The sequence below is a fragment of the Curcuma longa genome, chromosome 12 (genome assembly GCF_044706935.1).
Source record: "Curcuma longa cultivar G26 ecotype Majalengka, Jawa Barat chromosome 12, ITB_CL_G26_1.1, whole genome shotgun sequence".
Classification (NCBI taxonomy): Eukaryota; Viridiplantae; Streptophyta; class Magnoliopsida; order Zingiberales; family Zingiberaceae; genus Curcuma; species Curcuma longa.
This window is the reverse complement of record NC_133872.1, coordinates 7,227,179-7,299,267: the sequence shown is the minus strand read 5'-3', so window position 1 is coordinate 7,299,267 and position 72,089 is coordinate 7,227,179. Positions and strand designations below refer to the sequence as shown.

General features: G+C 36.5%; 2 protein-coding genes and 4 pseudogenes across 2 annotated transcripts; 2 read left to right on the top strand and 4 right to left on the bottom strand.

Moving 5' to 3' along the window:
- Window positions 1-9,098, top strand: part of LOC141842823 (uncharacterized) — a 23,836-nt pseudogene extending 14,738 nt beyond the window's left edge.
- Window positions 9,099-18,608: 9,510 nt separating this feature from the next.
- On the top strand, window positions 18,609-21,251 carry LOC141842967 (putative pectate lyase 8). The gene is made up of 5 exons (XM_074730969.1): window positions 18,609-18,730; window positions 18,969-19,043; window positions 19,328-19,396; window positions 19,767-20,409; window positions 20,473-21,251. Exons 1-5 carry the CDS (start codon window positions 18,609-18,611, stop codon window positions 20,935-20,937), a joined length of 1,374 nt encoding a protein of 457 aa, XP_074587070.1. The 3' UTR covers window positions 20,938-21,251.
- A 760-nt stretch (window positions 21,252-22,011) lies between these two features.
- On the bottom strand, window positions 22,012-24,562 carry LOC141842822 (flotillin-like protein 1). The gene is made up of 2 exons (XM_074730817.1): window positions 23,531-24,562; window positions 22,012-22,673 (listed from the first exon to the last, which is right to left on the bottom strand). Exons 1-2 carry the CDS (start codon window positions 24,560-24,562, stop codon window positions 22,143-22,145), a joined length of 1,563 nt encoding a protein of 520 aa, XP_074586918.1. The 3' UTR covers window positions 22,012-22,142.
- A 2,331-nt stretch (window positions 24,563-26,893) lies between these two features.
- Window positions 26,894-31,866, bottom strand: LOC141843153 (uncharacterized; annotated as a pseudogene).
- Window positions 31,867-38,638: 6,772 nt separating this feature from the next.
- Window positions 38,639-49,496, bottom strand: LOC141843131 (uncharacterized; annotated as a pseudogene).
- A 13,583-nt stretch (window positions 49,497-63,079) lies between these two features.
- On the bottom strand, window positions 63,080-68,195 carry LOC141843618 (uncharacterized; annotated as a pseudogene).
- Between the last annotated feature and the right edge of the window lie 3,894 nt (window positions 68,196-72,089).

The window sequence follows — 72,089 nt, the reverse complement described above, 5'->3', positions numbered from 1 at the left end:
ATAGGACAAAATTTGAAATGAAGGGCCTATATAAGAATAGTGTTCAGGGAGTTGACAATGAGAGTAACTACACAGTGTTATTGTCCACATAGTAGCAACTAACTTTACCAAATAAAGTTTTTCAGTGTTCATTCTTCCTAATTGCTAGAGTGTTCATCTAACAATCATCCTAGAAGTGACTTTATTTTCAGAATCTGACATGTACCTTCGATTTATTCAAAGTTTTACTATCAACATCAGTTCGTGATTATGAAATTATTACTGGCTTTCTGGATCTAATTACCAAAATAAATTAGACATGTTTTTCTGCTTGGTGAAGATTTTGTTTTCGTCTAGGTTGTTTGATGCAGAATCACAAGTTAACTATGATCTTGAGGAGTGTGTAAATGTCTTTATTTCGACAAATTGTTGGAGAACACAATAGAAACCAACAAATAGGATGAAGATCTCGATCTGTATTCCTCTACAAAATTTGACTTTCAAGTTTAGGATACTTTTGGTACATTGGATATTTTTCTCTGTAAGTAAAAAGTGAATGCTGCTCTTATTTTTTTGGAAAAAATGACCAAGACCTTACAATATATGAAGATGGAAGAACATGTCTTGCCCTCAGTGGTATCTTACTTTAATGCAGTATTAGATAGGACGACTAGGTTAGCTAAACAATTTATTGCATTGGCTGAAGATCCCAGAGTAAGTCAGAGTTACAGAAGGCACTACTTGGTCTTTTAAGGTTTGGTGAAGGTTATCAGGCCAACATTTTACTGTTAAAGCTTTATCATTTGCATCTTGAGCATCGTCTACAGGAATTATTTTCTCAAAAAGAATCATTGGGTCACTTCTATCTCTATGAAGTTGCAAAGTCGTGTTCTCAATATTGTATTTTTCAAGAAACAAAAGGTTCTTTATTCTTCAATGGGGGAGCATGTCCTTGTTCCCTAGAGCTTTTGGAATGGGCTAGGACAGATCTTGAGGAATTTAGTCACATTGTCTATGCATATTTTAAATCCTAATCAGAAATAATTGTTAAATTTAATTAAGTAGTTGAAGCTGTACATTATTCTATCTCACTTTGCTCTTTGTTGAGATCTCAAAGACTGTTCATAGTGCATGATTTGATGAATTGCTTTAGGCCTAATATGGACTTATTAGACAAACATTTGAATCATTATATAGACGTTTCTAGTATATTGGTGGAAATTGGGACTCGGGTCCTAAAAATGTTTCTTCGGACAGAATTGTTATAGGTGATGTGCTAAAAATAGTATTGTTTACTAACTTGCAGTGGAAGAAAGTTTATCAACTTAATATTTTCTTGATTACACGTAAAAATGGATAGACCTGATCTATTTGTAGACAACTACACATCTTCAATATCTTATGAATGGCTGTGCTATAAATTAAGGCTTCCAACATGAGATTGGCTTTTGATTTGATCTCAATGTATTTGTATTGCTTTGTTCTTCTTAATTTCTATTTTTCTATTTCTCACTCTATTTCCCTTATTATATGCTTTGCTAAATTTGGTAAGAGGGGCTACATCTTTAATCTTGAATATAAACATACAACAATATAATCCATTTTTGTAAGGGAAGTGTAACTTGTGATTAATCACCATCTATATTACTTAGACTTGGGTAGATTGTCCAACATTGGTGCGAAACCAAGTGTCTAGTATAACTATATCTATTTTTTTCTTCACACATGATTAATAGACATATCGAGTTCAATATGTCAACATCAATGTTTTGGTATCTGACATGGGTATCAAACGTGTAGCTGAAGAGTTCAAGAATCAAAGCCCATAGTTTAATAGATTAGCATGTAGCAAACTATACATGAAGCAACTATTTTCCATTAAGGTTTAAGCTAATCTTGAGTTATTAGTGGAGGATTCCACATTGGTTAGAATACCATCACAAAGAAAACATTGAGAGCAGATAATTGGAAAGATATAACTGAGGCCTCAATGCCCTATCCATGTTAACAATCATCTAAATTATTATGATACAATCATCTCATTAATGATTTCGATATGCAAAGTAGTCTGAAGCAATTGCAAAATCTTTATAATCTAAATGATATGAATCACACTAGATAGTGGTCATGAATCAGTTTTAATTGTAATTAATCAGGACATTGTCAATGAATTCTCTTCAATGGTTACTTTTGAGAGGGATGTTCGATTGCTCAAAGACTTGCTGGCCTAGTTAATGAGTATATTAATTCCATAGAACAAGCTATTCAAAGTAAAGAAACTAGTCTAGGAATTTGTGATCAAGGAATTATGGATACTTCAAAACTAGAGTAGCAGTTATTGCTTCTAGTTAATACTGCAAACATTGTGAATCTTTTGTCAATTATTACTTCTGGTGTCTTTAGCATTACAAAGCCTTTACATTCTTATTCAAATCTGGTTTATAGATCATCAGAGGAGCTTTATGATTTGGTGATTTCTATTAAAGAGGTTGCAAATCAGTTACAATGTACTTTCTACTAGCAATTTTTCAGGTTTGTTAATTTTGACTTTCAGTTAATCGTTCCTATGCTTTGGCTAACATCATTGATGATATTTTATGGTTCCATGAGATGCATTAATACTCTGATGCAATCATGTTTTCTGAATTCACTTTGCAAGTTCTTTCTTCCTGATTATCTTTATTAGGAAGAATTAATAGGGTTTGCTATTCAATATAAGTATATAATTCTAGTAAAACATCTAAAGAACTTTTATCAAATATGCATCGTTGTAGGTCTACTATTTAATTAATGTCATGTTCAGACACCAATATTATTGAATTTTCAGTGATTGCAATGATTATTTCTTTTTTAAGGTGCCTGAATGTGATAGAAAATGCAACCATTTATCTGATTTATTTCTTGATGCCTTTCTAAATCCTCAAAAAGTGTTTTTTTTCAAATTTTTTTTCAGAAAGTCACGATTTTTGATTTTTGGGAGATGTAGATTTTTTAACAAAACATGGTAAATTGACATGCTTTTTAAATATTATCTTAATTGTCATTTTTTTCTACTTGGAACTCTAACTTGATTATTATGTTTTAGTGGATAGTATTTATATTTGATTTGAGAATAATACAAGTTTTTGCCAAAATATTAGCCGCCTATTTAGAACTCATTCGTACTTCTATTTAGTATTTGTCATGTCTCAAGTGGGGTTGCACTATGAAGAGGATGACATAGAATCCCCAACTGAAGCATGACAATCTCTTTGACATTTGTTGTGCTATAATTGGTTATGCCTAAAGAATCACTTACAAGAATTACACATTGAATTAAGGTTTAAAATATCAAGCCGTGCCAATGTTTCAGTCTGGGATCAGAACGATAGAGTTTCGGTACTATATCGTACTGTGCCGGTATAACTTCGGTATTTTTAAAATATAAAATATATTAATTAAAAATAAAAATTTAATCTAAATATTAAAAAAATAAAAAGTAAAATATTTTTTTAAAAAATAATAGGATAATATTTTGAAGCTTTAATTAAACCTATTTAAATTATTTCAACTATAGCTATAGCTAGGAGTTGATTATTAAAACCTAAGTTAAAAAAATCATTTTGGGATTGCGACTAGGCACGCGTGGCCTGCATGGTTCGTTCGATGCCTTTGAAGCCGTCGCCGGACTTGGGTGGCGACTCCGGACAGTATCCCGATCGGAACGCTGGTGCCGGTTTGTTGGCAAAATGAAAATTTTCGCCGGTGTTGAGCGAAATGACTCGAGATTTCAATCCTTGCATTGAATATTATTAAAATTTCCACTTTCATAAACCAAGCGTAAAAACCCAAATTTCATAATTAATCATAAAATCTTAGATTAGTAGTAACAAGGTAAAAGAAACGTAAACAAATAGTGGAAGGTGCAAAGTCCAAAAGCTCTAAATATAGATAAAAAAATAAATGTTAAATCAAAAAGCCCAAAAGCCTAAAGAGTGTGCAAAGCATCTGAGCATCATCCTCGTAAAGACCTAATCTCACCCCACCATGTCTTAAACACCCTCTTCTCATAGCCCTAGAGTAACAAGAGGAGGGTTAGTAGAAAATATTGAGCACGCTAAAGGGCATTATAAAACTTTGATAAGGTAATATATATGATAACAAAGCAAATTAAAACATGATAAATTATTAATTGCACTAAAGATAAAATTACTAATTAGCAAGTGCAATCCATATGTAATTGCTAACAATTGTACACTAATCAATGAGCATGTTTGTGACTCATCCTGTAGATGTTAACCCTTCCACTCTTACATTCTACGATAGAGACAAATACCCATGTATTGTTCGATACATATATGACCAAAAGGATCCCAAATGTATCATCCAACACTCGTTGATGTAGCCAATGTATAGTTGAGGTCCCCTTCAAAACATGTATAACTGCCAAAATGAGCCCAAATGTATCATCCAACACACACTCACTGATATGACCAATGTATAGTCAATGTGAAGATTTCAATATAATTGCTAAAATGTATTCCTATAATATGTGCATCCACACCAAAAAAAAGCCGGTAGATCAGTATTTATGGTTATACAACACTTGACATGAAGACATTGGAGAAACACTCCCTTCTAGGACTATTAAGGGGAGTGATTCTAATCATTTGTGGGATCATAGACTTGCGTGCAACACTATTAAGGGGAATGATTCTAATCATTTATGGGATCATAGACTTGCGTGCAACACATTATAGTTTTCTCTTGCTTGATACTTTGATCTCAATTTAGTTCATTTCATATTTTCAATCCCACTTAACCACATTACTGTTAGTAGTAGCCCTAAAGTCAATTATGTGATAATTGACTAGGGACTTTTGTATCATATTCTATTATTAATAAAGGTAAGGTTTTTGGTTATTATACTTACTTTATGTTTGTGCCAAATAACTAAGTATAATAATATCCTTGGGTAGCTAGTTTTAATCTATATCATGTCGATTGTTTGAGTTGATAATGAGATGATATAGAGAACACTACTCTTAATCATTGCTAGTCAAATATTAATATTCAAGGACGATATTAATGCGTTGAGACTAACATGTAAGTCAACTGGATGACTTGATCTCACAAGTCATGAATATGGGATATCGAGTTGATACATGAGTATATATTAGAGAATGTATACTGAATTGATCTGCCATGAGAAAGTTTTATGAATCATTATATGAGTGTCATAAACTTTCTCATGTGACTATTGGTATGAATAGTCCTTAGATCTGAAGTCACTACGGTTTCCTACATAAAGAGTTATGTACTTTGGTATCGTCAAACGTCACCTGTAATAGGGTGGACTATAAAGGCGATCATTGGGTATGTAACAAATTATGCGGAGGGATGTGAGTGATGTAGATGAGATTTATCCCTTCCATATGACAGGAGTGATATCTTAAGGCCTCTTGATTGAGTAGGATTACGAAATGCATGACCATGCTCGAATGAGTCAATATGAGATATTGAGCTCATTTGCTTGAGTGAGTCTACTTGGGGATCAAGAAACATAAAGATTGATAAGAGGATGACACAATTTATGCCTCATTGATCAATCTAGATATTGAGGATAGAAGGACATTGTCATATATTATCACAGTCACGAAGGTTATGTCGGATCTCGACATTCTTGTCACTTGGGTAGAAATGATGCATTGCTAGATGTCACTCATTGCTTATGTTTCTAAAATGAGTTTTAGAGACATTGCCAATGTTACGAAAACCTATTGGGTCATACACAAATAACATTCTATTTTGGAGATGAGTTCATTTTAGTTTGACTAAAAGAACAATTATGCTTATTGGATGGTTAAGACTTGAGTTAGACTCAAGTTGGTTGAATTTGAGTTAGACTCAAATTAAATCAAGTTGATGAATGAAGGTTGATTCATCATGCATGATTAATGTGGATTAATCATGCATTGAAGAACTGGAAGTTATCATGCATGAATAATATGATTAATTATGCATTGATGAGAAAATACCAAAAGCCTAAAAACCTTTGATATTCATGGCTTGGGTATAAAAAGAGTTTTTCTTCCAAAAGTCATGTTGAATGTTCATCTTCTTCCTTCTTCTTTCTCTTGGCCGAAACTCACCAAAGGGGTTGCTAGCACAACCCAAGTTTTCTCTAAAAATGAGTGTTCGTGTGGATACGCATAGAGGCACGGACACTTGAACGTGCAAGAGATCCGACGAATTTTGGACGAGCGGGATAAGTAAACGGCACACACCAAAGATATACCCTATTAGATAGGATAGTGTAGATCTAAACTTGTATGAGTTTTCTTTTGTATGGATCGCTCAAAGGATCCATTTTTCGCTACGATTTGTTGTTTTATCGCATAGGATTCTCTACAATTACAACCCACGAGACTAAACCTTTTAAACCAAGCTCTTTAGTCCACCATAACCATTCCCTGTCTCATTTGCCATCCTCCCTGAACAACTCGACCAAGCCCGCAAACAACTTGGGTGGGTACATCACTTTAACGCATTTATCTTGATTTCAGCCAAACTGTGTTCCAGATTGGGAGAACCCTGTTTGACCTAACTCAATTGGACAACACCTGACATTACTACAATGACAATATTTTCTATTGAGGTTAGAGACAGTTCCTAACAGCATGGAGATTTACTCTAATCTGTTGTGGATTACTGCAATAGTCTTGTTAGTTCATTTTGGGATTATTATTATTTTGCATGGGCTCCACCAACTTTAACTGTAATAAATGGGAAAAACCTTGGTAGCTAAATTAGTTGGTAGATAGCTCTGAATAACAAGTTTTTAAATTAAATCTTTATCTTATCCCCTTTTCTCAAGTTCACATGGTTATATACTAATCTTTTGATCTTTCTAATACTAATTATGGGTCTTAGTCTTCATTGAGTTTGTCAGATTGCTTCATGTTCTTTCATTTACAGGTCTCTCAAAATAAATTTAGAAATGCATCTCCGGCCTCTTGAACAATCATAATTTCATAAGTATATCTTGTAGTTATGTTATTAGTCTAAGAAAGTCTTCTTCTTTTTTGAAAAAAACTCTTCTTAGTCATCCTACACCAGTCATAGCTCCTTTTGGATGATCTCCAGTGGGTCTCATTGTACATGCTAGTTTGGTCCTGCATGGAAAAATAAGAGCTACTCAAGTGTGGTCCTACTCTTTTGAACTTAAATCATTTTGGATCCGTAGTTATGCTTAACAATGATAATGGATGGCTATCTCATATAGAAGGGTTATGACTCATTGGCACCACAAAAGATTGGAAAATCTCCTATATTAGGTTGTTTTTTTTTAAATTCCATATTTAACTCATCTGCCATGTGACCTAGAGGTCACGGGTTCAAATCCTAGAAACAGCCTCTTGCCAAAGGCAAGGTAAGGCTGCGTACAATGGATCCTTTCCCCAGACCCCGCATGACGGGAGCTTCGTGCACCGGGCTGCCCTTTTTTATTTAACTCATCTGCAAAAGCTTGTAGATGGCTTTCTTGCTGTTATCAAACTTCCAAAATGTGCCACAAGAGGTCTGACCAACTTCCCATGATATGTAAAAAACCAGTTAAAAATGTTGTACTGCTAGTTGAGTAAAGATTAGTTTAACAGGAAGACTATACAATCAGATAATGGCAAGAACCTCAAATGGAAGTTGGCCTTCTTCCTTTCAAACATCAATATGAGGCTATGAGCATAAGGTTGATAGGATTGATATCCTACTTAGGAACGTTATCTTCACAGTTTGATAACAATACATTAGAAAGGATTATTTATTTTCATCTATGAAGCTTTTTGATTTTTCATTATATCTGAAGCATAAATAAAACTATCAGCACTATGAATGAGTAAATTATATGTTAAAATTTAAAGAAAAATTCCTGTGTGTCCTGTCCCTTGTTTACTTTTATTTGATTGTATTTTAACTAATCATCTATATGATGGAGGATGAATGTTCTAGGGTTGTGTTTATTTTAAGCTATTTCTTTAGTATTATTGATTCTTAAGTTTTAATTTCATTTTTTAATTTAAAATTTAATGGTTTAGTTCTAAGATATTTTCTCCTATTGGATCATTCTCTTTCTTCTAATAGTTGATTTTTTAATGTCAAGGAATTATTCTACCGGTTGACTTAATAATTCCAGATTCATCGTTGAATAAAGCCATGACATAGTGAAATTATTGATAATGTTATGAAGTTGTGCATATTTGTCTTTCAAGTTACCCAAGCTTATGTAAGCAAAGAAGATTCCTCAGAAATTAGAAATTATATCTTCCTGGAGCTGGTACTACCTTATCTCTGTCCTATAATTTAACTTTTTTGGTGACTACCATGTGCCATTATTGGTGTAGAACGATGACATTCCATGCAAGTTATATAATCTAGAATAATCTTTAAAGTTCTTAGCTGTGTAATAATGCTCTTTTGATCCTCATAATTGTTATTTGTTATTTATTTGTTATTATAGGTGTATAATTTTACTCAGCTTTGTAGTTGCTAATTTTTATTTTTAACAGTGCTAGTAGATGGATTATTGAGGAGGGCAGCAGGCAATTGTTAGCACAATGGCATGTACAGATTGTTGTCACCATCAACCCCTAGACCAAGTCATGAAACTTTAGAGGTAGCAACAACACATAACATAGCAACACATGCCAAGTTGTCCTGCACTCTTCAATGTAGATTTGAAGTGTGGCATCTTTGATACAAGCAATCATCCTAAAATGACTGCAAATCTAATAATTCCTATAGAATTCATGTCCTAGCTGTGCAGAGAAGCTAATGAATCATATTGAGAAGTAGTTGCCTAACAAATATAAACAGAAAGCTATATATTTGCTAAAAGGTAAGTTCATTCAGGATCATTAAGTGTAGATAACACCCAATTAGAAGGCTTTTCATGAATAGTAGCCATTCATTCTTTATGTTGTTCACAAATGCTCATATATGTTGTCTAACTTTAGCTAATTTATTATTCATGACTAGCAAGTGGTTCAAGTTGAACAAAGCAGTAATTCATGCATTACCTAACACCCACTTGATGCAACTCAATAAAAGTGAAACACGAAAATGCTCTAATGCTAATAAGTCATGCCAAGGAAGAATAACTATAATAATGATGATGAATTCTGAATCTATATATTTTAAAATAGCTAGCCTATATAATTGTAATATTCCATATCTTCTTTTTTGTCACCTTTTTTTTCCAACTCTTATTCAATTACTATGTTTTTAATATTTCCTTGATTGTCCACGGCAAGTTAACTATTATGTATTCAAGGTAATAAATCTTTCTAATTGTTAATCAGTTCTCGTTTGTGGTTCTTATTCTTCCCTTCATATTGTTTCTTTTTTTGTCAAATTTTGTCACTTTTTTTAAACTCTTATTCGATTACTATGTTTTTAATATTTCCTTGATTGTCCACGGCAAGTCTTAAGAAGTTGAGAGGATAGTATTATCTAGAGAAACTATCAATCGTTTTTATCATGGACTAGTTAATAAATTTGCTAATTATTCTTTTAAAAATGCATAGAATTCTTTGAAAATAGCAGTAAAAATAAAAAATGTTAACTATTATGTATTCAAGGTAATAATCTTTCTAATCGTTAATTAGTTCTCGTTTGTGGTTCTTATTCTTCTCTTCATATTGCTCCTTGACAAGCTACTGACATTGTCATAGAACCTTGTTCAATGCCCTCTTATGAAGTTGCAAGTTTGTCTTTAGATTCCTAGAAGACAAGTGTTAAATTTTGTTCGATCATACGAGTATTTTAATGGAGAAAATGTGTTAGATGTTGGAGTTAAAAAAGTGTAGCTATTCAGAATTATCAAATGCTCTTTTGACTCATCTACCTCAGGTTTGTACCCTTCCAGTCTGCTTTTTTTATTTAATTGACTATTAATAAATGGCCAATGTGACAACTCTAAGAAAATGTTGGTTAAGTCTACAACATAATGAATACGAACATTCATCGCAAACTGACCTTATAGCTTGGGACTTTTCTAATAATAATTTGCAAGTTGAGTTTTAGAAGGATAGGTTGGTGAATCTGAGTGCAGATGTTGAGCAATAAAAACCAGAAAAATTATAATATGTCTAGTGTTTCTTCAAGGTTCTCCCACCCTACCAGTTTAGGGCATAACAATCGTTAATAACCCGAGTTTGATCCTCAAAAACTATAGTTATGATTTGATAGTAGCAGAGCATTGTGATAAATTGTATTGTTTCTTCCACCTTACCAACTTGGGATGGGATCACTACTAACCCAATAGTTATTCATAATTATGTTTTGTTAGTAGCAATATTTTTGAATTGCTATTGTTCAAAAGTTTATTTTTTTTGCAAGCATTGAGAAAAATATGGCAGTAACAAATGTGCTACTCAATGTATATTTCCATGGTAATTCAAGTAGAAATGTAGAGCTATTTAATCATATGCTTTGTTTATTTCTATTGCATTATGTAGGCTATCTCCTTTCCATACCCTTATTGTAAGAAGCACAAAGGGGGGGGGGGGGGGGGGGGATCTGACTTTTGGATGATTTCTTCTTTTGCGATAACATGAACACCATGGGTAAACTTATGTTAGTTCTCATATGTTTCTCTTTTATGGGAAACTTAAAGTTGTTTTGGTAATTTATGTGTTTGGATTTCATAATACTAAGTGTCAAATGTTCTACCTCTTAGAAAGTTTTTGTTAACCTAACAACTGAGTTGAACCATTGTTTTTTTTAAAATTATTTTTCAGGTTAATTTCTACCACTTTTTCTTATCAACTTGTAGAATATAAGAGTTGTGATGTTATCAAGGTTATCTTTTATTTATTTGGGTCTGACTTTTGGATGATTTCTTCTTTTGCGATAACATGAACACCATGGGTAAACTTATGTTAGTTCTCATATGTTTCTCTTTTATGGGAAACTTAAAGTTGTTTTGGTAATTTATGTGTTTGGATTTATTAGAAAGTTTTTGTTAACCTATGGATACAACTGAGTTGAACCATTGTTTTTTTTAAAATTATTTTTCAGGTTAATTTCTACCACTTTTTCTTATCAACTTGTAGAATATAAGAGTTGTGATGTTATCAAGGTTATCTTTTATTTATTTGGGTCTGACTTTTGGATGATTTCTTCTTTTGCGATAACATGAACACCATGGGTAAACTTATGTTAGTTCTCATATGTTTCTCTTTTATGGGAAACTTAAAGTTGTTTTGGTAATTTATGTGTTTGGATTTCATAATACTAAGTGTCAAATGTTCTACCTCTTAGAAAGTTTTTGTTAACCTATGGATACAACTGAGTTGAACCATTGTTTTTTTTTAAATTATTTTTCAGGTTAATTTCTACCACTTTTTCTTATCAACTTGTAGAATATAAGAGTTGTGATGTTATCAAGGTTATCTTTTATTTATTTGGGATCCCCCCCCCCCCCCCCCCTCCTTTGTTCATTATAGTCCAAGTGATATGGGTGCAAGGAGGTGGAAGGGACTCACCAGGTAAGTTTGAATTTTTACTTGACTTTTCCTTTTGTATTTTTTTCTTGATTCCTCGAGTAAAGATAAAGAATGAAATTTCTAAGTTCATTCCTGGCTTTAGTAATATATGTTTTAAAAAATACAGCAAATTTGGTGATGTTAACACAATATTGCCTTACACAGGTCATGGGGACAACACTGTGCTTGATGATATTATAAACTAAGTTCAATCCCTTATTGGCAAGCTGAGTTACTTTATTCTTGAATTATTATTTTCCTTAAAATGTGCTTTATTCTTTAACTATAATTTTTCTTGAATTCATGAGTAAGAACGCATTCCATTGTGACTGCCTTGTAATAACACCTCTTCTAAATTTGCCTTTATTTACTAAAGCATTACCATATCACATCGGTAATTTATTGCCAAATCTACTATTATTTATCCCCTTGAAAGTTGATTGACTCCCCTTGTATATGTCCTCTCTAACATTGCAAGAAAAAAAATTGACTTACACAAGCACTATAAAATTGCTTGTTATGAGAAAATCAAGACCAAAAACAAATTAATAATCCCACAACAATTACTTTATGATTGCCTCTCTTGCTACTTTATTCCCCCTCATGTTGTACTTGGTGCCTTCACATTTCACCACCACATCTGAGCCATCTTCTTGAAGCACCACTTCTTCGCTTGGGAGGGTAGGAACTTGCATAGACCCTTCCACTTAACCTTCTCCTACTCTAATTGAAGCTACAACATAGGGAGAAGTCGACAAAGGAATTAGGGAGCTCAAAAATGATCCTCTTATAGAATTGCTTTCACCAAAATGGATTTTCATTTGGCTAAGAGCACTTGAAGCTTTGCACTTCTACACATACAACCAAGTGAAATCCTTTTGTTAGAGGTGGGTGGAGTGTTGGAGTGCAAGGCTGCCAGTCTGAGAAAAGGAAATGATTAAAATCCCTATCTTTTAAAGAGAGTGAACTAAGCTTTTGAAATTTGATATACCTGTTAAAAGAGGCATATGACCTAGCTCCAAAAGCATGGCATGATTAATTGTCTCTTTCCCTAGTTGATATTGAAATCTCATTAGCAGAAATTGGATATTGTCTCATTTCATGAGAGTGGAAAAACTTAGAGAATGATTGGGGTGATGCTTGTCATGTTGCACCCTCTCTATTCACAGGTGGAGTGATTGAGGTTACCTCGGCATTTAGTGAAAACACCATTGTTTGCCAAAATAATTTTGAGCATGTGACATTGCATAATAAGCACAACCAATAGGAAGTTATAATTTCAAACACACTTTCTCAATCAAGCAAACATTCAAAGAGAGAAAATTGAGTTGAGGAAACTTTGTGTAAGGAACAAAGCTTGGAATATGTTGTTGGAGAACCTACGTCACATTTTAAAGTTTTGGGAGTGATGTAGATGCTCTCGTCATTAAAGATTTGGGATAACATACATCGAAAGCATTTAGTTTCATCCTTTCTTGGGTGTTTAAGTGGTGGATAGGCTTTAGAGGCTTCTCACATGGTGGATTTATGGTAGCTTGTGGACAGTGGGTCAAGGGCAATGAGGTAAGAAGAACTTGGTGTCTCAAATGAGTCTAATGAGTTAGGGTTAAACCTATTAATGTACAATGAGGAGGCGATGACTCAACTTATGTTGAGTGAAACTCCATCTCCTTGAACTTTCCATGAGAGAAGTAAAGGTCGTCGAGAACTAACCCATCTTGGGCTCCATGCCTATGATGCTTAGAGAGATGTTGCTTATCCAGTAACTAGCTTAATAGCATAGTTCATTACCATTGTTTTAATAGATGCCACTATGCTAATCTCTATGGGGCTCACATGCGGCAAATTGTGGTCGACTTCTAGTTTGCATGTCATCTGCACTAGACAATGGAGATGTGATAATGGACTACATTGATACCCTTTGATCTTAATCTTTAGAGTGCCCTCTTTGTCACAAACCATCAAGAGTGAGTGGTATTCTAAGGTTTCTCAAATTTCATCGATTAATCTCACAAACTTATAGGTTTTAATCTCTAGGATTGAAGATAATGTGGATGATTTATTGGAAGAGGGTTCCATGAGTTTCGAGCGAATGGAAGATGGTTGACTGGAATGCAACTTCCTTTTTTGTCATTAAAAGTTTTGGCAATCCGTTATCAATATTAATAATATTAAGTTTTGGTTAAATTTTATCTATTTTTTAATGTCGGAGGAGAAGAAACAAGCAGTGGGACTATCTTTTGGGACTGGAACTCATTTTGAAAGTTCATATGGAAAGAGTCATAGATGGAGCAAACAAAAGATTGAAAAATAAAATGATGACATTGAAGAAAAATATGAAGAGACTTCTAAAAACAAATGAGACTCTCATGTTAAAGAAATCAATTGTTCTATCCATTTTTTTCGCTAATTGTGTGCGATAAAAAATTAATGCTTTCTATTCTATATAAGATGGAGCTAGTTTTTGATGGTAAACAAGTATGTGATCGTTTTACTATATTCTTTACTTTGGATACTGACGCCGGACGGGATAGCGATTATCTCGGGGGAGGGGGCAATATTGAATCAGTTGGTTCGACTGCGAACGTCGAAAATAATCTTCTAAAACCTATTAATTTAGAAGAATAACAGGAGATAGGGAAATAAACGGCATTGCCAAAATTATTATTAAACCAAAATTTCTTCTCCTAAACATCAACTCATAAGATGTTTATATAGACTCAAACTCTAAGAAAGATTCTTAATAAAAAGAAAAATTTCTTAACAAATTTGAAAAAAAGATTCCTAATAAAAAGGAAAATTTTTTAACAAACTCGAAAAGAAAGATTCCTAATAAAAAGGAAAATTTCTTAAAATCCTAAAAATCCTAAACGGATTTCAAATATAAAATCTTAAGAAAAATTCTTAACAGACTCAATTCCTAAAAATCCTAAACATATTTAAAAAATCCTAAAATAAAAAATAGAACTTTTCAAAACTACTCTAAATACCAAAAACTTCGAAAATTACTAAAAAAATAAAAATTATCAAAATTAATAATAAAAATCTTTAAATTCTCCTACATCAGATACTGGCATACATAACTTACAATAAAAAAATATACAAGTTTTTTTCTTTTCCTTTTGTCTTAAGATCTTTCATTCTTTTGAAAAACCTTTTACAACTTAAAATTGCATGAATTGATTAGAGGTGATATATCAACAAAAAATATGATGAGGCAATAGAATTTGGTAATGCTTTCTCAAATCAAAATTCTAATAATAATACCTATGTATCATGTAACTTCTCGTGTAATTTTTATCTGCTTGTTTCATTGCAATGCCCCATTTTTGATGTCACTTTAGTCTTTGTTTGTCCTGTAAGTTGAACTTGAAGAGAATTTCACAATCTAATATTTTTTGACTATGTTTCCATGGTTTATATTTATCCTTTCATTCTAAATTGTTATTTTCCTGATAAGCATTGACTAAACTCAAATATTCTTAAAAATGACACTCTTTGCTCACTAAAACAGTTTTATTAGATGTTAAAGTAAGCAATTACCATGTTCTATTTATCCATTAAAGTGGAAAAAGTTACTACAATTTACCAAATCACATTTAGCATTGAAGAAGAAGAAGCTTTTCTAAAGAATCCTACATTAATTGTGCAGGGTGCATATCGTAGAGAGTAGATTAGATACTAAAGTGAAGAAGTAACTCTTATAAGCAAGGTCTTAAGCCGCAATAAATTTTAAGCTTCAGTGAAGCTTAGATTTAATCCTTTCACACCCTCAGAACAAGATTGGTCGAAGCATCAAAAGTGAATAGAATTATTTCTGGACATCCCTTTTTCTTTGTCAAGAAAAATCTAAATTTTGAAACGTTGTCCAATAGCTCCTTATTTTCCCTCACTTTTCATCTAGTTTTTATTGTTACAATGGCATATAGCTATGCGTGACATGGTTCTTCCTTGTATGCCTTCATGTTTCACTTCGATCGATCATTTTCAAAATTTTTATAATGCAATCTTCACTAGAAACCTTACTTTTATTGCAACAAATTTAGTCATGTTCTTCAATCACTTTGGAAAATATTCTTGTTTGCTTTTTTTTGGAACTAATAAGCAATAAATGACAAACGGTCCTATATTATTGCTATTATTTGAATTGATTTGCTTTCTTATAGTACTTTTCTAGGATCAGTAATGAACAAAAAGGGAAGCTGGATGTTGACAAGAGAAGAGATGTATGGTTTAGCTGCAAGTATTTCTGAAATTCAAAGGGGACTGTCAAATTTTTCTAATAAGTTCATGGCTATGTTGTATTGTTATATGCTAAAATTCATCATCAATTAACGTAGCATTGAAATGGTGCTGTATTTTGTAATTTGGATGACTACGATAAAATATATAAATAAATAACTAGATAATTAAATTTAAATATATCTTGGTAAATTATTATGAAAATTACAGTAGTATGACGATACTAACTATTTCAGTCAAAGAGTAAAATGTTAATTTTTTTTCTTTTTTTTCCATTCTAATATGGATCTTAGATCTGTTCTTTTTCCACTTTTGTTTTGCTAAAGTGTTAATATTAATATGAACTTGATACCCTTTTGATTTGGTCCATAATACTCATAAATACTCGGTAGTTCATATGACTTCTTTTTTTCCTTTGTTGAACTTTAATTGAACTCCGAATGAAGTTAGTAGTTCATATTGCTATAAAATTTGTATAGATCTATGTGGATATTAGCATACATGTCTAACAACAAAAAAATATAGAAGTTTTTCTCTTTTCTTTTTGTCTCAAGATCTTTCATTTTTTGAAAACCTCTTACAGCTTAAAATTGCATGGAGCAATTAGAGGTCATATATCAACAAAAAAAATATGGATGAGGCAATATAATTTGGTAATTCTCAAATCAAAATTCTAATAATGAGATCTATGTTTTATCTGTGTAATTATTATCTGCTTGTTTCGTTGCAATGACCCAGTTGTGATGTCAATTGTTTGTCGTGTAAGTTGAACTAGAAGAGAATTTCACAATCTAATATTTTTGACTATGCTTCCATAGTTTATATTTATCGATCAATTCAAAATTGTTATTTTCCTTGTAAGCATTGACTAATTAGGTAACTCAAATATTCTAAAAAATAACAGTACTTTGTTCACAAAAACAGTTTTATTAGATGTTAAAAGTAAGCAATTGCCTATTTCTATTTATCCATCAATGTGAAAAAAGTTACTACAATTTGCCAAATCACATTTAGCATTGAAGAAGAAGCTTTTCTAAAAAAGTCTACATCAATTGTGCAGGGTGCAAACTAGCGGAGAGTAGATTAGATACTAAAGTGAAGAAGTAACTCTCATAAGCAAGGTCCTAAGCTATAATAAATTTTTAGCTTAGGTGAAGCTTAGATTTAATCCATTCACACCCTCAGAACAAGATTTGTCAAAGCATCAAAAGTTAATGGAATTATTTCTTCACACCCCTTTTTCTTTGTCAAGAAAAATCAAAATTAAACCTTGTCCAATAGTTCCTTATTTTCCCTCACTGTTCCATCTATTATTTGTTGTTACAATGGCATATAGCTATGCATGACATGATTATTCCTTGTATGTCATCATGTTTCACTTCTATTGATCATTTTCAAAATTTTTATTGTGCAATCTTCACTAGAAACCTTACTTTTATTGCAAATAATTTAGTCATGTTCTTCAATCACTTTGGAAAATAATTCTTGCTTGCTTGATATTTTGGAACTAATAAGCGGAAATGACAAGCGGTCCTATATTATTCCTATTATTTGAATTGATTTACGTTCTTTTAATAATTTTCTAGGATGAGTAATAAACAAAAAGGGAAGCTGGATCTTGACAAGAGAAGAGATGTATGGTTTGGCTGCTAAGTATTTTCGAAATTCAATGGTGACTATCAAAATTTGCTAGTAAGTGTTTGGCTATGTTGTATTGCTATATGCTTAAATTCATCATGTTAAATTAATGTAGCATTGAACTGGGGATGTATTTTGTAATTTAGGAAAAACTAGGCGAGCTATGTAGACGATCGCACGAGCCCCTCAGATAGCCAGACGAGCCCTGAAGATGACTGCATGAGCAAAGCATCGCCCACTGACTGACCGCACGGTGGAAGGTAGGGTGTCAAGGGTGATAACACGCAGTAGGTTTGTACATCCGATATGGTCGGACCATTAACCAAATGTCATCTTCTACATAGGCGGTGCTGTGTCTATCAGGAATTATCGGAGGTTGAGGTCAGGAAAAGTCAACTCAACAAGAGCCTCTTGCTGCAGTAGGAGTCGCAGCGGGCGAGCGAAGTGACTTCCTATGATAGGCATCATGTCCACATAGAGAGCTGGCTCGAGCAGTGTCCTTGACGGGCGTTATGTCCGCACAGAGATACGAGCCCGTATCCGTTGATCGTCGCGTAGGTCAATAAAGGAGGTGCATGCTTTATCCGAATGGGATTTCGGCTCAAGCTTAATCTCTTTATTTTATTATCATTTTCCATTGTTTTCGTCCATTTACACACCCGGAGACTAATTTAAGCATCGGAGAAGCTTTATCAGATAATTCGGCACCCTTCGACATGCCGAAGAGGCTTCCACTTCAACATGTCTACCATGGAGGTGAATTTTGAATGCATCAATAGAGTTAATAAAGTTAAGCTCTCACGTTATCAACTAATAGACCGCATATGCCAGCCAGTGATTAACACAGTCGCATGCGGGACGAGCAAGCAAAGGCAGAGGAAGGTCTTCTTTCTATCCACTGATCAATCATCACACACATGTTTCCCTCCGCTTTTCTGTCCCCCCGTAAAGGATCCCCTACAGTAAACGCCGGGCTAATGCGTTGGGTCCGGTCCGGTCCGGTTTGGTCGACCGACACACCCGGTTCGACCGCCAGGGGCGTTAGGAGAGAGGAATAAAACCAGCCCCCGTCGCGCGTGACCAACCGACACCGCTCGCCCCTCGTCACGTGCCGACTGCCGTGCCGCTTGCGATTCCGTTAGTGGCGGTTAGTTCCGTACGGGCTACTCGATAACCAAACCCCACCACCCAACCGTGGTTGAGTTTCGAGCTCGCGTCGCTATAAAAATGGCGGCCGCGAGCGTGGCCGGGAGAGCGGCGATGGCGTCGGGATCGATGATGGGGCGTCCGGCATTGCTGCTTCTCTGGCTCGCGCTGCTGCTCGTAGTCGGCGGCGTCTCCGCTTCCAGGTACATTCTCTTCGTAAACGAGATCGCAATGTGTGTGGATCGGGGGATTTCAGTTCCCCTTTCGGCTTCGATTTCCTCAAAGCAAAGTGGATTTGGATGAATTGTTCTTGTTTCAGTCTATTGTTAGTCTTTAGATCGATCGGTCGAACTGGAATGAGAGACGGCTAGCGTCGGCAAGTGAATTCGCAGAATTGCAACTGAAAATTGGGGCTAACGAAGATGTGCTGTGGTTTTCTAGGGCGGGTGCTGGGGCGGCGGCCTCGAGGGGCTCGAGTGCTTCTCCGGCGAACGAGTCGGCTTCCATGGGGAAGAGGTCAGTCAAATCTGAATCCTGGATCTTTCACTCACCTTTTCTGTTGTGCCCTTCCTGCCGCTTTCTTGACGAAAAGTGATAGTGACCGAATCGAATCAAATCTCTACTTGTCATAAATCCTTCGATCAAGAAGGAACTAGCATGGCGTTTTTGGTAATCTACGAATGTGCTCGTTTCCGACTTACATTCTTGAAATTTCAATCCATCGATCTGTTTAAATTGATTTCCCCCCTTTTTGGGTCAAAGAATTTGCCTAAATCTTACAATCCGAAGGTTTTTTACAGTGCCGCCGAGCGTCAAACGGTGGCGGGCGCGGTCGACGATCCGGAGCTGATCGCAGCTGAGGTTCTCATGTAAGTCTCCATATTTGATAATTTCTTCGGATTCCGCTACTATTTCTTCGTGTCACAATATACATCGAGTAATCGAAGTCGAAAATTTTGATGCTGAAGCTACTACCGTGGATAATTTTCTCCTCATTGAGTAATCGAAGTTGAAAATTTCTTCGGTTCCGTACTGATGATCGAACTTTGTCGCTTTCCTCTGATTCCTTTCACCGTTGAGCACTTTTGCAGTGTAAGGATTGCCCCAAAATAAGCTTGCCATGGCTGTGACATGGTTGGAACATGGCCCGGTCTGCTCATTCTCCTGTGAGCAGCCAATTGAAGGGCAGCCAATTCATCAGAACTCATCGCTCATCTTTTCGAAATTGTCTTTTGACAGGGTGACGCAGAACAGCACGGCTCGTCGCAACCTCGCCTACTTGTCGTGCTCCACCGGCAACCCCATCGACGACTGCTGGCGCTGCGACCCGGAGTGGCACAAGAACCGCAAGCGCTTGGCCGACTGCGGCATTGGCTTCGGCCGCAACGCGCTCGGCGGCCGCGAAGGTGAAATCTACGTGGTGACCGACCCCGGGGACGACGACCCCGTGAACCCCACGCCGGGCACGCTCCGCTACGCGGTCATCCAAGAGGAGCCCCTCTGGATCGTGTTCAAGCGCGACATGGTCATCACCCTCTCCGAGGAGCTGATCATGAACAGCTTCAAGACCATCGACGGCCGCGGCGCCAACGTGCACATCGCCAACGGCGCCTGCATCACCATCCAATTCGTCACCAACATCATCATCCACGGCCTCCACATCCACGACTGCAAGCCCACCGGCAACGCCATGGTCCGCAGCTCCCCCTCCCACTACGGCTGGCGCACCATCGCCGACGGCGACGGCGTCTCCATATTCGGCGCCAGCCACATCTGGGTCGACCACAATTCCCTCTCCAACTGCGCCGACGGCCTCATCGACGCCATTATGGGTTCCACCGCCATCACCATCTCCAATAATTACTTCACCCACCACAACGAGGTCTGCACTAGCACATGCAGAGCTGCTCTAAGATCTCTCTCACCATTTGTGATTTGTTCGCAGGTGATGCTGCTGGGCCACAGTGATTCCTACGTCAAGGACAAGGCCATGCAGGTCACCATCGCCTACAACCACTTCGGAGAAGGTTTAATTCAGAGAATGCCGAGGTGCAGGCACGGCTACTTCCATGTGGTGAACAACGACTACACGCACTGGGAGATGTACGCCATCGGAGGCAGCGCCGACCCGACCATCAACAGCCAGGCAAACAGATACCTCGCCCCTACCAACGCCTTCGCCAAGGAAGTGACCAAGAGAGTGGACACGGATTCGAGCGTGTGGAAGAGTTGGAACTGGAGGTCAGAAGGCGACCTGCTGCTGAACGGGGCGTACTTCACCCCCTCCGGAGCTGGAGCCTCCGGTAGCTACGCCAAGGCTTCCAGCCTCGGAGCCAAATCCACGTCGATGATCGACTCCATCACCGTCGACGCAGGCGCACTGCGGTGTCGCAAGGGTGTTCAATGCTGACTAAAAGGTGAGAAAAGATAGGAAAACGAGAGTATATCGCATTGCTGTTCAACCTCCCCTGTTTCTGTTATGATTCGATCCATGGAGCAGGCGGAAGCGTTGCTGATTCGTTATATATCATCGCATTGTTTGCTTCTTCTTCTTCTTCTTCTTCTTCTTCTTGCCGATGGCTTAATTTCTTCTTTTGTTTGGAGCATTCAGCATTGATTTGAAGTTGAAATAGCTAGGATACGGTGGTTATCATCTTTGTTGTGGTGTAGTGTCCAAAATTGAAGACTGTAATTGATGCTAGTGAAGGAAACTGTTGTGTATAACATTTCCAACTTTTCTTTAGTAAAAATATGAAATCTGTCACTCCAACAGTTTCATATAGTCACACGATCATCTATAAGGAGGTAAATTAAAAAATTTATAGTTGGTCACGACAGAGGAGGACAATCCCTCGACTTCGTCTCGACTTCTCATTCGATTTGTTCACTTAAACAAATCTATTTGTCATAACTAACTCAATTATGTTTTAAAAATGTATTTTTCTTCTGCAAAAAGGTGGAATCCGCCATCTCAATTATACAACCATTTGTGAGGAGGTAAATCTAGAAACAACAACGCAGAAAGGTTAGTGTATTTCTCAATTGTAGAAATAGTATGATCGATCTCATAATTATCTATAAAAAGGTAATTCAAGAAATTATAATTGACCATTGTAGGGAGGATATTTTCTGACTTAAAGAACAATGAATCCAAGAATAATGAATTAATTGATTAAACAATGGTTAATACTTAGCGAAGACAACTCAAATAAATCACTGGATGTCTTTCTAAACATTTATAATATTTTATCATAAAATTTTGAAAACCCTTCTCAACTTAAGTCTTTAACAAATTTTTTTGAAAAATATTTCTTATTTTAAACCTCGTGTTTAAAAAGAATTTCCACATTTTTTTATATATTAAAAATATTTTTTATTGCATTTTAATAAATGATAAAGTTTTTAAGAGACTTTTTTATTACGATAGCATTAACTTTCAATTTTAATTAATTAATATAAATTAAATATTATTAAACTACACTAATTAATTATTCTAAATACTTTATTATTTTAACAAAAGCAATAAAAGTCTTCAACTACAACTGAATCAAGCTCAAATTGAAATTTCCCAAAAAAAGCAAAAAAAAAAACGAAAATTTCTAAATAAGGAATTAATTAATTGGCCGGCGAGTCCAACTTCCCCATCCACGGCGGCGGCAGCATCCCCGTCTGCTCCTGCACCGTCTCCAACAGCGGCGGCAGCATGCGGTACACCCCGGCCATGTCCCGCATGGCCGACGACACGCCGCCGCTGCTCTGGCCACCGTCGCCGGCCATTTCCGCGCCGGCGCCGCCGTTGGACCAGATGCTGATCTTGGGGTTGAGCCCCTTCACCGCCTCCGCGTTGATCCTCGCCATCTCCTTGTAGGTGCCGCCGTCGATCATCAGGTAGTCCCTCATCGCCGCGTAGTTCCCGCCGAGCGACTCCAGCAGCGTGCGCAGGTACGCGCCCTGCGCCTCCGCCAGGCAGAGGATCCCCTCCGCCTCCTTCTGCTTCGCGTAGAGCGCGCCGTCGGCCTGCTGCTGCAGAGTAAAGAAGTTGGCCTCCGCGATCGCGCGCTGAGCCTCCGCTTGCTTCTCTTGCTCGTACAGCGCCGCCTCCGCCGCCTTTTGCTTCCTGTACAGCTCCCAGTTCGCTTCTTGAACCTGCAGACCGGAAGTAATTAGGGTTTAAAATAAAATATATATAAAAAATGAGTTTGATATTCTGCGCGACTTTCTCGTGCGCGCTTGTGTGTGCCATGCCGATCCACCGTCCATCACGCGATCGCGTGCAGATCTGACCGTCCAAATATGGAATGTACAGTATTCCACACCTGACCCCCCCGCCGTTGCCACCGCCGCTACTGCGCAACGTCCGACCGCCGGCCCGGGCGCGATCGACACGCCGCTCATCGACTCGTCGGTTGACATCAGATTCTGGCCGGATTGTAGGTGAAATCCGGTGCAATTTGGTCGGAAACGCGGCCGGCAATGGCACGCCCTGATTTCCGGCCAAATCGCAGTCGGATTTCGACCGGAATCACAGTCAGATTTCAGCCAAATCACGCGTTGATTCCGATTAAATCGCGGTCGGATTCTAGCCAAATTGCGGTCGAATTCCGGCCAAATATGTCGCAGTCGGATTCCGATCAAATCGCGGTCGGAGACTAGATGAGGAAGGACCGCTGTCGCACACCGATCCTTCCTCGGTAGGTCTCCAATCGCGATTTGGTCGAAATCCGACGCGATTTGGTCGGAAATGACGCGTGACACTGTCAGTCGACGTTTCGGTCGTTGCGTCGGATTCTGATCACAATCCGGCTGGAATCCGATGCCGGCCGAAGCGACGGCGAGCGGCGCATCGATCGCGCCTGGGCTGGCAGTCGACGGTGGTCAGACGGCAGCGAGGGTGGCGGTGATGAATCGGCTGTGTCGTCCACGGAGTCGCACAGAATATCAAATCTAATAAAAAAGATAGCCAAAATTAGAATCCGTCCGTACATTGGTGTTTTGAAATTTACCTTAATTTCGTAGTCGACGGTGGCTCTGCTAAGGAGCTCGGCCTTGAGCTTCTCCGTCTGGCAGAAAGCGTTCTTCTTCTCCACTTCGAGCTGCAGCTCGGCGTCCCTGATGGCGACGGCCTTGGCGGCCTCGACGTCGGCCACCTTGGCCCTGCGCACCCACTCCGCCTTCTTCACGGCGAGCTGCGCATTGGCGGCCGCAACCTCCGCCTCTCGCTCGGCCTGGTACACCATGACGTCGGTCTGGACCTTGGCCTCCGCCTTGCTGCCCTCCCCCTCCCTCTGCTTCGAGTACACCTTCGTCTCCGCGTCGATCTTGGCGGCGTTCTGCCGCGTCCGGCCGTCGCGCTCCTTGGAGCCCATCTCGCCCTTCATCCTCGCCTCGGCGACGTCGACCTTGGCCTGGTTGGCCGCCTCCTGCTGCGTCTTCTGGCCGAGGTAGGAGAAGTACTCGTGGCCCTTGACGTCGACGAGCTGCTTGACGTTGGCGTTGTAGATGATGAGGCCGAACTGGTTGAGCTCCAGCTGCACCTTCCCGAACACTTCCTGCTTGAACGTCTTGGTGCCCCTGAAGATCTCCTCCATGGTCATGGAGGCGGCCAGCACCCGCGTCTCCCCCTCGATGACGCCCTGGACGAGGTCCTTGACGTGGGCGGAGTTCTTGTCGCAGGGCGCGATGAGGCGGGCGTAGCGGACGAGGCTCTCGACGTCGTCGGTGCGGGGGCCGATGGTGAAGACGGCGGGGAGGATGAAAGGGAGCTTCTCGGAGCTCATGGCCTCCACCTGGAAGGTGTAGTTCACCGGAGAGACGTCGAAGCGGGCGCACGACTGGCCGAGGAACACCCACGCCTTCTTCGCCAGACGGATGTCGTCGATGCCCCAGCCGGTGATGGCCAGGTACTCGGACGCATTCGCCACCTTGAACGAGATGATCGGCATTATGCCTTCTGCTTGCTTCTGTTCTCTGCGGAAGGAAGAAGAAGAAGAAGAAGATCTCCATGGAAAGACTTGGCAACGAGAACTTATAGCCATGATCTGATCGCAAATCTCTGCCGTTTTTTATGGAAAAGAATAATTAATTAATATATTTCCAAATTAACTATTTTAATATAATATGTTTCATAATTATCTCTACTGTTTTTTAGGGAAAAAAGAGAAAAAATAGGATATTTTCAAATGGACTCTTCGGATATACTTAAACTATATACCTAAAACTTAAGAAAAAAAAAAAATCGGAATGGACGATCTAATCCTATATTCTATTTACTAAGTACATTCATAAAGCATAGTGACTTTCAGTGATTCAGCATCACCAATAGTTCAACCGTCATAGGTATTAGATTAGATATGAATATATTTGTGAATATTTGATTTGATTTAGTTGTCATCTTTAATTGATTTTATTCTATGTAAATAATTATCTAAATTAGAAATTTATTTCTTACTTATTTAGATTTGATGGACATGTCTATAATCTTATTATCATGATCAATAATATTCAAGTTGTTTTCAAAACCTTGTATAGTATCAAAGTCTTTGGCTCACACCCATAATTCCTCCAAAACCTACGCTAATGGCCTCCTCGACCTCCTCTACTGCCTCCATCATCTCCACCATGATAACTAATGCATCATCCCCTTCACACAATCTCATTATCATTAACGTAACAGCCCAAGCCCCTTTGAAACTTACCTTATCTAGCTTGGCGGCTTCAGTTTCAATCTTTCCTTATTGGTTATGATCTCATGGATTACGTTGATGGCTCCAATCCATGCCCGCCTTCCACCATCACTTAAGGTAATTCCATAGTCCTCAACCTTGACTATTTGCTTTGGATCCATCAAGACTAATTACTTCTCAACGCTATCATTGGTGCTCTCTCGCCTATCTTGATTTCATTCATTGCTGCTTCCAAAACATCTCTTGATGCTTGGACCACTCTTGCAAAGACCTATGTTGCTCCTAGTCGTGGTCGGATTTTGCAACTCAAAGCTTAGATCTCCAATCCTGTCAAAGGATTGAAATCTATCGCTAAGTTCATGCAAGACATCAAGTGCGTTGTGAATGCTCTTGCCCTCATGAACGCCCCTGTTGATGATGAAGACCTCACCCTCAAAGTCCTCAATGGCCTTGACAACAATTACAAAGAACTCTCTCACCCCCGTTCTCCGAGTCCTTGGCAACCACGGTCTTCCACCGCCGTCCACAACTCGCGCCCTTACCAAGGGCGATGCCAGCTTTGTGGTGTCATTGGTCATTCAGCCAAGCGTTGCACTTCTTATCAATATCTATCATGGACTCCACAACAACAAGGACCCCTCCTCGCCCGTCCTACGCTGCTCCTCAGGCTCACACGACTTCTCACTCGCTTGCTAACCTTGTACACATAGAATGGCTCATGGACTTTGGCGCCTCTCACCATGTGACCACTGATCTAGCCAATCTCTCTCTCCATTCTCCATATGCGGGCTTGGATACCATTGTTGTGGGCAATGACACTGGTTTGTCTATCTCACACTATCTTTATCAAGTTGATTATAAGTCGGCTATATATTCATATATTTTTATGATTCACTTTGTTTTTGATGGATTGTGAGTAGTTCATCTCTATATACGATGTATCTTTACTAGGTAGATTATGGACTATAAATACAAAACCTAAGAGTAAGAAAAGAATACGTCTTAGACTTATGCTACTTAGAATTAGATTTCGTTAGGTCAGGTTAAAGTTTTTAGTCGGAATCATGTCATGATTTCCACTTCCTAAAGTGATTGAGATTCGGTATACAAAAACAAAAGTGTGTCGCTAACTCTTTGGGGGCATAACATTAGGAGGGCATCATCAAACAAAAGTGTGTATAAATCAAGCATTGTCACAACTTTCAATTGCTTAAGGGGCATATGCAAACTTCACTAATGCTTTGTTTACTTGAGACGATCGATAAAAGAAGGAAAAGATCAATGGCGGGAAAGATCAACTATTGAAAAGTAAAGGAAGGAATGAGGAAAAGATGAGAAAACATAAATGAAATGGAAAGACAAGGAAGTGGCGCACGGCGCGACCGTGAGATTGTGGCTAGGCCATGGCCATGAGCTCACGAGCTTGCTATTGACTCGGTGTTGTGATTGTCGGCTCATTGTTGTCAGTATTGCCTCATCGAAGAGTCGTTCTTTTCTATTTTGAGAGGATGATAAAAAATAGTCAAGATTAAAGTATTCATCCTTTCCCTATCCCCTAATTTTAGATCAACTAAGTCGAGAAAGCTTTCTTCCGATCCCTCTCTTAAACGGTATTTGTTCGCAAACTTAGAAGACGACTTAAACGGTATGACATAAAAAACTTCGTAAACAAAAAGATACTTAAACTACATTTGTATAAAAGATCATAATGCATTCATACATGCTCTACTACATCTTTCTTGAGAGGCATGAGGCAAGTGATTGAATTGATCCTTCCTACATTGTCAAATTATAAATACACACACACACACACACAACATTTTCAAACAACATTTTCTATCTCATGGATACTTGCCGCTATCTCGGTGCTACGAATGGTATTATCGTATAGAGCCATCAACAATTCAAGGACCAATCGAAGTTTTGGTAGGATATTTTGATAGGACCTCCGTCGTTCAGAAGATGAGTCAAAAGACCAGCTTTAGTTGCATCCAAGTAAGTTAAGATCAACTTGAGGACATCTTTTTCTTGTCCAAAGTCCGCACTATACCTGTATCATGAACCTCGAGCAAGTTAACAAAGCGGCACCGAAACATAGGAAACTAGTGAATAATTGCTAGTGAACCGGCACGAAGATGTGCAAGGTTCATTATATACCATCATTTGATATATTTTCTCCCTAAGAATCATTGTGGTGAGGTTATATGTGATTCAATTGCTTTCACTTAATTGTGATTTTAAAACCGATAACGATCATGATCACCCTAAAGTATGCCCGTTATATAGGCAAAATTATCGAGAAAACATACCACTTGAAGATCTTGTTGAGATGGACTATCCTTTTCTCGAGATCCACCTCCGCGCCCCCGCGAAGAAAGAACTCCCTTGCAGCGTGTCGGAGTTCAACTTCAACACCTTGGGTAGAGAAGAACCTTACCGTTGGACTCGAACGGGTTCCATTGCATAAGCCAAAATGGATCAAAGGATTCACTACCTTATCAGGAGCCAACTAAAGGAATTGACTATATTTTAGCACACTTCCTCATCGACAATGATAGTATCAGTAGGAATTCAGTTAAATAAAGTTGATAATACCTCTAGCCGCTTGTCACCGGCACTGAATGGCTTCACCAATGAGTAAGGCTGCCTTCTGTTTGATCGAAGGATGCCATCCTTGATCGACGAAAGTGAGTAAGGAAAGCCTCCAATTATATATTGGAAGTCAGTAAAGAAAGCCCTCCTGTCAATCATCCCTGGTTGCCCAATTCTGATCACCATTGCATGGATCACCATTGCATTATACAAGTTCAAGAACAAAGTCAGCTTCTCCTCAGCTGAAAGGCTCGAAATATCGATCCGTTGCAGATCTCGAACGAGGTTAACATATCTGCACAACATATATACCAAATTCACCATGAATCAGACTACTCAATCACTTGATTAGGATGAACCCAACTTCAGATACTATACGATCACTTTCAAAATAAAATATACCGAACCGAAGTCGAATATTCGAGTGAGAACAGATATAATCAGATGCCAAGATCATTTGTAGTCTCTTCTTTCAGTAAGCAATTGCAAAATCCTACCACACATTAAGCGATAACAGATAAGAGGACATAAGGGGAAAGGCATCAGAAACACCTATTGCTTTTCTCTTGGTGTATTGAACTAATTGTTTATATATTTCCACATGAGACTGCTGTTGAGTGCTATTGCGAATTTTAATTAGTCGTTGGTATAGAAAGTTACCTTTATAGTCAAGCCGATTTGTGTTCATGCCTCTAAAGTAGTCTCACGAGCACAATTGAAGTGTTCTGTAACTCACACCTTAGTGCTAGCTATTATATAAAGAGGAAATTGAACTCTAACTTTTAGGGTTGATACGATCTTATCAGATAAGATCTTGTTCAAAAACTATTATTTCATTTAATAAGATATATATATATATATATATATATATATATATATATATATATATATATATAATATTATTTTCATGCATATCCAATATGATCTTTATTTGGTTTGGGTTTATTTGAAAAACTCAAACTCATATTAGGTTAACTTATTAATCCAATATGTTTAAGATCCAATTAGATTAACCTATTAATCCAATTTCAAACTTAAATTTAGGCTCAATTTGTTTTAGTAATGCTAAAATGAAATTGAACTCTAAATTTTCAATGTGAGACTTCAATTGTAATCCCGACAACTATAGCATATCGATCAAATTCGGAGGAGCCCAATGAAGGAAAATGACGGAAAAGGCTGCTTTACTATTCTAAGAGAACATACTTTCTATCGGAATTGACTAGTTGTTTTCCAAACCAAAGAAAAGAGGTTCTACACATAAGAAGATTAGATCCTTCTTTCGTTGCACGATTCAAATTTCAAATTTCCTCCCTCCTTTTTTCAGTTATTTCATTTCAGTTCCTTAGCTTTAGGCCTCAATAAAAATGTGATAGAAAATTTCGAAGACCTAAAATTTAAGGTGTAAGGAACCTCAACAAAAATGTGATAAATTGGTAGTCTACCTAACACATTGATTGAAGATACCTTCATTTAAGTCAGTTCTGCGAACGATCATACAATGCGACAAAGAAAGCACATTGCGAACGCGAAATGTAACAACAACACCAAGAACCCACATACCTTCGGAACTCCTCACTGGTACCTATACGACCATAGTCCAAATGGCGCCGATCATTAGACGCAAAAGCTTCAAGAATTGCTTGCATTAGCTTAGTAAGCTTGTGCCCAACCGTTTGAATTGGCTTGGGTTCATTATCATTTGTTGCTCCCCTGAAGTTGAAGCATCTAGGAATCGATGGTTCATGCTCGAAGAAACGGTAGAAATGATTATGCTCATCCTCGAAGTCATTCTCCCTGTATGAATCAATTGTCATTGCAAATAAGCTAGTAGTTCGCCGAAATAAGTGCATTCATCATAACACTCACCGGAATACATGATGCATGAAGTGCTTCCTCGCGAGCTCTTTACCGATCTCGACTGCCTGTAGTAAACCAAATTGTAGACCAATTCAACGACTGGTATGATAAAATGGATATGATGTAGAAGAAGTTGGGAAATAATGTGTTTTTATTGTCCTAGTTAGACATTGTATCAGCATAAGCATCTATTGCTTATGAAAGAAGCCTATGGAATGATGTTGAAACAAATAGGATGAGGACATGTTGTAAGTTGTTCTAGATTCAAGTTACATAAACAACCTCGTGCGATACAAGATAAAACTACTTACGCTAACCTAATGGGGTCTGATCTATATGGTGGATGCTTTGTAAATCAGGCTATCCTTTCTCGGGTATCTTATGTAGGGGGAGCGATCCGTTCAAAACCGAACTGACCAAACCAAACAAACTGAAACCGAGTATATCAAACTTTTTCTTGATAAATTGAACCGACTAAACTATCTTACGTAAGAGGAGTGATCCATTTAAAACCAAACCGACCAAACTTTTTTTTTTGGACAAATCGAACCGACTAAACTTTGCTACTAAAATTGAACAACCCGAACCGATATAAAATTAATTAATTCGATCAGTTACCAAATTAATCAAACTTTTCTTATCAATCGATTCATATTGGACCTACGAATCAGAACTGATTTATCAATCGAATTGCGTCTAATTCAGATATATCAGTCAATTGATTACTTTCAATTTAATCGATTCGTAGAATTTAAAATTGCTATTTAAAAAAAATAAAAATTCAGATATAATCAATCTTTTGCTCAACCCTAATCTATGGAACCATGGAAAAAACCAACACCAAAGAAGCAAGACTATGGGACCGGCCCGGCCAATGGACTCAACCAACCAAGCAACTTTCTCTTCTTTTAAGCAAAAGATAGAATTCACCACCTGAATGACTTCACACGATTGGCCTCACGACCATTTATGAAGAGGTAAATCAAGAAACTCGAGTTGAACTATTGACCACTACGAAGTCATTGCCTCAACCAAGCACCCTCTCGCATCCGCTCTTGTTTTCGGAATCGAATAGGAGGTAAATCGAGAAACTGTAATTGACCACTACGAAGTCATTGCCTCAGCCCTCTCGCATCCACTCTAGTGTTTCCGGAATCGGATCGTCATCCTAGCCGTATAATTCTAATCGAACGGGTGAAATTGGATTGAGAAGAAGAGGGATAGGGAGGGCGAGTTACCTTCTTGCGGCCGCAGTCGAGGTGGTCGATGAGGGCTTCCACCGCCTCGCTGCCGGTGAAGCAGTTCTTGACGAGCTTCATCCTGGTGATCCGGTCCCGGATAGGGAGACGTTGCCGTAGCACTCGCATCACGGCAACCATGGCGTCAGGCCGCTCCCCCTTCAGCTCCTCCTCGTCGTCGAATCCGTAAACAGGAACCCGTGGCGCTGTGTCCGGGCACCGCCGCCCGGCCATCTCTCGCAGGCGCCGATCGAACTCCCCGCTGTTCCGCAGGGAATTGAGCGCCACCAGTCCTCCCAGCGGTTTCTCGTTGAAGAAGATAGCCGGCACGGCGGCGCTCCCGGTCCGCCTCACCAGCTCCAGATCCCGCTCCGGGAACACGTCCAAGTTGATCTCGACGTAAGGGACGCCCCGTTCGCGGAAGAACGATCGGACGGCTCCACAGTCGCGGCAGCCGGAGCGGGAGAAGAAGCTGACCCGGCCCTTGATCTCGACGCCTTCCCTTTCCGCCTCGCTCTCTCCTTTGACCCGCACGACGACCTTGAGACCCTGGAGGTGAAACTCCGTGACGGGTGGCGCAGCAGGGTCGTCGCACTTGCCGTCGAGCAGCGGCGGTTCCTTCAAGGAGGACGAGATCCGCCTCGCGATGGCGGCGGAGAAGACGCTGCTCCTGTCGCGGATGAACTCGACGGCGGAATTGAGGGAGGCGGATCGTCCGATGGGTCGCCGCTCCTCGTCCGGCCCGATAGAGCTCTCCTTCGCAAGCCCAGCGGGGGGCTCTGGCAGGGGAAGACGGGAGTGCGGCGGGACAATCTCCACCTCCTTCAGGTAGCTCATTCTTCTCTCCACCAAACTCCTCTTCGCCGGCGACCTCTTCCTGCTCCGCTTCCCGATCGTGATCCATTGGCTGAGAAGAGAGAGAGAGAGAGAGAGAGAGAGAGAGAGAGAGAGGCTTCCTTTGGAATGGCTTGCTTGCTCCGAGCGTTAGAGAGAGAAGGCGCGGGGCTTTTATACGACGACGACGACGAGGAGGAGCAGAGAAGGAAGAAGCTAGAAATGGTCAAAAAATAAAAAAATCATTAATTAATTATTTTTTCTATTTATTTATTATTTTCTTCTAAACCATCCATCCACGTCGGCCGAGTCGCCGGCGACTGATCACGTGCGAAGCAACCTCTCTGGTTTTACTCTCCTACGGCCGTTTCCTAGGGGAAAATTAAACCGCAATATACAGCCGTTAATTTAAATTAGATCTGTCGAATTAATTCATCCTTAAATAATTTAGATAAATTAAATTAAAATTTTATAAATTTATTTTAAGATAGATCAATCTGTCTAGACTCGTAGCCCGTGTAGATTGATCCATGGCGGATTTAAATTGACTCGTGACTTGAAAAAATTTATTTATTTTTTTAATTTAAAATTAAAATAGAAAATTCAATAAATTAATGATCTCAATTTCTAAATTACAATTTAAATTTAAAAGATCTATTTAAATGGTAATTCAAATTTAAAAATTTTAATATTTTTTTTATTTCTTATTTTTTGAGAGGTGTGTGGATTGACCGTCTAACTCGCAATTCATTTTTGATTGAGTTGGATTAAAGATTTTTCAACCTGCTAAGTTAGTGGATCGATCCGTTCCACTCCTCTATATGATGGATTTTGAATTTTGATGGATTAGTCAAACACCGATCAAAATATTTTATTTTAATCAAAAGTAAAATATATAACATATTATTTGATTAAAATAAAATTAAGTATATTATTATGTATTAAAATAAAATTAAGTATTTTATTTTAATTAAAATTATTATATATAAAATATTATTATATCAAAATACTTTTTATTACAACAGTATTATATTAACTAATACATATTATAATAGTTATAGAGTAGTTCTATAAGCATCCGTATTAATTTGAACGTTAATATATATTATTTTTATAAAAATATAATATTTTTATTATCCACTAATTATATTTTTATTTTTATTTTATATTAAATAAATAAATACATTCATTCATATTAACTGCATTAAAAGAATTGACGGTTAATATATATGTAGATATTATAACATCTATCTACATTAATTGTAATATTATTTGGATGTTATAATACTTAATACCTATACATTAATATCAATGTAGATGCATTATATTGATTTGAATGTTAATATATATCACATTTTAAAAAAAAAACATAGGATCTACATATCATATCATGTACTCATTACATTCAAATTTACTTTTATTTAAAATTTTAAAATAAAATTTATTTGTTAAATATGTTCAAAAAAATTAAATATTGTTAATATGTAATTATTATAACACTCATTTATATTATTGATTATAAATATTATTTTTTAAATAAAATATTCTATAATATATTTTTTTAAAAAAAGAATTCTGCTTTTTTTCGCCCCATATACGGACATTTCGATGGTAAAGTGATGAATTACCCTGCTCTTGAACTGGTCCGTCGCCGCGTGGGGCCCAAGGTAGAAGCAGGACGATGCCGCCTGTTTGGCGGACGGATTGGACGAAGACGAGCGATGCGGAGGGTGACGATTTGACGAATGGGAGGCTGCCACGTGTTTGGGGTTGACACTTATGAGAACCGCGTGGGACCTCTCTTTATAAATGACGTGGTTGACTGATCGGGCGAAAGCTGCGTGGCCGTTGGATTCCCCGCGTATCTAGGCGTGACTTGGGTCGGACGTTTGTGCGTAACTAACAAGTAGTTAGATTCGATTGTGATTTTGAAAAAGAAACATAGACAAAAGACACGATCAAGAAGGATTCAAAGCCACAGGTAAGGCCGGAGTCAGTCAGGATGATTTATCCAGGATGATTCAAACTTTTAGATTATGCCAACTGTATACCCTAAACTAGCTCTTAAACAAATTTTCATTCCTCCCTAAATCTAAACTTTTTTCTTCTCATTGCTGTCGGATGCCCCGGGCTACACCCGGGTACAATAGGTGTGGCTCCGCCCTTGGCCACAGGAAATTCTCCAATCTAATTTGAGACAATTCAAAAAATATCAAATTAGAATTAAAAAATTTTGAATTCATCTTGGAGGTTTTTAGATTGAATTGGATTGGGATGGATCCAAACGGACTTAAAATTTAAGATTTAAAAATTTTTAAAATTAAATTAAATTTTATTTTAAAAATTAAAAATGAAGATGTCTCATGTATATAATAATAGAATGTTAGCCTAATAATAAAAAAATATTAAAATAAAAATAAAAAATTATTAAAGAAAATAGTATAAATTTTTTTTTCCCAGATAGATCAAGATCAGGTTATTCAAGTTGATTGGGTTGATTATATGAGTTTGGATTTGAGTCAGATTCGGATTGAGATTTTTTTAATAATATTTTATATTTTTTTATAATATTTTTGACACTCCTATCATTGTTAGTCTCGATCTTTTGACTCTAAAATTGTGGCTAGGTCAATCGTAGGCAGGTCGGTCATGGCCGACGCGATGACCAACCATGTTGCATGGTCAGACTCGTCGTGGCCTCTAGTAGCAAAGTTGCAGCCAAGCCACGATCAACCTCCTATTTTTTTTTTAATGAGAAGGGCATTTTAAAGGAAAAAATATATATTTTATTATAAATATTAAACTTAAGTGTACCTTTTGATAAAATTGTAACTTTAACTTAATTAGGTGGAGCAACGTCAACATAGTATAATAATTACCTTTTGGTAATATTAACATAGTAGTCTCCGAAGCATGATTAAGTTGGTTATTATAGGACAAATTTACTGAAGTGGTCAAGAGTCGAATCTCAACGAAGTTAAGACAATGTCCTCCCTCGTAGTGATCAGCTGTAACTTTCCGATTTACCTCCTCACAGATGATCGTGGAATTGACCGTGTAGGATTGCTAGGTGGCAGACTGGCAGATTCTACCTTTTACTGAAATAATTATAATGTATAATATTATTTCAATATTATTATAATAGGTATAAAATATATAATAACTATTGTAACATGTTAAAATAAACATGCTTAATTTAATTTAAATTATAGCGGATCCCGTCTAAGATTAAGAGATAGGATGATTTAGTAAAATAACCACGATTGAACAATCGGCTCGATACAAATCGAATCAGCCTATTGGCCAACTTCCTTCCAGTCGGGTTTCCTTCAAGTCGAGTGTCCATACATCGACTTTGACTTTCGAACATCGAGTAGCAAGAAGGACCTTTAAACAAAGGTATGAAAATATTAAAAATAAAAGAGGTTAGAAGGGGACCAACACGAACCTCGACAAAGTTTAAGTTCAACCAACTTGGAATGAAGACATTGTCAAAGGTACTTACTAGAATCAACACACTATTGACATGATCAACATATGCATTAATGAAACGTGGATAATGGATGGAGGGCATTTCCTAAATGAGAGAAGACCAAGAACAAGTTTTTTTTTTTAAAAAAAATATAGTGATAATTGTTTTCCATGGATGACTTTGTTACCTAGTCAAACACTTTATCATTTCTATTTCACGCCATTTAGTCACCATGTGTCAAAGGCTTAGTCAATTATTCAACGTCCCCGGGGCAATGATGCAACGGTAGGACATCCGGGTTGTAACTCAGGGACCCGCGGTTCGATCCCCAACTACGGCGTATTTGCAGGAATTTTCCTCCAAATGGGGAACGCAATCAAAGGATGCTGGGCATCTGGATTGACCGCCGTTTGCGCTTCCTGATTTACCCTGGTGGTCGGTGGGAAACTTCCGTGGGACCGGGCCGACCTCCCCCAGAGATGTGGCTACTGGGATTATCATTTTTTTTAGTCAATTAGTCAACAAATATTACACATATCAACATAACTCTACCATTATTTTATTTTTGCCCATGGGCACAATACAACGATAGGACCATTGGTGGATTTTCCACTAGAACATATATATTCTCTATTTGACGGAAAAAATTAAAGGAAGTAATATGAAGTACAATTATCTGGGCAGATCAGGGTACCACTTGGTGGAGCGGTTATGTTGCGGTCCATGATTTTAATATTCAGATGGAGCATAATGCTCTATAGCGATGGATTGATCGTGAAGGTCGATTATCGGTGGTCTCAACGTGAGCACTTTTCAAATTTACCCTGGTGGTTGGTCAGAAATTTATATGGGGCCGGACCGGTTACCTTCAATTTAGTTGGTTTGAAGTGAATTAATACATGCATTTAATATGGTTTGGAGATCTTATTCCTACACTAGGACCTATGACTCGTTGTTGAGTCACTCTCCTAAAGATTCCACTAATAGTTATCCCTTCAAAAGAGATAATGGGACAAACCTCTTATGATCTAAGCTCTAGATGTTTATAAGTTAAAACACTCCTCTCAAAGAAGATAAATGTAAAGTTAAGAATGAGAGTACCAAGAGAGCTTGAGTTGATGCTCTCAACCTTTGTCCAAGCCTTTGGAGATCTTTGAGCATTGTATCCACTTGTATAGGGAAGTTTTAAAATCAATGTGATCGTTTTGCAAATGGTTCAGTGTGACCTTGGATTTTGATATTTGGATAGAGGATTTAAGTTAAACATTAGCTTGTGTATTTGATGTGTATGTGATTTAGTGTACAACATTGCAAAAACACACGTGTTGTTGGGGCCAAGGCGAGATACTTAGTGGTTTGGAGGTCAAAAGAGATTAAAGAAGGATGATATAGGACATCCAAGGGACCATAAGATGAGGAGTACTAAGATGGCATTAGAGTAGCTCTGGAACATTGACCTAGCGCAGCTAGGTTGACAGCTTGATGACTCAAGGTCCATAGAGATCGAAGAAGATTGCATGAGACAAACTGAGAGATTACAGGACGAGATGTTGGTGCAATCGATATTTGGCCAAGGTTAACTAAGTTCGAGTTGGCTTGAGTTGCCCCTGGGGCATAGGTGAGTTGGTTACGACGCAGCAGACTTGCAGAAGAGGGCAAGGGTTCGAATCCTGGCGAAGCCAGGCAATACTCTCCTGCGTCATAACCAACTGCACTTTCTCGATTTACCTCCTCACAGATGGTCGTGAGGCCGACCGTGTGGGGCCACTAAGGTGGCGGATCCACCTTTTTGCAGAAGAACAGAAGAGTTGGCTTGAGTTAAATTTTGATGTTTAATCAATATATTTATTGACGAGAACAAGACATTAACTAAAAGAAGAGTTTATTAGAGAGGGTGATTATTGGTGCAATCGATCTTGGATCAGGTGGACCAAGATTAATTTGGATGTAGATGCTTGAACGAAAAATCAAGTAGGTCAAGGGTTGATCTGACACTTAGTAGTCAGAAGTCCAACATGAAATTGGCAAGAGAGAAATCCAAATGGATCACAGTTGACTAAACACTTGATGGTTGAAAATCCAATAGGGACTTGGCATAAGAGGCAAAGTTCAAGTCTCGACAGCTTAAGGTTAATCGGATGTTAGGTAAAGAAAGTTTTGGTAGGTTGAAATTAATAGGATGCTAAGTAAGGGGAGATTTCAACTTTGGTAAGATTGAAACAGAGATATCAATTAACTACTAGGGTGTATCAATTGACTGATGAACCACTAAATTTCGAATTTAGGATTTGAGGGTGTTTGCATTCGTAGCAACGGAGAGCTCCTAAGGTAAAGAAAAAGTCATACTCTTCTAATTTGAATTTCAATTCTTCCATATTTAGGGTAATAATTATATGCATTTATCCATGAAAATCATATGAAACAATTTTATGATAGGACTACCTTGCCTAACGATAAGAAGGTAGTCGAGGGTCCCCGCTCAATGGTGCAAAAGGTCATACATCCGGATTGTAACTTTGAATCCGCGGTTCGATCCCCAGCTACGGCGTATTTGCAGAAATTTTCCTCTAAATGGGGAACGCAATCAAAGGATACTGGGCATCTGAACTACCTTGCCTTCCCGATTTACTCTGGTGGTCGGTGGGGCCTTCCGTGGGGGGCCGCTACCCCCAGAGATGTGGCTACTGAGATTATCATTTTTTAAGAAGGTAGTCGAGGACCTAAGCAAGAATCCAAAGAGAGGTAGACACATGCCTAGGAATAGGTCTACAAATGTCCAAGGTAGACAACAATTTTAAAATTAATAAACTAGAATCGAAAAAATAAACTTTGAGGGCAAAGCTTGTGAACCTTGAGAAGAGACCCTAGAAAAGTTTGCCAATGGATCAAGAAACTTAAATGCAATGTTTGCGAGGCAATGGTCCAAGCATGATAGATCAAGTTTGGTATACCAACATCAAGGGTTGAGGAATCGTCGTAAGCAAGGGTGACATATACTATGGTGCGAAAGACTCCCAAGTGCCCGAATTGTTGCATCTCATTCATCACCCAAAAAGAACAAGAGAGAAAGAGAAGAAGAAGAATGGATCATTCTTCAAATATTACACCTTCAAACATTACATCATTGAGGAAGACCGATACGCAATGACAATACCGAGTCAAGATACGTGATGATGAATCATAGTTGAAGCACAATTTGAAGTTGTAACTCTTCGATCCACTCGGAAGTTTATACTCAAAACTAACTGAAAAGCTTGCTTTACTTTCTAACCAACCTTTCACAAAATATGAACATGAAAATGTACAATATCAGACTTCAATCCAAAATGTAACCTTTGACTTGCTTGCCAAATTAGCGAATGCAAAACTTCGGAAGGAATTAAGAATGAAAGCTCTACGATTACATCCAAGCGCAAACACGACAAACTAGCCTTCGCAAAACCGAAACCCACAGAGCAAAACTTTATTATCTAGAGATACATATCCTTTCTATACACTTGGATCAATACAACTAGGCAGAAGATCCTCCATAAATAATGATACTTAAACAAAATACTAACCTTTCCGAGATGTAAACTTAAGAAACCTACCGTCATGTATCGACAAAGTACATACAAGCTCTCGGGCAGGAAGCTCTGATTTGCACAACAGACTATTTGTAGGTGACAATATAGAGGTTCTTGTCGCCTAGCTCTTGACAAACCTTGGACTCCACCGTGCAATCTTTATTATTGTTGGTGAGCATGTACACTCAAAAAGGAGACTACTTCAACCAGGTTACCAGGTTATTGGCTCTTCCTTAAAGCGGCTGCCGATAGTTCCCTGTTCCTTACAAAACCAAAAATTGGGGGAGAAGTAAGTACCAAGTGTGGGCAAGATCGAACATAGCGAAGAAAAAACTAAACTCCTAGTGTTAGTAGCCTAAAGCAACTTTGGATGGTTCGCCATGGCAAACCACCGAGAGCCATGAAAATCGGTAAGCTGTGGTGTTTCAGATACAAGGTTCTAAAAAAAATCGTGCAAAGTTGTATAGAACTTTATTATTTACCAGTCGTTTTGTCACCGCAAATACAAATTGCATTGATAAAATAGATATCCAATTTCTGAATAAGTCATGGAACCTTGATTCTGATTCCATCATAACGCCTAAAAGTGTCTTGACGGCGAAGAAACGTTTGCAACAGGGAAAAAAATGATCTCAACTGTAAACCAACCTGATTTTACCTAACCGTCGGTCATATCGTATAGGGCAAATCATCCAAGTAAAAGAAGCTTTTTAAGCTTCATTTCATGCACAAGTAGTTGAGTTACAAACCTAGTTCACATATCAAGAGTGACATCTTTGTCATGGGGCAAGGGGGCACATGAAACCGAATACACCACTTGGGCGAGGGCATCCTCCAATCCTCGCTCGTCCAATATGTTGGGGCCAAAAGTTTAAGGTTCGACCAATAGCTATCAGAATCTCATGACATCACCGGGCATATTGCATGATACTATACTTCGAATGAACGACAACATAATATATACTAACTGTAATTTAACAGAGTCATGGCCATTCTATTCAATTAAATATGGATCAAATGCAAGTCCCAACTAAAATAAAATCAGACCAATGTAAACAAAATCAAACCACGAATATTTTAGAAGTGGAGGTTGAAAAGGGTTCAAACTCGAAGTTATGACAGTGTAGAACAAGAAATCATGTGATGTAGAGACTCAAATCGTGATAGCAAGGGTGAAATCACTAGAAGGTGAGTAAGAAGAAAACGTCTTTTTGTCGCATTGAGAAATAGCGTCAATAATGGATGAGAAGAAAAAAAGGTCAGGTAGCATAAAAGCCATCTTGTTCTCCCTCTCTTGATTAACATCTATCACTTTTTCTCTTCAATCATCTGATGTTTCAAGACTCGGAGCGAATATAGAAAGGATTAAGGATGTGATCCACCTAAAAGATCATATGTTGTAGAATAGGAGCCTACGGGCTGCCAAACCACGTAAATCATCTATGACTTTGTGATGTGGTATGTGCTCTGTTTTTATTTAGTTTTCCGTTGTTAATTTGTTTTGTGACCTTGCTGGGATTGCAACAGGAGAAAAGAATATATTTTTATTTGCAGGCACAATCACTATTTGCCCCTCTTGATCTAATTCCAATAAGTGGTATCAGAGTCCGGTTACTTGAAAGATTTGTTTGTTGAAAAAAAAAGGAGATGCAGTTTAGAGCATCATGGTCGGAATGAGCTTTCATCCATAGAGATTTGAAGGAGAATTCTCTCTATAGAAGCACTGGATAGAGGTATTTTTTCGTATTGATTTCAATTTAATGCTAACCCAGAAATGTGGCTTTGAGATGCCCAATGATGTAGACGGAAATAAATTGGAAGATCACATATGAACTAAGAAATAACAAAAAGAGTATACAACCAACAACAAAGTTGAGTATCATATCTTGAGTATCTTACGGGGTGACGAGATTAATCGAATTAGAGCCTACCACTATGAAAATCTCCTTGGATCAAACTCTCCTAAGTATCACATCAAATCCACAATCCCACTATGAAAATCTCCTTGGATAAAGCAAAGAAACCTCATATAGCAAGTATATCTTCTTGTACGATTGAAATTTTAAGAACAAGGAAGATATTATTGTGCTTGTTGAAGATGTGTTGGGTTACACAAGGCTAAAACTCAATTATGATTTTTGTGCAAAGTTACTGAGAAGAAATGCAGTTACTGCTTATATTGAGAGATTTTGTGCAGTTGTCTAATAAGCGAAATCATCTTTAGTCAACTCAAATTCATATAAAAGACTCATTAACATAATTTATTAGTAGTTTATTCAACTCAACAAAGCTCTAATCGACTCAAATCTTATTCAGTCGACTGGACCCCCTTATTCAATTAACTCAAACCCAACAGAGAGCATTCTATTCACAAGCAAGCTATTTCAATCCACTCAAATTCTAGTCTTAAGTCGACTGAATGTCAAAAATCCCGACTTTACTTAGTTATGCCTTTATAAGCTCCATACAGCTCTAGGATCGAGTTTGGTTAATCAAGTTTGGTTAACCGACTACAACTAAGAATCCTTATTCCTAGTTGAAAGCTCTCTATAACTCTCATTTAGAATTGCCCAAAATACATTACAAGTCACACATCTCTCATCTCACAGTGTTTTAGACTTTACTAGTCTGCCCAAGACTTCATATATTCACGACCTACCCATAAGTCACCCTCTCAAAACTTCTACATGTCTAAAGGTTGCACCTTCTATATGTCTAAAGGTTGCACCTGTAGCCTCCAAGATATGCCCAAAAGCCTAGAAGAGATTCTAGGACTTCCATAGCCCAAAGGTCTCTCCTCCAGCAGTTTTGGTCCGTCAGATGTTCCATACTATCCTTATCAATGTTTCATATGCAATCTACTAAGCCCTTGCAAACTTGATGCACACACGAGTAACAACACAAACCCAATTTGATCCCTTTGCAAGACATCAAAATATTTTGATTGAATTTGACCGCTTGAGGTATGATCGCACTAACATACCCAAGATGGTTTATGGGACTATACTGTAATTTGTAGAACTTATTAGACTAAAATGAAAAATATCAACTGTAGGTGAATCATGTTTGGAGAGGGGGAGGGGCCAGGGAGGGGGAACCCCTTATTTTCTAGTCTTATTATATTTCCACAGCTACCTTGACCAAACCAAAAATATGCTGTAAATGTAGAGCTGAAAAAGCAAGAATAAGAAAACTTTGGGACCACTTATATCGAACAAGTAAAATCAGCAATAAACCAAAGAGAGTGGAATGAAAAAGATAATAATAGATACTTACATGAGCAGTACAATGTAATATAGACATCAGATTGTCATTGATATGCATGGGTAGTGGAGGCATCTGACTCATAATACCGGTCATTCCGCTCATGCTGTAGAAAACAGGATTCGTCCAGATTAAGATAGGAAAAAAAAATACCATGTATCAATTACTATTACATGGATCATTCTATGACTTCTTCAACTGTAAAATACCTATTCAAGATGGTAGTTATGTTCTGTTTTGAGCAACAAAACAGATCAATGTTATTTTGTATCTGCAGACATAAAAACAGCTGGTAAATAACACACAAATTCAGCAGAAAAAATTACATGACCTAATAATATTAGGCAAGCTATCTGTTGAAGTAGCTCCATAATTTGATAATAGTGAATTAAATTCTAGACAAATACAGATATATTGCAAATGATTGGATGATCTTTACAACATCACATAGTTAAAAGGTGACGTATACTATGAACACTTGTAGAAGCCAAGAATAATGGCACATCAAATGCAGAATGGATGTTCTGACAGGTAATAAAATGAGAAATCACAATATTGATTGAGACAAAGAATGATAGCCTGGACTTGTTGAATATTGCTGAAAATTTTATTTTTTGAGGTGATGAAATATATGTATCTCTTGCTATATTCTCACTATTAAATCATACCTCTTGGGTCTAGACACACAGCAAAGACTAGCTGAGTTTTACAATTCCCAGCTATTAGAGATAGACTAATCCCACAACTCTAAGGCAAGATACCAAATACAAAGTCATATAGATCTCTTTTGAAACTTCTTAGAAATTTTTTTGTCAAACATCTAAATCCACACGTGTTGGATACACGTACTAGGTCCAAGAAACATAAATAGAGACCGGTGAGTTATGTACCTAAAAGGTAAACAAATAAAACTTGTTAGGTAAGAACTACTCTATATTAACTCAAAGGATAAGGTTGTATCATTTGCATTCTGTACCATAGACTAATTTCAATTCTTCCATGTAGAATTAGCAAATAACATCACCCAGCCTTTAGTCTAATATATCTCATGGCTTGGAAATTAAATATATTATGTAAAAGATAGAGTTTGCTCTCTCTATTGAATTGGAATTGCACCCAATTTTAATTCACATATTTTACCTTCAATGAACAATTTATGGTATTATAAAACCCATGAAGAATTTCCTTTAATTAAAACAAATATATACTGGAACCCAGAGTCTGAGATCATATTTCAATTAATTCTATGGTTTTATTTTTTTTATGTTGCAATTTATTTTAAATTTTCCACCACAATTACTAAAGTAGTACTAACAGTCATAAGAGGTAATACAGATACTGCAGAATCTCTTCATCAAAACAAAATAAGTTTAGGAAACACGATCAGTACCTCATTTTTGTGGGAATGAATTTGTAATAAGTTTATTTTTGCAAGTTGTATTATGGAATCTTTTGATATAATAGATGGTAGCAAAAGAGATCTATAATATCTACCTCATTGTAATCAAGATTAACAGCAATCTGTTGAAGAATTTTTACATTTTCATCCAGAAGCTGACGAGTTCTGCTATCAATCAAACAGGTGGCTGACAAAAGAGATAATACAAGAAGAAAAATATATAATCAGACGAAAAAATCAATCATTGAAGATAAGCTAGTCATGTGCAGCAATTTAACACAGTCATATATAGCAATTTAACAGAATAAACTGATTGTCTAAATGACAGGATAAAATCATAAAAAAAGGTTTTGAGTCAAAAATACTAGATAAAGCATCTACATATGGATTAGAACCCGTTCTTTCTTTAATATTACCAAGTAAACGAAGGAAACTATCTCCACTCTTATGCAATTCATCCTTTCTTCCATCCGTCCTTTTGGGATAAACAGGGGCATAAAGTTCACCTCATCAGGCCTCCAATCCATCAAATATATCAAGCTCTCTGAACTTGCTCCATATCATCCGATCAACCTTGTCTCTAAGTCTACCTCATTTCGGACTACCATAAAGTCCACCTTGCATCAGGCCTCCGATCCATTCGATGCACCAAGATCTCAAGTTTACTCCATGTCAATTAATCCTCTTTGCCTTTTGAGTCCACCTAATACCATCACACCCACAATCTCACAATCACATCCTCAACCGCTCAATGTTCCTCACCTTTGGTGTCCTCCAAGCTCCTCAAAAGCTTCAAAACTCATTCTAGGCCCCTAAGCATTAAGCACATATGAACTCGACTTTATCAAGTCAACAAGGTTCATGAGCTCTATGTACACTATGTCAAGTCAAGCCTAGCTTATAAACTCTGTCAAACACATTAAAATAAGTTGGTTGAACTTGACCACTTGAAAGAATTGTTTCCAGATTATACATAATTTTGTTTCATGCTTATCATATCAACAAGAAAGTAGAGGCTTCGTGGATTCACCAAATATAGAAGTAAGGTTCAGCAACCTTTTTTGCATTTAAAACTGATTGATCAGAAAAGGAAAATCATTTTAAAGGAAAATTGAGATAAGTCTCAAGTCTAGAAAGGCGGCCCAACGCAAAGACTATGCTAATGCATATGATGGAAAAGGACAATTTATCCTATTTGCAAAGATGCTTTACTTGCAACTTGATTCTTGGACACCCAAATATCAAAGTGTCAAGGCACACCTGTATTCCTTATTCATCATTAAAATATTATTTTGTTATAGGTTAATTTCACTGGAACATAAAGTATAAGATTCCAATGAAGACTTGAAATAGGTGAGGTCTTGTAACTCATAAGCCACATTATTATTCAAATCTGCCAACCCAACAGGCTCCAAATTCTAAACAATGATTTGTCCTAGGAAAAAAAAGAAATATTTGCAGCTGATCATGAAGCAAAGTTCTTTCAGAGGGAGATCGGGAGATCACCAAGCATAAGTTGAGAGCAAATTTTATGAAAAAAAAAAAGAAGAATCCTAATGACTGAATTGAACTCCTTCTGCTGAAAGAAGGAATTCAGCACTATATTTTTCAGGGGCTATAAGAACTATTTACATACATGAACCACAAACAAGTGATTTAATTTACCAATGAAGTTAACCTAAATCAACTGAGTCAACAGTAACAAATATAGCACTAACCAACCTCCACATAGAAATGGGGTATTGTTCCCATCATGCCTCATAGAAGAATAGGCAGTCACATTCTCTGATGGGTTTTGGTGCAGAAAAGCCACTGAGGATGAGCTGATCAACTTGTCCTAAAAACAATGTAAATTTGATGAATAATCAAATCACAAAATAAAATAGTTGTGAGTTACCCCTTCAGCCAAAGGAGAAATGACATGTTCATTCTACAAGATTCGTGCTACCCTTTTCTTCTTTGACTAATATATAGTAATGCCTTCCATCAATTATTTTAGTGAAAAATGAAAAAATAAAGGAAAAAGGCATTTTAGAGGATAGCATGCTCAACCTATAGAGCTATGATAACTACTCTAGATCATGGAGAATCCAGAAAATGATGTCAGGACAGCAAAAGGCTACCTTCCTGTCTTTTGTCTTCTTCCCAATCAAACAATCCTCAGGTTTACGCCGTTTACCAATCTCTTTCTTCTGCATTTTCATCAAAAAGTATCACCAATGCTACATGTTTGGCAGGCAAATAAAATCTACCCAGAGAAATTTAGACAGTTGAAAAAAAAAATAGAACACAAATATCTTTGCTGGTCTGAAAAAGCACTGTATATTATTTAAGATAGAAGGTGCTGCAATAGCTCTCTAACATTTAGGTATTTTGACAAAATGGAATCAAGAATACATCGAAAGAAAAGCATAACATGAAAAAGTGAATTAGTCTCAGTGTGAACCTATAGGTTTAAAGGTGAATGTGCTTACTCTTTATTGTACACTTCAGGTGAGATTTGGCTGTAGTCAGTAAGGCAGGATCTTGTTAGGACAATTCTACATTTCTTTCAATATGGTATGGTCATTAATTATAACATTTCAGCAGTTGATGGCATTGACATATCCTAAGTATGAAGTTTACCATGAAATTACTTTCTAAACAACTCATTTAACAGTTCTTCCAAAATCATGAACCATTCTCAAAATTGTTTAGTGGCAATGGATGGACCAAGCTTGTGAATAGCTTTGTAATTGCATAAATATGTCCATCCATGATGCATTTCTCAAAAGTTGGAGATTATTCAAGCAGACCCATAGGAAACTATGGGAGAGAAGATAATCTATTTAATAAGCCATCTACATCCACAGTGCAAACAATGGACCTTAATGATAGAATCATTGAAACATGTTGCACACTCTCCTATAATACTTCCAGCATACAGAACAAAATCCTTACAGTCATCCATCGGCACCTCATTGCAACATCCCTCACAGTCTTCTCAGGGAGCCTAGCTGCTATCTTGACATACTTCATGATATTAGGTTCACTAGCATATCTGGAACAACAAAAGACAAAAATATTGACAAGGAAAACAAATAATGTCTTACTAAGGAAGAAGCAAAGGTTTGTAATGTTACAGTAGAAAAAGGCAATGCAACTAAATTACAAAGCTACACTAGATAAGTGTTTCAAAAATTTGACAAATGGAAAATAGGATAGGTCAATAATATCTGAAGTTGTTCACAAATAAATGATAGGTCAATAATATCTGTAGCTAAATGATAGGTCAATTTAAATAAACAAAAAATGTTCTGCTAATTAGTATATGATGTTGCAACTAAATGAGTTGAAAAAAAAGGAAAAAATGTAAAAAAAAATAAAATACAAAAACTAGAAGGTGTGATATATTGAATCAATAAAAGGATAATCAATTAAAAAATCAGTCTAAACTGTGATAAATCAACACAAGACTTAGTATTTAGAGTAGTGTCCCTTCCATAGTTCATGCCTTCACTAAATTTCTATGGTATCGATTTCGTACAGCCAAAAACCCCAAATTATTGGTTGCACAAATATGATAGATGAATTGGAATCTGCAGAAAATAAATATCTTTAAGAAATAGAAATATTAAATAAAATTGTTCAATGTAAGTAATAAAAAAAAGAAGTTCAAAAACCTTTAAGCTCAGTTAAATCATATACAATTATTAACTTGTATCATTTAATTTTAATAACATGATTACTATTTAATCAATAGCTTTAGAGTGTGAACACTAAAAATAAATAATATCAAATCAATAAAAGGAGCATTATATTAATAACTTAAACTGTAGTATTTAACTCATCTCATTGATATAAAATTTTAATGCATAACAATAGGTTTCTATTAAAAAGAAATGTAGTGTTATAGTATTTAAATTATCTTTATTAGACAAAAAAAAATCATACAGTAAACAATAATAAAGTCTGATTGGTAACAGATATTATATTATAATTCATAACATTTTGATTCTATATTAAAGTCTGATATATTTTGAAAACTTAATTACACACACTTTTGCCCTAAAATCACTTGTTCATGTATTTCCAACACGGTCCCAAAACACTATTATGACTTGAAGACAACTTTGCAACCCCACGAATGGCCATTGTATTCCTTTATTCTACTGTTAGTTTCTTGTTCCTTTGTCGAGGCTTTGCAGCTACAGCCAAGAGGAGCTCCTCTAAGCCTACAAGATCTAATCTTCCTAGTATGCTTCTTTCTTCTTGTTTTAGTTCTTCACTCATTTTTTCCCCTACAATCATCATTCCTGTTATTAGATGAGCTCTACCTTCCTGAGTAGAATTAAGCAAGATCTTGAATGGTTCATCTCTCTTTTTATGTCATATTTTTGTCAAATTTATCAGATTTCAGCAGCATCTCATACATTTAGCTGTCCCTTCCCTTTGTATACATTGCTCCTCGGGGTGCAATCATAGGTCTGAATCGCCTGATAAATCAAGAAGCAGACCTGACTCATTCAATTCAGATCGAGACTGGCTGTTTTTTGAAATTGTGTGTGCAATTAAATGCGATATGTAGTATCTATTGAAGGGTATGAGAGACCTCTCCTCAAATAGAAGAAATACAGTTGATTGGCCAACTATTTATCCTAAAGCTAGACATGCTAAGAACCAATTTAGTATACTTCTCCTCGAGTGTGTGTGAATACTTCAGTTAAGTGGCCCAAACCCAACAATGAAATGATGACATAACTTGTCGCAAGCAAGATTAAGCATATAACCGTACCATACTGAAGTTGATTAACTAGCCTTTTCTATAAAATCATGTTAAAGTTGACTGAATAACCACCACTTGCAAAAGCTAAAGTAGGAAAGAGACCTACCAATATATTTATACATCTAAATCACATATCCAGGGCAATTTCCCATCGCATATGCAGAGAAAATTGCAAGTTTTTCCTCACCTGACGATGCTTTGCTTCAACACTTCCAGCTCTGCAAAGGACCAAGTCACAGCAAATTTTGCACGAAGCTGAAGACCCTGCGTCGGATCAAGGACAGTTCCAGGAGAATTACTTGTCGACATCACGGAAGAAATACTGTTCAACATGCTAGAGTTCCCTGTCTTCATCAACCCTGTTGTTCCATCAACTGCACTTAAAACGCCCACGTCACCTGAGACTGGCCCGGTTTCACTGTTTACAGTCCCTGGTTGAAAAGAAACGACGTGCTGATTGCAAAAGGACTGCGGGAAAACGCCGTAAGGAAAACTGACGCTGTGATTCGCAGCCATCCTCATCGCACTAAAAAAAGTCCAAAAGTAGTAATCCATCAGAAAGAGACTGATATAAAGCTAGAACTTCTCAAACTGCTTTTGAAGAGAACCAAACTCTCAGCACCTTATCGTTAAACAATAAATAAGTTGAACGCCAGAGAACGAAGCAAGCGCACACACCGGAGTTTGAACCGGAAGAATCAAAAAGCCACCATCTCATAAAAAGAATTCAAGAACAAGGTTCGTCTAGCTGTTGACAATGGGAGAACAGCTCGATTAACAATTCAATCTAGTAGCAAAGTCAACACGACGAAACTTACACTAAATCGCCTTGGAACCCAGTAAACTCGATTCAAAAAGCGATCTTTCCAGTCGAAAGGAACCCTAAGAGAACAGTCAACCACCAATCTTGAACAAAAAGAGGAACTTTTCCGCCAACAGAAACCTAAAACCAAGAAAGACAGAGAGAATACCTGTCAGTCTCCACGATCAAAACAGGGGAGAGTAATAGGTCGAGAGGGCGAACCCTAACTAAAGATTCAAGCCTCTCCTGCCCTCCTCTTGGGCCTCCCTGGTGCTCCTCCTACGCTCCAATGAAAACGCAAGAGGAGGAAAGAAACAAAGCTACTCACTTTCTGATATATGGCAAGCGAGATCGCAGCAACGTCAGTAAAGCGGCAGCGGGCGTCTTGATGCGGACATGGAACTGGATGCGTGCATGGGTAATGCGTCTTCTCCTCCTCGATTCTCTTTTCCTCTCTTCTTCCTTCCTCCAGGAATCAGCGATCTCGAACTCTCTCTCCCTTTCCCCACCCAACGCCTTCTGTCACACTCGCACTATTTTGTCCTCTTGCCATTAAATACTTACCGTCTCAGTGTCTGAAACTTTAACTCACTTTGATTTAGTTGAGTAACGCAGTGGTCGAGTCGAGTCGAGTCGAGTCGATCGAATTGAACCGAGTCAAGTTTGAATCAAGTTGAGCCGAATTGAGGTGAGCCGAGTCGAGTCGAGTCGAGTCAATTTTGCATCAGGGACAGTTGAAGGTTGAGGTCAAAAAGAGTCTATCCGATTAAATTTCTCCTTGTTCCAGAATCACTATGGTCGTGCAGGTAGAAGAGGTCGGAGCTTAATAGGACTCTATTGCTATGGAGGGCGTTTGTTTAGTGTACAGGGTTGTGATAGAACTTAGGGGTGAGTAAAAATTTGATCACACCGAATAAATCGACCGAACAGATCAAATTTAAAAATTTGATTCGATTATTTAGGAAATTCAATTTTTTTTAAAAAAATTGATTAATTCGATTCAGTTTCGATTTTAAAATTTTGTATTCGATTAAATCGAATTAATTAAAATAAAAAAATAACTTCTAAATAAGTAAATTCTTAATTAATTGATAAATCTCTCATAATACTTTAAAATTTTTATTATTTCGATTAACTTGATCAAAAATTGAATTAGTTGATATTTTATCGAGTTTATTTGTTTTAATTTTTATATAAAAATTTGATCGAGTTCGATTGATTCAAAAAAATTCGATTTGGTTGGATTCTATTTTAATTAATTTGATTCGATTTTAATCAAATACTCTTCTGTAATAAGTAGAATCTGTCACCTCAACGACTTTACACGGTTGATCTCATGATCATATATAAAAGGTAAAACAAAAATTATATTTAACTATGATGAAAAAAAATATTATCTCAGTTTCATCGAGATTCAAATACTCACTCCTCCTTCAACTGCGTCAAGTCGAGAGGTCATTATTACTTATAGGTTCTTTGTGAGACTTTTAATTTTTTGCCTTTTATTTTATTACTTAAAACATAATTATATGTCATACTTATTGATGTGCCACGTGTAGCAATTTAAATTAAAAAAATCTCAAATTGTCATATTCGTGCCTTTGGAAGATCCAATAATTTTTAACTAGTGCATATGTTTGTATCCTCCTATGCTCTAAGACACTATTCCAATTGGCACTACAATGGACTTCTGATGGCATCTTCTTCATCCCCTCGGACTCCTATTTTCTTTCTTCTTTCGGAATTATAGTGGTGTCGATCTTTCGATACGTCCACTCCTAGTATCCTACCAAGTAAAGTTTGTCAGCTGGGGTCGATGTTGTCCGCATAACTCCTCTGATGGTCAAGTCAACAATGGATTTGTGTGTCCGAGAGCACGAAAGAGCTCGAAGTAGATGAAGAGAGTTATTTTCGCATGCGAGAAGAAAATTATACCTTCACAGAATCTTATATAGTAACGGAGGTGGAAGATCTATATAGACTGTCATGCAAAGCCCTAGGCAAGTTACATAGTAGATCACACGAGCGAAGTGTCGTCTGCTAGCCAATAGCACGAGTGGGCCGTTGCGCTAGGGGCGACAGCTGTTATCAAGCAATCTACATTGATGTCATGGATCATGTTGAGCATAACTATCGGTAATTAACGTCGTGCTTGACCTAGCATATGAGTGATAGCCTAAGGTCATTCGTAGTTTGTTGTATGTGAAGTCGAATTGTGGCCCCGCAATTATAGTAGTAACAACCCTTTTCCATCCCTCACTATCTTTGATAATAGATAGATAGGTTCCAACACTCTTTGTTAACCCATAACTTTCCAAGCAAAAACAAATTAGAATGTCGTGCCGCCTACTAAGATTAAAGCTTCATGTATCAATCAAGGCCCGACTCATGATCTAGGATCATTCGTCATCAACCAAAATGTGAGATCAAACAATATCTCCTCGATCTTATAGGACTTCATTTTTAATACTCCACCATGTCGCAATCCTCTCTAACACTAATTGGGGGGACCCGTTCTATAAAATTTACTTGTTAGTTCCTAAAGTCTAACAATCGAAACAAAATACTTAAACCCAAATTGATAATAACTCATCTTATTTATACTTATAAACTCATTTTATTCGGCAACAAATCTCCTTTTATTGGGCAACAAATCTCCTCTAAAGTTAAACTAAAGTATTAAAGGATATGTTTGAGTTAATGTTGGAATAAGTTAAGCTTATTTTGAAATATTAAACTTGCAAAACTCCAAATTCTTAAAGACATAAGGACTTTTAGGGCATGGATTTGGATTTAGTATATGTATGATTAACATTGTCGGACAGACAGGCTTGTGGTGGGGTGGATCAGCCGATCAAAAATTCATCATCTAGCGGGACAGGGGTTGACTGTCCCACCATTTTGACAGGTTGATAAATCCCCAACCTAACATAGCCCAACCCAATGTAGGTTGTGGGTTAAGCAGGTCAGCCCATGAGCCCACCAAAAAAATATATAGAAAAAGTTAAAAATTTTAAGTTTGGTTTGTGGATTAGGCGAGCCAACCGATGAGCCTATTGATTTTCCTTCTCAACCCGTAAGCCAACTCGAGCTCACCATAGACCGACTTGCCTGAATTCGCAATCAGTGCGGACTAATCCATTTATGTTCTCTTTTAAATAGATTGATAAAATTTTAACTCAATCCGTTTAAATTATTTGATTGGGCGGACAAATTCAACTAGCCTAACCCACATTGATGGCTCTACATAGAGCTATCAAACGGATCAACCCATGATGAGACAGAACAACCCATTAGAAACTTGTCATATGGCGAGGCAGGACAGGTATACCCATCAACTTAGCGGGTTAAAAAATATCTAATCCAACCCAATCCAAGGTGGGTTGTGGGTTACGTGGACCAACCCATAGGCATGTTAAAAAATAAAAAAATATTAAAAATTTTAAGTTTGGATTACAGTTTAAATTGGTCGAATTGAAAATTTTAAATTTGAATTGCGATTTAGACGGGTCAAGCCCAGTACTAGTCCATTGAGTTTTCTACATGGAAAAGATCATGGAGTTAATTTTATTGGTATTTTTTGGGTAAAAAATAAAGCCATAAAATTTCTCAATATCCCATTGTAGAGATATTTTGATTCCACGATTTTAACAAGTGGTATCCAAGCTCCGTCACATGGCCAACCTTAAACAAAGCGGGGTGCTCCGCAAGGCCTAGGTGGATCGGGTGGAATCTATCTAAATTCAGTCCTTAAAATGAGAGGGTTGATAAAATTTCAAAGATATTTTAATTCTCGGTAATCTACATTTAAATTAAAATTTAATCCGGGACCAATCCAAGTTACAGGCCAACCCCACGCGGGTCGCAGACCTAGGTGGATCAACTTATCTAAATCCATCTTAAAATGAGTTAATAAAATTTCAACCTAATCTATTTAAATTATTTAATGGATAGATTCAATCAAATCAATGGTTATAGCTCTATGTATGATAAGGAAAAGAATATAATGTTATTCAAACTCTTCTTTTACTAATGTGGATATTGATAATGAGTCGACAAAAAATTGTACTTGCTTTCTTTAAAAGAAAAAGACAACTTGTTTGACGTAAGGTACTTTTACTTATGAACACAAGTGTTAGAAAAACATAGCTAAGCTAATCATGCCTCTAATGCCCCTTTTACTCCTGAGGATGGACGAATTAAGGAAGAGCATGGATTGCATAAGAATCGAGATAATTTTTTTTCTAATTTACTTAATGTAAAATTACATAAAATTAAAGAAAGGAGGGATTCCAAATCCATCCGCGGATTAATTTTTTATTATTTTTATTTATCTAAAATGGGGTGGAACGAACTTTTCTTCCTTTCTCTAGTCAAACTCTAACAATCTTTCTCGAGGTCCACACACATAACTTTGTAACCAATCACCCGTCGATCAACCAACGACACCAATATGGGTTCTTAGTGAGGTCGCAATAGGCGAAGCCTTGTAAGCTTGCGACAACCTCGTGGTGGTCAGACCTAGCCATAATGCCTCTTACGGTGTTCTCTCTCGACCATGAGACCTTTGCGAGATCACAACAACCTCGGCTGGTTACGAGGTCTCCACAAGTTTGCGGTGGTTGCAAGGCCTTTGTGTGATCGCAATAGCCTTACTTGGTTGCAAGGTCATAGCGGCCTCACTACTGCCTCATAGAGAACTCATGGTCAGGCGTGGTCGATGCAACCTCGCGGTGGGTATACCATAGTAGTAAACTACATTTACTTACTATACTACTCTGGTTTCTTTTCCTTTTTTTTTAAATTTTATTTTCTTTCCCCTTATCTTCTTCTCAATATAATGTTGTCCATCCACCATGGATCTTTTTCTTTTCCATTGAGGATTTTTTTCCATTGTTGTTTTTTTTCCCTCCTTCATCCATCCACAAGAGTAAATAGTGTTGGAAAATTGATTTAGGTAACTAGTAAATTGAATAGGGATAGAATGACTATTTTGTGAGTAGGCTAATGTAAATTAATTTCTCGAGTGAATGAGAAATTATTGTTGTATGATCAAGCAAAAATATTAGCTCACACATGATTTGGGTTCATGAACACAGCAAGGGAATTCATTCTTACACTTGACCTTGATGAGATAATAATGACTAAAGTTTCTAAAAAGCCTAAGAGTAGGGGTATAAAAAATGGACCTGACCTGCCAACTCAACCTGACCCAACCCGAAAAAAGCAGGTTATGGTTGAGAGTTTTCGGGTTCGGCTCAGGTTCAAATTGGGGGTTTTGGATTGAATTAAATTTAGTTCGAGTTCAAGTCCGATTCGGGTTGACCCGGGTTGACCCAAATTTAGGATTTAGGAGATTTTTTTAGGGTTAAATCAAATTTTATTTTAAAAATTAAGATGTTCTATGTAATATTAGTATTGGGGGGAAATAGTAAAAAAAAAAAAGGGTTTCCCTTGGTTTTTCAGGTTGATCGGGTTATACGCGTGGGTTTGGATTTAGGATTTCAGATTGAATTCGGATTCAAATTGGCATTTTTAATAATATTTTATTTCAACCCAACTCAAAACCCACTCGATTTACCTGAATTGACACTCTTATTTAAGAGAGTCATTAGAAAGGTATCTAGAGAGGTTATCCCTAGTGTGTACCTAGTGCACTCAAGGAGCTTCAATATGTATTAGATTTCTAAGAGTATGATCTCTTCACACTAAATGAGTATAGTGTGTGTCAATCTAAATTGGAAGAGTAGTTAACTCAATCATGGTGAAATTGATATTTTAGAACATTTTCAAGGTATTGTGATATCTTAAGAATGAAAATTCAAATCTTATCTTGAAAGATTTATATAGTGTGCCAATCAAAATTGTATTTTTAAGTTGATCAAATTTGGCACGATATGACATAACTCAAAAGTGTGCCAAAGTTTAGATTTTTTGGAACATTTGAGGGAGTTAGGCTGTTTATGTTAAATCATATATTTGACATAAAGATTAGTTAAAAATACTTAGATTGGAAATGTAGGTAAATATCATTGTACTATACTTATCATGTTTTATATATCATATCACATGTCATATCATACATTTATCTTATTTTGATAACATGTTTTTTGATAGTACCATGTCATATCATACATGCATCATTTAAGTTATGATAAATTTCTTTTGAAAAGTTATGTGTTTGATGTATGTCATATTCATTAACATGCATAAATTTTAATTCCCTGTAAGTAAGGATAAATGACATTAATTGACATCCTAAGTAGGATGATCAAGTTTAAAATATCTAGTTAGAGATGCATGATTTCTTAGTTTTAGACTTTTATGTGTGTTGAGACACACTAGATAATTTGGTGCATCAAAATGAATTTTAATTTCATCAAAACTAATAGATTTTACATAATCAATCATGAGGAAAATTAATGTACAAATGATGTGCATTTAGCCTGTAAATCAAGATTGACGATTGAGTTTGAAAATCATTTTGAAAAACCTTGGCAAAGTCCATTTGTCAATAGGAATTACTATTGATTAGGTTGATACAAAGTTAGAGTGAAACATTAAAATTTTAATGGTTTTTAATTTTATATCATTCTTTAAAAATAAGATGTATTTTCATTAAAAAAAATAGTTTCCCCTAATAATATTTAATATAAGTAATGTCAAAATGAAATTTCATGATTTTTTAAAAGTCATAAAATTACTTATGCATTTCTAAAATTTAGTTTGAAAATGAAAATTATTATTTTCAATCTAGCAATCAACTGCTATCAGTCAGCAATCGATTATTACATTGAGTTTTAGCTGAACTGGATTTATTTCAGTTGATTAAGTTCACTATTAAGCATTTTAACTATCTCTAATTTTCTGATATGCTTGAATAAATATTCAAAGATGATTTTCTTGATAAAAATGAGAAGAGGATGCTAAAAGGAGAAAAAAATAGGATTTAAGAGAAAGGTTTAGATTCAAGGTTAAATTTTAACCTAAAGGCTTAGATTTTTAAAATTTTCTAAAGGTTTAGAACTCATAATTATTGTTGGTGTAATGATTAAAGATGAAGAATGCTTTGAGAGGGAGGTTCACCTTAAAGGTATGATTTCGATTTGAAAAGGAGAGAATGAAGAAATTAAAGAAGGATAATGAATGTATGCTTAAGGTTGAACATTGGAGACAATGGAAGGTAGAGAACCTCCATCATGATGATTGAAAATTTTAGAATGGAAGAAGGACAATTGACTTTGAAATCAAATCTTTTTTATGTATGCAAAAGAGAAGAATGAAGTGTTTAAGTTAAGAAACCTTCAATCATGTTTTGGCATTAGAAGAAGGAATAAATAGAAAGTTGGTCTAATGAGTTAATCTAACTTAAACATATTATCAAACATGGGTTGACCAAATTGACCAAGCTCGAGTTGACTCGAGCTAGGTTTCAGTGTTTAATTTCAATATTTGATCAATATGTTAAGTGATCGAGTAAGACGTCAAATAGGTTAAGGTTGATCAGATACTTAACATGATGAGTATGGTTGAGCAAATGATGCGTGTTTAAGTAAATAGTCAAAGATCAAGTTGATCGGATAATTGGCAATAAGAGGAAAATCCAAATAGATTAAGATTCACCAAACACTTAGTGATTGAAGATGATGAAAGTCCAAATGGGTCACTATTGATCGGACACTTATCATGTGAAAGAAAAATCTAAGTGGATCATTGTTAACCTGATATTGGATTAAAAGTCCAACAGTGAATTGAGAAGAAAAAAAAATCCAAGTGGATCATGGAAGACCAAACACTTGACAATGAAAAAAGTCCAACAAGGATTTAACAAAGCATGAAGTCCATGTGGATCATGAAAGATCAGATACTTGACACATGGATGAAGTCTTGGCAAGTCAAAAGTGATCGAATGTTAAACAATGACGAAGTTCAGATAGGTCAAGATTGATCGGGTGTTAAATAACGGAAAGCCCTAGTAGGTTGAGGTTAATCAGATATTAGACGAGATAAAAATTTAGCCTTAAAAAGCTAAAATAGATATAACAATCGATTGCTAGGAAATAGCAATCAATTGCTAATCTTAAACTCTAAATTCAAGATTTGAGTTGAGAAAGAAGTCTTATAACTCAACTGACCGATTGAACTGGCAGAAAAGATATATACACCTTTTCTCAAGAGACACACATCTTAATGGTTGAATCAGAATTTCAAATTGAGAATGAATCCAATTCAAATGTGACTCGGAGGGACTTGACTTGAGATCTTTTAAGAAGGTCGACTTGACCCAAACTCGATTTGATCGGATCCGAACTCATCTTGACTTTTGACTATATTATGCCACGTGATACTGACATTCTTTACCATATCACTCCGTTTGCAACTTATAATGTCTTTATGAACTCCATCACCATGCAATGCATACATCAAATACATAGACAAGCACCTATTATTGGATGAATTAACTAGTCTCATCAATAGATACTCATCTCTATATGCTATTTTTAATATATAGACATTTATAATTTATTAAAATATTTTCCCCACAACATCAATCATTACAACAACTTGTAATCATTTAAACACATTGCCTTTCAATCGAATCAAATGAATTTTTAAACAACTATTTTGTCACGACCTTGAAAGGAGAACAATAATCTACTTGTAGCTTTCATTAACACACTAACTTCTAGCCTATTCAATTAAATACGAGGGCGGCGATAAGCCTTCATTTGGCTTCATTCTTGTACCTGTCAAAATCCAACGCGCCCTGCAGCAGATCCTGCGCTGTGGGGGGCCCGGAGTGATGGGTTTACAATTGGGTACGTGTCGGACGAGTAGCATATCCACGATGGAGGAGCCGACTATGTGATTGATTAAATCGAATTAATCGATCGATCCCAAAATTCATTTTGGGGGCAAAAATAAAAAACCTTTTCTTATTTTTTATTAGAATTGTAAAAAAAATTTCTATTTCATTTATTATCAGAAGAGTATCATATTCCGCATAAATATATTGTTATTATCAAAATTATCTTTATTTTTTAATTGGTACTTATTTTCTGCAAAAGATAGAATCCGTGAGGTAAATCGAGAAACTGCAATTGATTACGATAGAAGGTATTGTGAATCCTTGTCCTATTCTGTAACTTTGTTCCGTCGTAACCCTAAATCCCCTTTGTTCTGCATAAATATATTGTTATTATCAAAATTATCTTTATTTTTATAGAGCAATGATATACATTATTAAAAAAAATGTAGCATGAAATATTACACAAGCACATCCATTTTAAAATTAAAATTAGCGTAGTTTTAATTTTCATGTTATTTTAAAATATATTTATTTAATATATATATCATTTCACTTTCTTCTGTAAGAGGTGAAATCCATAAATAATGAGAAATGTTAGGAATGTGATTGACAGAAGGTATTGTGAATCCAGTGTCCCCATGCTATTTACAACTCTGTTCCATCATAATTCTAAATCCCCCTTGCTAAAAAGGACTCGAACTTCAAGCAATATATGTTGTCATGCTTACCACTTGAGATAAATCACTTCGACTAAAAATTAATATTCAATTATAATAGTTATTATAATTGGTATTCAATTATAACAGTTATATAGTCTTGTATCTACTATATAATTATAGCAATTATGATTTTATATATGTTACAATTGTACAATTAATATTGATTAGTATTGATAAAAATAAAATATTAAATATAATTTATAACTATTATAATATAATATTAAGTGTTGATCAATATTGTATTTATATTGTAATAATTATCTACTATATAATTATAGTAATTATGATTTTATATATGTGACAATTGTACAATATAATATTGATTAGTATTTATAAAATAAAATATTAAATATAATTTATAACTATTATAATATAATATAATATTAAGTGTTGATCAATATTGTATTCCTATTGTAATAATTATGTAATTGTTATATAATGTTATTAGTATTGATAAGAGTTAAAATGTTGACTAAAGATGAAATGTTTATATTGTAACATCTATAACTATAACTGTAAAATAATTATGTAGTGGAAACTAGATCATAGTTATTATAATTGTATGGTAAATTCGTAGCGGCTATACTAACATAAAAAATAAGGATAGTTTTAAAATATATATATATATTTATATGGGATAAGAGTATCATTAACCCACTCTCATTAAAAGTATCATTAACCCACTCTTATTAAAAGTATCATTATTTAAAAACTAGATGTTATTTTGATAAAAGTATCATTAACCCACTCTCATTATAACACCTTCCACCTAATTAAAAAATATGGGTTCACTGTCGTATACTCGTTATAACAACATATCTCTTTCACTCACATTTCTTTTAATATTAACACTTATTATTTATGGGTCTCACCGCCCACTCAATCATCTTAAAATTATATCATATTAAATAAATATATTTTTAAAATATTTTAAAATATTATTATTTTATTTTTTAATAATAATCTTAGCTTTAAAATAATAATTTTACTATATTTAAAAAATAATATTAAAAATTTTATTTAATTTTAAAATAGCCGTTAAAACTAACTGTTTTAATAAATATAATTAAAAATAAAAAAATACTCATGAGCCTCCTGATCCATCCCAATTTTAATCGAACGTGTTTAATTGTTTGAACGTGTTCAACTGGAGGGGTGTTATAACACCCCTCCACAATGGTGTTTAACACTAATGTGGTATAACACCTGGTTAAAGCATCCATTGTATTTAATAAATGAAAGAGTGACATCATTTTAACAATTCTAATAAAAAGCAATGTTCCATTTTTGCCCTTTATTTTTTTAAAAAAATATTATTTATTTATTTTGATTTTAAATTTAAATTTTATAAATCAATTAAATTGAAACATCATTGATATGGATATAACTCTACTGATAAATCACTTTGATTCAACTATTTAACATTGGTTGCTTGATATCATCGATCGATTAATAAAAAATAATAATGAATTTAATAATAGGATAAATTAATCGATTTTATTGTTAAGAAAAATGGATTTAATTGCTTTCGATTGGTTGGATTCGATGGGTGGGATTAGAGTGGTGGGACCGACTGAAGCATCCACTGATGAGACGAAACGTGGTGAGTTTGCATTGGACGTCCGAGGCGGCGACGGTGGGATGGAAATCATGTGGGCCCAAGGGAATCAAATAGCACGTGCTTTGGGGAGCCCACCGAATACGGACGTGAGTACGTTCGACCGAATCTGTCGTCATGCTATTGGATAAAAGATTTGTGGGACCTGGTACTGTTCCTCGTGGTAAACAGCGGGTACGCGATAAGGCTGTATGTGGCAGGAAAAGGACCGGGAAAAACACGCGACGCGTCTTTTTTTAGTTGGTCACGAGATGAGAACAATAAAAAAGACGTCTATTTTGTCTGAATCATCAAAGACACCCTTCCTTTATCACTATTTTTTTTTTATAAAAGATGAAATCCGCTACTTTAGCGATCTCACACGATCGATCCTATAATCATTTATAAAAAAATAAATTGAAATACTATAGTTGATCATGACGCATCCTTTATCACTATTCACTTCTGTACATTCAACCTCTATTATTGTCCGATATTATTTTTATAATTATCTCCCATTTAAATTATAAAACGATCAAGAATATTATAATATGTATAATTTTATAACAGTTATAATGCATAATTGATTGGTTGAAAAATATTCACATTATAATAGTTATAGATTTATAACTAGAGCTGTCAATTTAGATTAGACCTATCAGATTGGTCCACTTCATCGAATAATTTAAGCAGATTGAATTATAATTTTATCAACCCATTTTAAGATGGATTCAAGTAGATCGACCCACCTAAATCCGTGATCTGCATGGGTTGACCCATGAATTTAGAAAATTTACTTTTTTCTTCAAAATTTAAAATTAAAAGAAAAAAATCAATGAATTAGTGGGTTGACCCGTTTAAACCGCAATATAAACTTAAAATTTTAAACTTGATCCGTTTAAACTACAATTTAGACTTAAAAATTTTAATATTTTCTATATTTTTTTATTTTTTGATAGGCTTGTGGGTTGGCCCACCTAACCCGCGACTCGCCTTAAGTTGGGTTGTATTGAAAAATTTTCAACCCACTAAGTTGGTGGATCGGCCCGTCCTGTCCCGCCATATGACGGGTTTTTGGCTGGTTGTTCCGCTCCGTCATGGGTTGACCCGTTTGACAGCTCTATTTATAACTGTTATAATATGAATTTAATCTTATTCATCTAATATTTATGTTGTAACAGTAATGAAATCGTAGTTGCTATAATACGGATTCAATCTCCCATCTAAATTATGATTGGGCACATTATAATATGTACTATTTTATAGTTATTATAAGACATACTTTATATGTTCAAAAATATTCATGTTATAGTATCTATGATTTTGTAGCCGCTAAAATGCGAATTCAATCCTATCCACTTACTATTTATGTTATAGAAGCAATGAAATCCGTATGCGCTTCCCGATTTATCCTGGTGGTCGGTGGGAAACTTCCGTGGGACCAGGTCGGCCACCCCCAGGGATTGAGTCCATGAGACTGACTGGGATTTATCATTTTTATAGAAGCAATGAAATCATAGTTACTACAACGAGAATTTAATTTGTTTATCTAACACTCACGTTGTAGTGGTTACAAAACCATAGCTACTACACCATGTGTAACAACTATGGTTTCGAAGTTGCTACAATGTATCCGATCAATTCAAAATTGAAGCAAGCGATAATAATGGAAATAGTATTGGGGAGTAGAAAGGTAATGTTTATGGTTGTACATGGTTGAATAATATTGAGAGATTTAGATAGAAAATAACAATGAGAGTCATACTTTAGGGTAGGAGAGCAAATATACACGGGACGTCCTTTTAATTAAAAGTAAAATAGAATGTCCTTCAATGATTTAGAAAAAAATATCGAAAAATAGTCATTTTTTTATTATTGCCTAAAAAGGGACGCTTTTTTATTTTTTTACTCTCCAAAGATTGCACATTTGTATGACATTTTTCGTAAAAATAATCTAGATATTAAATTTGACATTTTTGAAAATTATTTTAAAAAATAAAATTGCATATCGATTGGAGTAATATGAAATTATTTTGATTATCACATGAGCAATCCTCTTTTACAAATTATTAAAAAAAACATTATAATTTAATATTCTACTATAAAATAATTTTGAAAAAAGCTATTTAAAATGATTCAACTTTAATCAAAAATATTCATGTCCCTTAAAATAGTATATCTCCAAATTAAAATGCAATCCATTTTAATCAAATTAAAACAATGTGGTGGTAAGAATAAGAGTATTTTTTTAAAACAACAAAATCTATCGAAATATAAAATTGAATCATGCATCCTAATATTAACTAACTTGTAAGCTCCATATACCTAGTATATAAAAAAAGAATAATCCTATTTTAAAAATTATTTAAAAATACTCACTCATAATTTGATATCTAAAATATTCTTTTTTATATTCTACTTTAAAACAAGTTGACATAAATTATTCTAAAATAATGCAACTTTATCCAAACTATTCATGCCCCTTGAAATATTACATCTCCCAAGTAAATCAAAACCACAAAGAACTATTTCAAATATCAAATTATAAAAATATTATTTTAAGAACCATTAAAAAATTATCAATATAAATAATTAAGATCATCCTTTTAATTTCAATAATATTTATTTATTAATAATTTAAGCATTCAAACCTTACCCGACTAATCCTACAAATAAATACTCTAAAATCCAAAGAACTATACTCAAAAACTAAACTCTAAAATATTTCTGCCATTTAAAATTTAAATCCTTATACTCTTATTACTCCTCTAGATGCTTTACCACCACACCTTCCTTCCTTCCTGATTCATCTATTGAATAAATTCAAAACACAACTTATGCATACTCAAACATCGACTTTCAAATATCCATCTCTAATAGAATTCAAATCATGATACTCTTATTACTCTTTTGAGTGCTTTACTCCTTTACCACTGCACTAAACCCCTGTAATACAACACACAAGGTGTGCACTAAACCTTGTGCTTTACCGCTTCATCCTATAAAGAGACGACCGTCCTTCCTTCTGTCCTGATTCATCTATTGAATAAATTCAAAACATAACTTATGCACACTCAGAGACCAACTTTCAAAACATTCATCACTAATAGAATTCAAATCCTTATACTCTTATTACTCTTTTGAGTACTTTACCACTGCACTAAACCTGTGTGCTACAACACCTCTGACTCCTCCTCGCGTGCAAAGTCACAGTTGTAGAATAAGAATCCACAAAGCAATCCAATGTCCATACCACACCTCAAATTTTCACTAACAAGGCCAGCAGCTAAGCCGGCCGGTTGGCTCGGTTCTGAAATCCTAGTTAAGTTGATAAGAAGAAGAAGCCAAAGAATTCGACACCTGAGAGAACTTGAAAAAAAAACAGCATATGTTTGGATGGAGAATCATTTCAGAAAGGAATCAGCTTCTGGAGCAATTTGTATCAGCCCTTTATCTCTAAGTAGCTCACCACTTGGTGATCAGTAGCATATCGGACATTTGAATCCATCAAACGCACAGAGCGAGCTTTCGAAGCTTAGACGATAGAGTGGGGGACACCATTTGTAGATTCTACAGAAAAGAATCTGTCAATAGTAACCGAGCAAAAGAGATTCTGCTGATTGAGTGGGCTTCTGTTCATCAACAGTATCATATTTCTGGAAACCAAGTGTAAGATGCTGCATGGAAGATCCTACAGAGAAACATTAGCACAAGTTAGATGAGTCCTGTTGGAGCAGATGCACAAAGATGTTTTTGGCTACACACTCAAATGTGATAAAAAAAAAAAGATCAAGAATGTGACAGCCGCAAAAAAGCATCCTCGTGATGTTTTAAGTTACCACAGAAAATGATTGGTAGAAGAAAAAGTACTTGAAAAATATGAAACAAACAAAGGTCTGAGGAAGCTTGTTAGGAAGTATACTGAAAAGACTAGGTCTTTTATATGTAAACATTTAAGAAATAAGAAATCATGATTTGGTCAAATGATTGCAATAGGTAAATTTGCAATAAAGTCCTCTTAGTTCACACTGTAGATAACTTGGTGTCTGTGAGACACAGAAGACCATGATTATCAGTCCCCTGTGAATTATAAACTAAGGCTCACAACCAAGATGGTGTTGGACAACCCATCGGGAACGGTTGTAGTGTAATTCGGTTACTGTCTGTCTTGACTGTAGAATTACACTAGTGCACTTTGTGTGTATTGAGTAGGACCATTGAGGTTGTTCAATTTACTCTGACTCACAAATTGAACAAGACCTCTGTTATTAGGAATTATGCACTCTTAATCCCGATGTAATAAATGGGCACCTATAGGTAGTAATTATTGCTTTGATTTACCAAAGGGTGAGATCTTTGCGTCAGATCAATTATTCCCGGTAAGTTGGGTGATGTTGCTATCTATACGGTGTGCCATTAATTACAAAAGGAATCCGTGTCCCAGTAGGGTTGATGATGTCCCCTTGGATAGCTCATAAGGATTGTCAAGTCAAAATCTTGCAAGTGGACTTGGTCCGACTGACAATAAGGTTGAGTGGTACTATTCAAGGTCGTAGATGTCGATTATTGAGTTGTCAGTGAACTCAGATAATTGACGGACATACGATATCTTAAACACGGGGAGCAATGCATAATATAATAAGAAGGAACCCAAAATGTAATTTGGGGATTAGATTGGTAGTGCAATAATGATCCTCTAGTGGAATGGATCGTTATTGATGGATGTAGGTGTGTATTCTGGGTTGAATACGGGATCCGAAACCCATCAGAAGGCCAGATCTAATACCTCCTCGAGGTCCCCACTGTAGCCTAAAGACATCTTCAAAAGGATGCAATCAAACGGATGAGATTAGTTCTCAGCCGTCGGATGAGATTTAATCTCGACCGTTGGATGAGATTGGTTCTCGACCGTAGGATGAGTTAATGGATGAGATCAACTTGTATCCAAGGGATTAGATCAAGTTGCATCCATTGGATCGAAATAAATAAAGAAGAATTGAAGAGAATAGATTAGAACCGTTGGATGAGATTAAGTCGTCTCCGATGGACAAGATCTATCCGGTTCGGTTTTAATTCTCTTCGGAAGGAAGAACCGGTTCACGAGGTGAACCAGAGTTGGTTCAATGAACCACACGCCCAAAGGAATGGATCAGGTCCGTTGGATCGAATCAATTAAGTTATATTAAAGAAGATTATATTAGAACCGTTAGATGAGATTAAGTTGCATCCGACGGATGAGATCTCTTCGGTTCGGTTTTATTTTCTATTTTAATATAAAATTGGTTCGCGGATTAAACCAATATTTCTATAAGTGGGCCGGCCACTTAAAAAACCAAATCTAAAGATCCGATTTATTTAATTGGAATTTGAAGTTTGGTTTGGGCCAAAATTTTTATTTTAAAAGGAAAAACCAAATCTAAAGATCCGACGGTTGCAATTTATTTAATTGGCTGAGATTTGAAATAATTTTGGAGTTTGGAATTAATTATAAAAATAATTCCGAATTTAAATTATTTTATTATTATTATATCTGGCCAAAATTAAATAAGATTGGATAAAATTGATTTTGGTTTTTTATTTTAAAAGGAAAAACCAAATCTAAAGATCCGACGGTTGCAATTTATTTAATTGGCTGAGATTTGAAATAATTTTGGAGTTTGGAATTAATTATAAAAATAATTCCGAATTTAAATTATTTTATTATTATTATATCTGGCCAAAATTAAATAAGATTGGATAAAATTGATTTTGGTTTTTTATTTTAAAAGGAAAAACCAAATCTAAAGAATCCGACGGTTGCAAATTAATCTAGAAGATCTAGATTAATAATCTTTCTAAAAATCTAGAATTGGTTTATAAAATCAGAAAAATTCTAGAAAAATTTGTTTAGAAAGATTTGGGCTTGGTCTTTGGTTTAAGACTATAAAAGGATGAGGGAGGGGGCGGCAATTAGAGGAACAAGGCAAGAGAGAAAAGTTTTCGGAAAGAAACTCCTCTCCTCTTCTCTTTGGTGCCGCCGCCCATCATCCTCTTCTTCCTTCTTTTCTTTTCCATCTTCTTCCCTTACTTCCTTCCTATCTTTCCTTTGGTGGCCGAACTTCTTTCTCCAAGAAAAGTGGCCGGATCCAAGAAAGGAAACAAGACGAAGCGAAGTTGCTGCGAAGAAGAAGCAAAGCGATCCAAGGTTCTTCATCCGGAGAATTTGCATCTTTTATTTCTGGAGGTTCGTTGTCCACCCAACGTCCAGGAAGAAGCTAGGAATACAGTGGAAGATTCCGAGGTCATCTAAAGGTTCTGGTATGATTTATTTTCCGCAGTTTATTTTCGTACTAGAACTAGTAGTAGAAACCGTAGAAGGTAATTTAGGAATCGGCGATCCTGAAGGATCAATTGATCTAGTCTTCTTTATAGACTTTGTCAATTGATCCTAGGCGGGATAAATTTTTGTCCTGTGGGATTCTATGCTTCTCGGAGCGGATAGAGTCCGGATCATAGGACGGAGATCCAGATCGCCAACACTTTTTACTTGTAATCATGACAAAGTATCATGATTTTGGTCGAAATTACTGCTTTTCCGTGAAAATACTAAAATGTATGGAGATTTTCCGCTTGTAGTGAGGAATAGTTGTATAGGATAGAGTGTCATGGGTAACACTTTTAATTAATTGCTATTAGTGGACCACCTTCTTCTAGGGTTCTAAACAAATGTGTTCAATACTTCAGCTTTCTCATTTCTGCTAATAAGAAACCAAGGTATTCCTAAGATCAAGTCTTCTAAATAATTCTGTTTAATACTTCAGTTTTCTCATTTTTAATTAGAAACCAAGGTGAATCTAAGATCAATTATGTACACTTCTAATTAATTGCTATCAGTGAACCACCTCCTTCTTCTAGTTTTTGGCTTCTAAATATTTTTTCTTAACACTTCAGTTTTCTCATTGTGTGTTGGTAAGAAGATCAATTTTATACTAAAAGCAATACTTTTTTAGACTCTGGTTATTGAATTGAGTTTCATTGTCAATTACTAAAATTTTGGGTAATCCAACCTGTGTAATTATGCTTCTTCATGAGCTTTATCGTCAATTTGTCTGTCTAATTTTGAAATTTTGTCCATCCTTGATCTACATCAATCTCAAGCAAATAATAGTGAGTTCTAGTCCATTGCTATAATTATTAATAAAGCAAAGCAGAAGAAATCCCCAACTCAGAGAAAGATCTTGTGGTCCTTTAGTTTAGTGTTATATACACTAACTCTTCCAAGAATCTCATGCAGAAATTCCCAGTGTATTTAGCTAATTGATTGTTTATTTAACAAGGGGTTATCATAATTATATCACAACAATGGTCATGTTCTTGCAATAAAGATCAAATAAATAGTGATGCGATATAAAGCATGAAATCATGATGAAGATGCAACAACAATAGCATAGAAAGTGTACACAATGACGAACTATTTCAGTTAATTCTTCAGGTGAGGAGATATCAGAACAGCATTTATAAAATAAATCGCCGCAATCAGATATATGTTGTTAAACAAATCAACACGCCCTATATACGAATTCCCCAAGAATATTCATATAGTGCAAACCCTAATTCTCGTCGTACCGTTCCTTGATCGCGACCGGAGATCTTGACGTAGTCTGCTTTCTTAGGACTCTCGTCCACGCCCTCATCCACATCGATGTAGGCATCAGAGCCGCAGATCTCGTGGCGGTAGGTGACGATTGGTGTTGGCGGTTAGGGCGCCGCAACCGACTCCGAAGAGGAGGCCGATGAGGACCGCGAGGATGTACTTGGCGCGCTCACGAAGCGAGCTGAACCCGAAGACTGTTGGATCACCGTCGGCGACCTCGCGGCGTGCGGTGGGGATCGGCGTCGGGGTGCCGGGGGGTGTGATGATGCGAAAAATGGATACGGACCTGGAGACGTGGCGGCCACGGATTGCGGAGATGGTGTAGGTCACGAAGAGGGTGCCAGGGTTGAAGGGGCCGCCGGGACGAGCGGAGGCGGCGAGGAGGAAGAAAACTGGAAGGAGGAGGGAAGCGGCGGCACCGCCGAAGGAAGCCATCGAGATCGCCGACGTCGAAAAAGAAGAGATGTTGGTGCAGTTTGCACTAACGGTCAAACTCAAGTTTTGATGAATGACAAATAAGTTAAAGTTAGGTTTGTTGTGGGTTTAACCTCTTTACTAAGTGTGCAGGGTCGAAAGACTTAGAACCAGACACCAGGCTGAAGTCCAGGGTGGTTGAGCCCTGGCAGGAAGTCCAGTTGGGTCCGCGGAGCCTGACAACTGGCCGAAGACCAAGTTGGTTGAGACTTGGCAGAAAGACCAGGGTGGTTGAGCCTTGGCAGGAAGTCCTGGTGGGTTAAGAAGTCAAGTAGAGCTGCACGAGGTAAGTGAGGTAAGTCACTGGAGGAGCGAACCAGTGAGGACGAGTCCAATTTTGGACTTTAGGCGCGGTCCAACTTAGACCCACTTGGGTGATCTAAGTTGAGTCCTGGTTAGATCCTGGTCTGGAGTGACAGGATCTAATTAATTTTAAATATTCTATATTTTAATATATTTTATCATTATACTAACTCTATTTTATATGATTTATTTATGGATAAAATTAATTTTGCATGTAAAACAAAATTAATCTTTATTATTATTTATTTTGTTAATATTTTATTATTTTATTATTTCTATCTATAATAAATATTTAAAGAGAATAAAATAAATATTATTTAAATTATCTTTTAAATCTAGATAAGATAAACTGCAATGCGTGGATCAAGTTTTGCGTTTTTTTTAAACATTTGCAGATCTGGATAAGTTCAACAGTTTCTATATAAAGCCTTGTTCAGTGCATGAATCCTACAACTTCGACCAACGTCATTCTTCTGCAGCAGCCCGAGCTTCGACACGACTACGTCCAACTTCTGCCGGAAGATCACCCCCAACATCCGAGCGCATCCAGAATCTTCTGTTGTTGGGTAACGAAAAAGTTTTTTTTTTAGTATTTATTTTTCGGCATTTATTTAAAAGTTAAAAGTGTGGGGTTGTCACACTTTTGATCATTGTATTCGCCTACTCTACCAGAGTTTTTGTCTGGTAGAGAGATTTAGTGGATTGCCCACAGGAAAGGTCCAAGGGACCTGGGCCTTCGAGTAGGAGTCGTCGACGGCTCCGAACGAAGTAAAAAATTACTTGTGTCTTTCGTACGCTTCGTATTTCTTATTTTCCGCTGCACGCTTTTCAAAGCATAAAGTTTCTAACTCTGATTTTAAACGAACGAATTTTTAAAAAGCACGTGATTCACCCCCCCTCTCACGTGCACTCGATCCTACAAGTGGTATCAGAGCAAGGTTTGCTCTGAATCGGTGCAACCACCGTAAGAGCCGGGGGAAATCCATATTTTTTTTAATTTTTTTTCTCTAAATTAGGCATTGTTGCCTGAGTTTAGATTCTTTTTTTCTTCGTTCGTTCGTTGATTTTACTCGAATCTGGTGCAACACCATTCGAGTCGTGCCTAAGTTTAAATTATTTTTTTTTTCGTTCGTTGGTTTTACTCGAATCTGGTGCAACACCATTCGAGTCATTTTTTTTATTATACCTCTTCCCGCACTGCTAATCCAAGACCTAGTCTTGGAACTTTTTGTCTATTTTTTTGTGTGTGTGCAAGATCTAAATGGCCCAAGGTGAAGGCTATAGCACCGCTCGTCCTCCTCTTTTCAATGGGGAAGACTTTCCCTATTGGAAGAGAAGGATGGAGGTCTATCTGAAGACCGATATGGATCAATGGTTCGCAGTCCAGATTGGATACGAACCACCCATGGACGAAGGTGCAAATGCCCCCCTAAAACCAGAAAGATGGAACACAGAAATGAAGAGGAAAGCACAAATTGAATTCAAGGCCCAGAATACACTGCAGTGCGGCTTAACAAAAGAGGAGTTGAACCGAATCGGCCCAACCGACTCTGCTAAAGAACTATGGAACAAATTGATAGAGTTGCATGAGGGCACAAACGACGCTAAGGTAACTAAGCGTGATTTGTTATTAAATAAACTCTTCAATATTAAGATGCAGGAAGGCGAGTCGGCAAGTCAACTCCACGCTCGGATCAAGGAGATCCTAAATGGACTCCACCTAATTGGGCACAAACAAGAAAACAGAGACATTATAAGGTATGCCCTAAACGCTTTTCCTAGAAATTCTCTATGGGCATCTATCGTAGATGCTTATAAAATTTCTAGGAACTTGTCTAAAATTAACTTAGATGAGTTATTCTGTGAATTGGAATTACACGAACAGACTAACGCCAAGGCCGAGAAGGGTATTGCCTTGTTTGCAGGTTCATCTAAAGAAGCTAGGTCAAAAAGTAAAATTCAAGATGAACCTGAAAATGAGTCAGATTCAGACTCTGATAAAGAAGAACAACTGGTGAACTTGGTAAGGAAAATGTTCACCAGAAGAAAGAACAAGTTCTCCAAGAGAGACATCCAAAAGGTTATGAAGCCCTTTAGCACTGAAGGTAAAAACAACATAACCTGCTTTGGTTGCAACAGAAAAGGGCACTTCAGACATGAATGCCCTTACAAGAAGGAGGACCAATCCAAGAAGAGCAAGAAGAAGAAGGCTCTTCAAGCCACGTGGGACGAGAGCTCGGACGACTCCGATGATGAATCACCAAAGAACTCGAGCTACCTCGCACTGATGGCAACTGGATCGGCCGGATCGGACTCGGAGCTCGACGAAGATTCCGAATACGAGTCGAGCCAAGAGATCGGACTCTTTTCTGACGGCTCGACAAAGGTACATTTAGATTCGATTAACGAAAATTTTTTTAAAATTATTTCTGTTTTGAATAAGAAACTGCTTGCATCCGAATCTAGGGCTGATCAGCTCCTTAAGGAAAATCAAGACCTTAAGGAGCAAATTCTTAATCAAAACTTAACTAAACAAACCCAAAATCAAACTAAACTTGAAATTGAAAACTCCACCCTTAAGGGTGAAGTTCAAAAACTTAAGGATTTACTAGCAACTTTTACAACCCGATCCAAGAATCTTGACCTTATTCTTGGATCTCAAAAGGGCATGTATAACAAATCAGGGATAGGGTACAAATCAGGATCGACCCAAAGATCCTTTACCTCTTTTTTTCACCCTCGCAAAAACCAACGAAAAGCGTGGGTCCCGAAAGCCTATCTAACAAGGCAAGTAGGCCAGAACCAATATTATATTCCCCAAAATGACATCCATTACATTAACCCTAAACACCCTACCTATCATTTAGGGGGAGGCACCAAATTAGTTGGCACCTCAAAGTCAGCCTTTACCCATTTGGGTACCTAAGACTAGTTAGATCAGGGTGTGTCAATGAGTAAGTTAAAAGTACAACTTCCTTAAACGACTTTGTCTAGAAAGTGGTTGTTGTTCCAATAAGGCTTCGGCCAAAGAAGGCCACTGTGCCTCGCCACTACCTGGAAGTCAATTATTGAAGTATACTTTTAAACTACTACTTGTCAAACCTAAATCTAACAAAAGGTCAGATCAACCTTTATGAATAAAACTCAAATTTATTAATCATTCAAATATAACAATTATTGCAAGGATTGAGCCCCGGGGAGCCGTCCTTTGCGAATAATTCGAACCGCAAATAATATAAATTGATAATGCAAACATAACTTAATAAAATTAAAATTAAGTTAAAATTAAATTAAATTATAATTAAATTAAAATTAAACTAAAATTAAATTAAATCAAATTAAATTAAATTAAATTAAATTAAAATTTAAAATTCAACTTGAATGGTAATCCTTAATTAATTCAATTCAACTCAACATTTAAATTCAATTCAAAATGCAAATTTAATTCAAAATTTAATTCTTCAAAATTCAAATTAATTTAAAATTTTTATATTTAAAATTCTTTTCCACAAAAACAAAAATATGTTTTTTTTTTAAAAAAAAAATATTTCT

Excerpts from the sequence above, each read along its gene's own strand:
- LOC141842822 (XM_074730817.1), bottom strand. The coding sequence starts at position 24,562 with ATGGCTATAAGTTCTCGTTGCCAAGTCTTTCCATGGAGATCTTCTTCT. Across the intron at positions 22,674-23,530 it reads CCGTCGACTACGAAATTAAG|GTTCAAGAAGCGAACTGGGA; the intron begins GTAAATTTCAAA and ends TCCGGTCTGCAG.
- LOC141842967 (XM_074730969.1), top strand. The coding sequence starts at position 18,609 with ATGGCGGCCGCGAGCGTGGCCGGGAGAGCGGCGATGGCGTCGGGATCG. Across the intron at positions 18,731-18,968 it reads GGCGGCGTCTCCGCTTCCAG|GGCGGGTGCTGGGGCGGCGG; the intron begins GTACATTCTCTT and ends GTGGTTTTCTAG. Across the intron at positions 20,410-20,472 it reads ACTTCACCCACCACAACGAG|GTGATGCTGCTGGGCCACAG; the intron begins GTCTGCACTAGC and ends ATTTGTTCGCAG.